This window comes from Neovison vison, chromosome 11 (genome assembly GCF_020171115.1).
Source record: "Neovison vison isolate M4711 chromosome 11, ASM_NN_V1, whole genome shotgun sequence".
NCBI lineage: Eukaryota > Metazoa > Chordata > Mammalia > Carnivora > Mustelidae > Neogale > Neogale vison.
This window is the reverse complement of record NC_058101.1, coordinates 73,012,311-73,084,399: the sequence shown is the minus strand read 5'-3', so window position 1 is coordinate 73,084,399 and position 72,089 is coordinate 73,012,311.

The window sequence follows — 72,089 nt, the reverse complement described above, 5'->3', positions numbered from 1 at the left end:
TAAAAAAATTAAATCACAAATCTTTTTTCTGGATGTTTCATTGTAACCATAAAACAAAATAGTCATAAATATTTTCCCCCAAAATTTTCCCAAGATTTTTGTTTCTTATTTTTAAAATGTTAATTATATTCTTATTTAAATCTTCAGTTGATTAGTAGAGGTCAGTGTTTGGGGAGGAAGGTAAATCTCCTGGCTCAACCTGGAATTTTTTTTAGTTGCCAAGAAAGATGAGGAATTACGGTTTTACTATATAGAAGTTTAAAATGTTGCATGTTAAGATAAAAATAACCCAAACCAAAAGGGAAACAATAGGCAATAATTCAAAATACGTATAATAAAGATTAGTGGTCAACACAGTGTACCAATCAGTTCTGTAGAAAATGAAAGCCAGTGAGCTTGGAGTTGATAAGTAGCCAAAAGATACATGTAAATAATTCACAGAACAGAACACTCAACAAGCAAGTAATAATGAGCACTAGAAAACTAAGCATTGCTAGAAATCAAGAACAACTAAATTTAAGTTAAGTTTTTGGCCTGTAACATTAATATCTTTTTAACTAAGATGACTCTGCCCTGATAACGTTAGAGGAAAAAGATACATATGCCAATGGAAGAACATCTAAAACTAATTTGGCTAAATGTGTAACGAGCTTTAAGGACATTCACTTTGCATCATCAAGCTTAAGAAATTAATCCTAATTACTGGAAAAGTTCAAAGATGCTTGTTACAACATTATCTAAGATAACAAAAAGTAGAATATCACCTAAATGCCCAACAAGTAAATATATTGTACAGATTATTTGTGGCAATTAAATGTGGTATCAGGAAGCCATTTAAAAGTTGCCATGGAAATAAAAATCATACTAAAAGGATCATATATATATTTACCCAAGGGCACTGGATAGCTACCATCTCCCACTGAAAGGCTGGCTCTACTTACTTTTCAGTAGCTGGAGTACAGGTGAAACTTTTCACTCCTTCTATTTTATATTTCTAAATTTTTTGTAATGAGCATGTATTACTTTTACAATGGAAAAAGTAAACTCCATAAAAAATGATTAACTTTTCTAAAAGTGCAGCTCAGTATAGTTTAGACCTTAAAATAAACTGGCTTCTCTGTCATGTTTTCTTCAGATTGGGCTATTTTGAAAACATTCTCATCATATAAAAGTTGATTGAAGCCAATGAAACCTAATCTGCTCTAATTTCAGGGTCATCAACCTCAGCCACATAAATAACCAGGAGAAGATAGATTCTGGAATGCTCTTAAAGAAGCCTTAAGACAAGACTTTTTCTCCCCTTCTTTTGCCACAATTTTTCACTGAATACTTCAAACGGTCTCTTATCTACACATCAATAGAAAATTCCAACAGGGAAAAGTAATATTAAGTCAATTAATTCACAGGGATAACTTTAAAAATAAATAAATCTTGAATCCTCAGTGTTTTCCCTTCCTCATTACTGAATCCTGATCAATAATATTTATTATAGCTCTGTTCCTCTCATCATGTAACATTCATGAGACATAAGAAGAAACAAAAGATGTGAAAAGATCCCTTAATTCTAGGAAATAATAATATAATTAGGAATTAGAGAAAAGATAGATGAGTGGATAGATACATAACTACTTATTTCCTAACAACACAAGTCAGAAATTTGTAGAATATAGGAATTCGAAGGTACTTTGCATACAACTAGTCCTACTTCCTCATTTTGTATGGCTTTTGTGTCAAAACAAAGAAAAATGCCACAGAGATCATTGTAGACAGACTTCAGAGCAGGCCACAATTGGGGGGAAGATCCTTAGAATCAGAGTCTTAGATTAAATTATATTAAGCAATTAAAATGGTAGTGGAATGCCTTAAGTCATCAAAAGCAGGATTCTTCTCTACATGCCTGACAGATGGTCACCCAGATGAGATTGGAATCCTTTAAGAATTATAACTGATGCCTTCATCCCCATATCCAATACTAAGTCATGTGAATTTTACCTTGAAAATATCCCTTGCCTATATTCCACCATTCCTATTCTCATTGGTCTGGACGGAAATGGGGAGGAACGAATGGCATTCGTAAAAAATAAGTAAAAATTTTTTTAAAAAGGAATGGCATTCATCCAGGCAGAAAATGAGGGTCCAAGTTAAGATGGTGACAAATGAGAACAGGTGGAGAACAGGACAGAGATGAGATATACTTTAAAAGAAAGTAAACAAAGGGACTGATGACCGATTGGATATAAAGGTGGTGTCCATGTCTCCTGAACCAAAAAAAATGGGACACATGGCCTGACAATCATGAGGGTACTTTTGAGTTCAATGGGGCAGAATATTTGCTCTCAGGGATAACTCAGAAAATCCATACAGACTTTTTTTTTTTTTAAGTGAACATGACTGGGAGTTATAGAACGGGAGTCAGGATGAAAGAACAGGGAGAGCCAGCAACAGGTAGAGAAAGAAGCCCTCTGTACGCTCCAAGTACTAGCTTATTTTCTGTTTCTATTCAAGCATGTTCTCTTCTGCTGGAAAATGCTTTGTTAAACTGATCTGAGGTCGTTTCCATCCTCATGAGAAATCTGATGCAGTATTTCATCCTAAACATTATAAAGCTTGGCATTAAAAGCTTCCCAAAGTCTATTTTCCCCTGGAGTCAGGTACCGTTTGTCATTTGCTCACACATTCCTTCTGGCAGACTGCTTTACGATGATTCCCACGGGTAGCTGTGGGGCTGGAGAGCATCCTTCACACATGACTTCCCTCTGAGTCCAGAGGCCAATGGACACAAGTAGAAAACGAACTCACCCCGTTATTGATGGTATCTAACAGTTAGGGCACACACGGGTTGTCTTCTTTTCTTACTGTTCACCCAGGTTTACAATGCACCACCAAAAAACAAAACTTGAAACCTAAGAATAAGTTCTGTATGAAAGGACTCATTCTATGAATCCAATATTGTTCTTTTTGGGTGCTTGCCCAAGTCTATCTGTCCCAAAGAGACAGGGAATAGCAGTAAGTATACTCTCAAGGTGAAGACAAAGGACTGTAAAAAAAGGGGGGGGAGATAGGAATAGTATTTTGACCATAAATATGGTGATCACATTTCTTGAACCAAAAAGTATGATTTATGACCTAAAAACATTTTTATATTTAATACAGTGGAGACCGAGAGAAAAGTATTTTTGAAATTAACACTGAAAAATCCAAGACATTGATTACTATAGGTAGATAGTCACATAAAGAACAAACTTTCTTTTTTAATTTTTTTTTAAAGTTTTGTAAGCTTTTTTTTTTTTTTAAAGATTTTATTTATTTATTTGTCATAGAGAGAGAAGCGAGAGCAAGCACAGGCAGACAGAGTGGCAGGCAGAGGCAGAGGGAGAAGCAGGCTCCCTGCCAAGCAAGGAGCCCGATGCTGGACTCGATCCCAGGACACTGGGATCATGACCTGAGCCAAAGGCAGCCGCTTAACCAACTGAGCCACCCAGGTGTCCCTCTTTTTTAATTTTTGATAAAAAGATTTTCTAAATCCTAAATTATTAAAGTTAGAAAGAAGAAGGAGAAGAGGTGGGTATCAGAATGTTTGTTTATCTTACTAATTAAATAAGCATTTCACCGTCTGTTTTTATATATATGCTTCCCAGTCTAGAAGAAAAATTGGGGGGTCATAACACAGCTTTCTTTTTCTTTTCTTTCTTTTGAGAGGGAGGGTGAGAGGGGGAGGAAGGGGCAGAGGGTGAGAGAGAATCTTAAGGCTCCATGCCCAGTGCATTGCCTGACAGGGGGCTCAATCTTGCCACCCTGAGATCATGACCTAAGCCAAAATCAAAAGTCAGACGCTTAACCAACTGAGCCACCGAGATGCCCCCATAACACAGCTTTCTAATACTCTTTTGATCTACAGCCTAAAATGAGTAATGACCACAGACCCTTTTGGGAGTCGTGAGATGTATCCTGGGCGTAAGTTTTTCTTAGCTTGTGATAGGAAGGAGTATGGGTAGATAAGATTAGAGAGTGCCTATGAACAAAGTGCCCTAAAATAGAAGTTTTATAATCCCTGGCCAGGAAATCCCAGTTTTATAATCCTCTACAATCTGTGGTCTGTTTTGTCCTTAGAATGCAAGCCTAAAAGCCATTACAGTCGATGGGTCGATGGGGAGAGTAGAGATGCAAGAAACAGAGCGCTAAACAAGACTTTACAGAAGCTGACTCTGTGAATAGGAGGTGAGGTTTCTGGTATCTATTAATGTTATTGATTAAACCACAACATTCTAGAATATAGTTTACATTTAGTGTTTTTCTTTTAAATAAAGATTTTCTGTACCTTTCAGCTTCCCCACTTATAGTGGAAATTTTTCCCTGCTTGAAAGGCAATCATGATGTAGAAAAGGCTCCCATCTCTAGGCACCAAAGCAGGGGACTCCTGAACCACTAGACAGGCCTTGTGGTAGTTAAAACCATACCTGCATGACCTCTAACATGTGTCTCTCTCCATATGACCCATCTGCAGTGACAAGTTTCCCCTAACAGCCCTCACAGGTCTCTGGAACTCCATGATCAGTGTTTGCGGTCTTGCGTACCACACACAATTCTATTATTTCAAAGAAATGAAAAGAAGCTCTCACCTTGGAGGAGTGAGCAATAGAGAACTGGTGTTAGATCTAGAGTAACCCATCTCTGCAGGGGGTCTTACACCTTCCCTGAATGCCAAACAGATTCCACCAAACCCCAGAAGAAAACCAGGTATATTCTTGAGGTGTGAAAGCACCAGGAAAGATCTAAGGGAGGAGGCAGTTGTCACTCAGTACCACAGCCATCAGGGCTGTTCTACACGGATAAGTTTATGCTTATTTGTTGAGTTCAAACAACAACCCATATAGAAACATTTGCCCCATGAATTAGGCCTATCTTTAAATTATCACAAACATAGGGGCACCTGGGTGGCTCAGGTCATGATCTCAGGGTCCTGAGATCGAGCCTCTCCTGGGGCTCTGTGCTCGCAGGGAGTCTGCTTCTCCCCGCTTCTCTCCCTCTGCCCCTCGCCCTCTCTAAAATAAATGAATCTTAGAAATAAATAAATAAATAATAAATTATCACAAACATAGATATCAGTAGGTGTAACTGTTCTGAAGGACAACTTGGCAATACCTTTCATGTATATATGATACATATATATATATGGATTTGTGCAAAGATCTAGCTATAAAGGATATTTGTTTAGAGTGGTAAAAAACTGGAAACAATCCAATACCTAGCTAGCATTAGGGAACTGAATTAAACTCTAGTATACTACCATGAAATGCTACACACCATTTAAAAGTTGTGCTGTGGAAGGATACTTAATAACATAATACCTTAACGGGAGTGGGGGGAAGATTATGAAACAGTATGAACTATATGATTCCATTTGGGAAAGAGATCATAAAAAAATAAGTAAACAAAAGTAAGAAAAACAAGTTTCCCCAATGTGTTTATATTTTATTGTGGCTTCTGGAGTTTATACAACAAATTTGGACTATGTAAATTTAAAAAATGAAATGAAGCTTTTTAATTACTACTTCTAAATTTCAAACAAATATTCCCCAATATTAATTACCAGCACAACTACTGGGAAGGAGGAAAGAAGGGAGGAGAGAATTAACTTGAGTTGTTTTTTCTTATTCAATTTCATTGAAATGTAGGGTCAACCCAACTTGAATTGCCCTCTCTTGGTAGGTATTGAATATAATTAGGATGTATATTTTCTACTGAAAAAGTAGGAGGAAAATGCCTTGTTTTTTCTCTCAACCCTTTATCATTACAACCCTATGATTAAGATTACTTCTTCTATTTACTGAACTGGGTGAATTCTAAAGTATTTTTTTTCTGAGGTGAAGGTGTTAATTTGCATTACCTCTGATTACTCATTCAAAAGAACGAGGCAGGTTGCATCTGCTATATATTATGCAGTGAGCTGTTGATTATCTGTGGAGACAAGGACAGTACAAATAATAAAAATCCACAGAGAATACCCAAACTTCATTTTAGCCAGAAGTGTCAACAGTTTGCCAGAGTTGTTAGCAAGGAACAAAGCTGATTTGAGTTTTATCTCCCAACTCCCTTCCATATGCTTGAGGATTATGCTAATAAGAAGTGAAATGACCAGCAGCAGAGGCAGCCCTGAGTAATTCCTTGTCGGGAGAATTGGTTTCTGATTAATCAAGATCTGGCTGAATTGGAGCACAGACATGCAACTGTCTCCTGATACGGGTCCTAAATATTCCTTAAATGCTCTCCGTCTAAAAAATTCCATTTACTTGACAACATGTTTACCAGAGTTTATTTCACTTACAAAATTCGATCCACGTAATATGCCATTTCAGCCCTACCTGAACCCTGTGTACAATGTAAACAATGAACTCATCTCTCTTGGTCATACTGTCCTACTAAACTATCAAATTAAAATTTCCAAATATGTGTTTTTATAGTAATTACAATTCCATTTACCAGATCGATCTATTTAGGCAATATGCAATTAACATGAAATTCAATAGCCTAAAATTACTAGCTTTCTAAAGCTTGGAAGGAAAACGTGTCCTTCCGTGACCTTTCATTAGTCAGTATAATCCACAGAAATTCTACACTCGTGCATATTTACACACATACATAAACCCTCGCAATGTCCATGATTTGATTTAACAGATGCCTTTGACACTCCATATGTCCACATATCTCATTTTAAATTTGAAATTAAGAAAGTTAAGACAGGCCTTTTCAGACCTTATGAGAAATATCATTTCTCTAAAACTGCTTTTCTTTGAGGGAGTATCATAAATTGACTGACAGGGATGTTAACTGCATTAACTTTTTAAGATTCTTTCAAGCCTCTGTCTTTTGTGAAATAACTATAAATTTAAATTGGTGGTTCATATGGCTTTTTTCCCCCCACAACAAATACGAGTAAGATAAATTGAACTAAAACTCTTTTATGCTTTATTGAATAACAGCCAGCAATAAGGCAGGCTCAGGGAGCAGATTCTAATACCAGATGCAATGGCATAGCTTTAAATATCTTTTTTGCACTGGATAACAGGTTAAAATCTGTCCCCTTAGTAGGAGATTCAAATTGCCTCTTCTAGACTTTTCAATAAGAACTTTCTGGTCTTTTCCTTTTGCAAGTGATAAGATTTTCTTCACCTAGTTTATACATAATTTCTGTCTCTTCTGAGGAAAACATTTCATTGTCACTGCAACAGAAGAAAATACTAGGCATTCTGAGGACAAACTGATTCGTGATTTGCTGATTCTCAACAAATTATACTCCTTTTATTTTGAATTTGTGAATCGACGTCACCAAGTTGAAGGACAAGCCTGAACAATCATCCTCAGTGATCCCCATTTAAGTTCAAGAAGCTTTCTAGCTTCATAAAAATTAATATAAAAATACAGAAAATTTCAAAAAAGATTACCGACTTTGATCTTTCTTGTCCCATGTATTTGCTTTCTGACTCAGATGTTCTTTAAATAACTGGGCTCTCCCACGGATGTCTGAAGGTCTAGTGGCTTTCTTCCGTGTATGTGACTACTTCAAATCAAGCTTCACAGTCACTATCTCAATGTCTCCCACATGAGGCACAAGGAAGGAGACCTAACACATTAGAACATTGCACGATGATTTCTGACATTCATTTCCCAATTTGTGGGTAATTTTTTTCCAAATTTGAGTAAATTTTTTAAAAAGACAAATGTATATTTTTCTATCTAGAAACAATCTAATCAAACTTTTCACAGTATTCCCACAACCCTAAAATTCAGCTTCAACATTTATTGATCTTACTAGACCTCAAAATGTCCCTGTCGGTTTTTAAAACCAAAAAGTTGAAAAAGTAGGATTGAAAATAAATAAATAAATATGAATGACCATGTATGGATCGCATATTCATCAGGCATTGAATAATCACTTACTTTTAGTAAAACAAACTCCAGTGGCAATGATAGGGAAATTATTCCTGCCACGATAAAAATATGATGCCATTTTATGATGCAAATTTTTCCAGAGTTGGCAACATTCTTTTTTTATTTTTAACACTTTCCTTACTCTTTTTCCTCATTTCCACTTGGCAGTGGTCCTGAATGCTGAAAGCTTAAACTCCAAAGTGTACATGTATACTTAGCCCAGAATCAACCTGAACTCAGTGTCCAGCCAAGGGCTAATTCTTACACACGAAGACACTCAAGTCCTCAAGTTCCTGCATTCTTCCCTTACTGTGTAAAATTAACTTGGTGGAGAATGGACAGCTATGTTTATTCCTCTAACACAACCCAGATTTGAAAAGCCCTTTCATTGAGAGCACTGAAAATGTTATGCAGTTTAATAATAAAAAGAAAACAAGGAGAAAATACGGTATTTGGGGGCTCATACTGACTTTTATAAAGAAGTTGGAAATTATTTGAAAAATAAATGAATCAAAGTGTTTTGCATGTTTAAAAAAAAGCACTCTTTATGCAATTAAACCTTACCATAGGTTAAATGTCTACTGCTTCTTTAGCTATTATGTGAAGCTGGACTCATTTATATCTTATACACTTATTTTAAACCAATGTATTAAACTAAAGTAAGTTCTAGATCTGTGCTAATTTTAAAAAGTCAAAAAATGTCCAGAGTAAAGAGAAGACAATTTCATAGATTCCCTGTGAGGAATATTCCCCTTACAAGGCTGTGTTACAGAGCAAACGAAAAATTGGGAATTGAGCAATGGTCTTCTGAGGTCATTAATTGCATTAGCTACCTGAAAAATATACAGTTAATGGAGTCTGGTTTTTCTTTAACAGCAATACTTCAGGGCGAGAAATATCCAGGTATCAACGATTTTCTTTGCTGTACATGCAAGCCTACACTGAAAACATTCTAATTAGGGATCTATTTTGCTCCTTTGCTCTACAGGAAAACATCTCAAAAAAAAAAAAAAAACAACTCTAAGAGTTCCTTTGCTGCCCTTTCTCTCTTCCAAGGTGGACAACCTGTTTCCCTCACAAGTTGCCTCAACTGACCTCACTGATGTTACCAGTAACCAACTTGTTACTAAATATGTGAGCACCTCACAGGCCATCCCTTCCCCTCATCACTTGTCCCACAAGTCCGCACAAGTATGACCTTCTCCAAGAAGGCTTACCCAACCCATGCCCCACTGGCGACCTTGGGCGTTGCATCTCCTGTCCTCCTGGAGCACCTCTGAATGCTCTAAGAGAATTTCCATGCAGCAAGGCGCCCATTTATTTGTCTCCCCCACCTCCCCACTGATGATGAGCCCTGCCAGTACAGGCTTTAGCCTTATTTATCTTGATACCCACATCGCCTACCCAGTGTCTAAACCTTGGCTGGCCAACTGTGCTCTCTTTCCAATCTCAGGAAACAGAGCAGCAAGTCCCGGATGCTGCGCGGCAGTTACCTCTCACGGCATTAACACAGAGAGGTTTTGCCTAATGTCTTTCCGGGCAAAACTCTCATCCACACATTCCTCATTCTGAGCCAAGAGGATCCTGTTTCAGACCGCCGTGTCATCAAATATCCCACAGCTCTGTTTGGGCCCGAAATGGAGCCTCACGGAAATGAGGTGCGTGGTGGTTAGGGCAGAGGAAGGACCACGGAAGCCTAGGAAGTTTCCAAAATGAATCCACTTTTCCTGCCTCCTTCCCCTTCTCTATGCATTTTCATCGCTTTCAGAAGCACTGACACCTCCTAGCCATCTAATCAAGACAAATCTTTTATGCAGTAATTAAAATACAGCTCATCTTCAAGGGGAACAGAAAAACAAAGGCTGAAACAATTAGCTGACTGCGCCAAACAGCATGGTTCGCTCTCCACCACCAGCACCCCCCACTCTCCCTTCTCCCTACTTCCTCCAATTGCTTGCTTTTAAGTATTTTCACAGGAAGGAAAACTTCATTTTGCTGAAAGGTGAGAAACTGAACAGACACTTAGACTAGGAAATAGTTTAATTGAATTTCATATGAAAAATGCTTAGGACTGTTTAAGACAAACGTCAGGTTCCCTGCTCGACTGGCATCGCATTAGGCAAGAAAGGGGGTCCGAGATACTTGCTAATCTGTTGTGGTCAGGTTAGAGCAGAATATTGCATTAGCATGCAAAAGGACACAGGCCAGCAATACAGGGAGAGACAAGTCTTCCCAGAATAAAGACTGCAGCGTAGAGAGAGGTAAATTGTACTAGTAATAACTCAGAAGGTGGAAAATGAACTTGTGCCTCGTAAGGCTGTGTGGGCCTTGATTACATTAGCGCTACTGGTGATATTATGCAGTATATTCATTTTTATTGTATTAGTTTTTGAATAGTCTGTAAAAGGCCAGTGTTTTATTTGGCACCCTGAGCCACCTATCTTTCCTAGAACATCCCCTACCAGCACATTCAAGCATTAGCATTCAGGTTTTCTGAAATCTTTTAACCATTGATGGCTGCCAGCAGTCAAATTAAATTCAAAGGGTTTAGTATAGCTCCAGGTTTTAGCTATATAATTTACTAAGAATGCCCAAAGCAGTTGCAATCTAATTTGCAGTTCCGCAATGAATACCATTTCCTAACGAAAACTACCTGAGATTTCCTTTTGAGGCTCCGGGAAAAAAAATACACTTGTGACACCTGTGTGTCTTCCTTCTGGCATCGACTCAAAAAACCAACCTGCCAAGAGAACACTGTACCATGTGCAAGGGGGCACAGGAAAAAGGAACCATGGGAATGGATTTGTTTTTACTGCCAAGTTATCTGAACCAATACAGCCACCCTCTATTTCTTTTTAATATTTAGATTTTTTTCCAACATCTTCTAAGTCTAATATTACTGCAATATCCATCAGAGCTTCCCTAGCAACCAGCATGGACTTTACCAAAATCTTGGCTCTCCGATAAGTGATTGATAGATAGACCGACAGTCAGATCGATGATAGGTACCAATTCAGAAAAACCTAGACTTGATCATTTCATAACTCGTTGGTCTATTTCCTGTGGCAGACCAGAGTGTCGATTCCTAATCTTAGTGCTCATTTCATTTTTGTCACTTACTCTGGAAGCACCACTGTCTCTATTTCATCCTTATAGAAGGGAAAGAAAACAGAAAGTTACTGTTCAAAGTCCACAGCTAACATACAGTATTATTTTATCTTATAAAAAAGTAGCTCTCTCTTACCTGAGATTAAGGCATGAGGAATCCTTGAAAAGTGTTTTGGGAATCTTCTGTGAAAGCCGAAAATATAAAATGTTATTTAACTTTTATTTTTAAATCTAATCTCTCTTCCTGCTATATAGGAATTCCGATTCCTAGTGTCAAGGTGATAATGACAAAGCGGATAAGAGAAATTGCAGCTAACAGTTGCCAGGTGAAATCTAAAATCTTACAAGCATTCCCTATCACAGAGACAGCACTCACCAGTGAAGGAGGCTGGAGAAATAAAATCACCAGGCTGAATTAATTTAGTTAACAAATGGCATAATTTGGAAGCCTGTTAGAAAAGCCAGAGGTGCTAGCTATACACACACAGCGTTAATCACTCACCATCGAGCCAACTTGAGGTAACTAGAAATCAAGCCATTAAGGTATAAACCGGAAAAAACCAAGTTTGTAATGACTCAAACGATCTAAATCTGGCTGTTGATCTCTCCTTTCATTTTCCACTCAATAGGCCCCCTTATATACCTTATAATAAATTCTATAGTTTGCAAAATTTGAAAATACTAATGGAGAGGCATTTTTAATGTTTTTAAAGCCTATCAAAATCTCAGCAGTTGAAAGGGAGCAGAGGCATCCCAAAACAAGGAGCAGAAGCTAAGACCGTATGGGCACCTGCCCCCAGGTCACACCTCCCATTGCTAAGCCCTCTCCCCCACGCAGACGCTGAAGGATGCCTCAAGTATCCCAAAATGTGACAGAATGTGCAACGAAAGAGAATGCCACAATATTTTGATTTTTCATTTCTATTACCATGGGATACAAAACATAACCTATTGAATAAAAATGAAAATGAGTCTGTTTTTCAAGCATCACCTTGCTCCTCGGTCCTCACGGAACAAATCTCCACCCACTTCAGCTAACAACAAGAACCTGTATTTGTTTGTAGAGCACCAGACAGAAAATTAATGTAGTCAGCTGTTCACTTTCCAATTAATTTAGTGAAGCGGCAACTAAATAATCCAATTCTATCAAGTCTGAACATAAAACTATCAGCTGCACAGCACTTAGAAAACAGGAGAAGGAAGAAAAATAACCAGCATTTTCAAACGCCCTCTACATCAGGCACTTTGCTAGGCCCTTGCTCTTATTTTTTTTATTTTCATCCTCACGGGAACACTGAAAGGAAGGAACTCTTATTTCCATTTTACGGAAACTCCCCTTACGTACAAAATTTAAATAACTTGCCCCACGATCGCGGAATGAGTGTGTGTTAACCCTGGGACGGTGCCCGAGGTCTCTCTGACTCCTTGAGTTAAAATGGAAATACATGAATGAAAAAATCACGATGACACTTTTTGTAGGATTACGCACTGGATGTCTCTGTGCTTAATATTTTTAATAATTCTGCTGATTTTTAGGTGTTAAATTGGCTTTGCTGCTACCTTCCTGTTCTCTTATTCTGGGGCAGAGTCATTTACTTCTTCAGAAACAAGAAGGTCATCTGTCTCCTTTCCCTTCCTTCATCTGCACCTTTCCTTTTTTCCCCAACTCACTTATATCCCCCAAAGATCCAGGCAGGCAAGAGGACAAAGAGTATGACTTGATGGGAATTAATGAATTGTGTTTAATGAAAAATTAATTCTGAATACAGATTGTTACACTTTATGGATACTTCGTGTGTGCATTTGTGATTAGAATAACTTTACAGAGGATTAAGGCCCAATAAAACCCCACAAGATGTACAGTGTATGTGTCAGACATCTAAAAATTCTTGAGAAAGCAATTATGCTGAGTGCCGTCTAATAATAAATCCAAATGGACAGCTCTGATACGAACGGCGTATCCTGACAACACTACCCCCACCTGACTCTGCCTTGCAATCTTTGCTAGACTCTCTGCAAAAGAACAGATGTTCTGCTTTGGGTTGAGAAATCAACAGTTACCATTCATATGTTCCAAAAATTCAAGGGCCTAGTGCTGCTGTTTTAAGGATGCTAATTAATTCTAGCCCTTATGCTCCAATATTCTTGCAGTTTCAATCAACTGCATTCTCACAGGACTTTGGGCCCAGCATCTTCTTTGAAAGCCTATGGGGAAAAGCAACTAGGAAATGTACACTTCATGGACCCAGGGGGGAAAAAAAAGGATTAATCTGATATGCTCTGATTTCGTCTATTTCTCATAATGTTCTCATGCCTCCCCTCTCTGTTGTATTAATTTGACCAGGTAGGCACAGCCCGGATGACAAATATAATTGAAATCAAACCTGGAGATGCCTTTGGTAATAATTTTTCCATTTATTTACCCCTGAAACACAGAAACACAGACTAATTTTGGAAGCTGCATAGAAAGAGCTATTTACTGAATCTGTTTCTGGGTTGGTTTGTTTGTTTGTTTTTATGTCTAGTGTTGACTGTGCATCATATCCAGCTCAGAGCATGGTAAAAATGCAGGTTCCTGGGCTTCAAAGCACACAGATCTGCAGATCTGTGAGAGTTCTGGGGTATCCGCAATCTTTAAATAAATGCCCTATTCTGAAGCAGATGAGCCGGGGACCTCGGGAAATGCTGTGTTCATCCACATGCACCCCGGAACACGGATGTTAACAATTGGTGTGACCTTTGCCCCAGATGGAAGCGCTCAAGCAAAAACGAGGGTATAAAGATCCAACTCCATTTACTTTAACTGATGCTGCTCTGCTCCCGCCCCCACAGACATCCTTCACAACAGAGCTTCGGGGTTTGAATCACCTGCAGTAATGACAGTCCCTGGGACCTCGGATGGAATCCAGTGACTCGCTTTTTTAACAAGCATGCCAAGCAAATGTCACGCATCCTAAAGTCTGCTGCACCACTCCATAACACCAAAGCAAGTATGCCCAGGAGAAGAGCCTCAGCTGAGGCACCAGCCAGACCTGGGTTGGAATCCCAGATATTTTACATGTAACTGATATGGGCAAGTTCCTGCACCTTCACTTAATCTCTGTGAGTTTTAGTTACCTCTCTGTAAATGTGGGATGATAGTGTCACCTTCCAAGTTGTTGGGAGAATTAAATATGATCGTGTGTGTCAAGAGGTAAGACACAGAGTGCGACTCTGAAAACAGCAGGAGCGAGGGGTTTCACATTTGTGTGGTGCCCACTCATCTGAGGAACAGGGTCTGTCACCGTTTTCCAACAGTTATTTGCATGCGTTGGTACGAAAGACTCTTTTGGTGTTTTGCTGAAGGACAGCAAGGAATGATTTTTTGTTGTGGGAGACTTTGGGAGGGGTCTGGGGAAAGAAGAGGGAGAAATGAAGAATACAGGGAAGATGATAAAGAATAAAGAATCTGTCCCCATCAAGCCACTTGTCTTCATGTTGTACTCAAGTCAGGGAGGACAGAGTCTGAAGGAGCGGGTTTTTTCCAAGATTTTATTTATTTCGGGTGGCTCAGTCGGTTAAGCAGCTACCTTCGGCTCAGGTCATGATCTCAGGGTGCTGAGATCAAGCCCTGCATTGGGCTCCCTGCTCAGTGGAGAGCCTGCTTCTCCCTCTCTCTCTCTGCCTGCTGCTCTGCCTGCTTGTGCTCTCTATCTCTCTTTCAAATAAATAAATAAAATCTTTTTAAAAAATACAAAGATTTTATTTATTTATTTGAGAGAGAGAGAGACAACACTAGCGGAGTCAAGGGCAGAGGGAGAAGTAGGCTCCCTGCTGAGCAAAGAGCCTGATGCCAGATTCCATCCCGGGGCTTTGGGATCATGATCTGAGCCGAAGGCAGACACTTAACTGACTAAAGCCACCCGGGCACCCTGAAAAAGCTGTTTTCTAAAGAGACTTTTGTGACCCTATCCCCAAGTTGTGATGTTTAAGGGCCCAAGAGAGGCAAAACAATGAAGAGAACCATTCTCCATTTCTGTGTAGAATTCATTGACCCTCAGAAGCATAAAGATGGGCATCATTAGAAGAAGCAAAAGACAGCTCTCGGCATCAGCATTGGTGGCCTCACAGCCGCCACCATTACGAGTGGCAACGAAGAGACCCCGTTGGGTGGTTTTGAGGGCTAAGGGTCAGGGGATCACCCCAGAAAGCAAGGAAAACAGTCAGTCATGCTGCTTAATTCCCAAAGCTGAAAATTCGGTTGTCAGTACACACCCAACCACTCGGGAACCCCCCACGCACCTGGAGAGGTCTGTGCAGGGAAGCTCAGTGCCCTGCGGGGGCAGATCAGAGCCGGGAGCAGGAGCTCCGGGTCTTCCTGTCACCCGCCTTGCTTCGCCTCCACAGATGGGTGAGTAGATAGAGTAACAATTTTTATTATAAATGCCCGTTATCGGTCCCAAGGGGGGCTGGTCTACCAACAGCAGAGAGAAATAAATGCTTTTTTTTTTTTTCCTCTGCCAGAATAAAATGTCAAATTAAAAGCTCAAATGGTGGTAACTCTGGTTTCTGCGTGGGCTTAGTTATCACTGGCCTCAAACAAACCATCTTAACCTATATATGGTACAGTTTCCTCACCTGTGAATTAGCCTACTGGACAGAGACGTGCAAGATTTAATACCTGAAGATAAAAATGGCTCAAGCCAATTTAGAGAAAGCGTCTAAAAGAGTCCAGAATGAAGGGTTTGGTCTCTAGCTGATGCTCAAATAGCACAGCCGTCTGATTTATATTGTATTCAGATGGGTAGTAGGAAGGATACAGAAACTGCGAGTTTGCTCTGCCGAGAACAAGCCAAGCGACCTTGAGCAACTCCTTTACACTCTGTGAGCCTCCCTTTCCTCCTCCATAAAGGCAAGAGTTCTATTTTGTCCTCAGGGTTCAAGGTAGAAGATAACAGGTCTTGAGAAGAGCAACTAAAAATATGATCTCCTTGTGCTGCCAAGGGAGTTACATCACCCCACGCTCACAAGAATCCAAATGTTGACTGAGATCTTCTGTAAGCAAAAAGAAACACTGAAAAGCCTTGTCAGGCATTCTGTAGTCGGTTGGTAATGCAGATTGAATGTGTCTATCTCGAGCACACCCAGATGTTTATACCATTTGGATGCGTGTTAAAAAGTTAATGTTTCCCTTAATGAGATGCACCCAGGCCCCTTCCTGGCATTAGAGCCACAGTAAAGAGTGGAGGAACGGGGTAGCATAGCTTCACGGTGAGAATGACACACGGTCGTCACCAGCTTGTTGATGACACTGGTCGTTTGAGTTCAGTCCTCTGCGTTCATTCATTAGTTTGTCAACAAATATTTACTGTGTGACTTTCCTAAGCGAGGCACTGTGCAGAGATGTGGGAAATGCAAAGGTGTTATCCTGGCCTTCCCTGAGTGTCAAATCTTGTTTGAAGGGAGAGGTATCCAAGCAATTATAAAACAAGATAGTTGATGACAAACGTCTCATGATTCTAGGCAGTATCATTCATGCAGTGCGTTCTAAATTTATTCAATGCCTTCTTTCAGCTGAATGAGGCATCGACTGTAGATGGAGCGCTCCAAGGTTTTTCCAATGAAAGAGAAATTGGAGCGGGATAGAATGGATGAATGTGGAGAGAGGAATGAACTGGAGGACGCTTGTGCTAGGAAGGGAAACTAGCATACAAAGGCACTGAGCTGGGAAATCCCAAAGCCACCAGAACAAAGCAGGTGAAATCCCACACTGTTGTTCAATGTGGGAACGTCGACAGGTCCCTACTCACTATTTCCATGCCTCCCAAGGAGGAGGATCCCATCAGATCGATGATTATAAACAGTTCCCTGACACCAAGTGCTTGTTTCTTTAGCCAGTATTACTCATTTCATTAACTTAAGTGGTTAGTTGCCAGACAACAGTCTAGAGATCGTAGATCCAGTCTTTCAACTGATGCAAGAGAAAAAGAGAAAAAACCAACTTCTCAGTTTTGCTTACATCCCTAGTTAGAATAGAACAGTGGGTCATCCCCACCGCCCTCTCAGCTTCGGTGGACCTTCTGCCTTTAGTGAAGCCATCAGGGCATGTCAGGGGCAAGAGCGATAAAAAGCCAAACCATGGGGCTTCCCAGTGGAAGATAGACTGACATATCCGGATCGAGCAATATGTCATCGTTCTGCTGAGCCCGTAAGAAATGTTGCTAACCATTGGCCATGGGTGATGCCATATCCCTACTATGAACTGTCTTTGCAAATTACAAAGACTTTTAAAATGACATTAGCAGCTACTGGGGCTGGAAATAAACTCAGGATTAACACCAACCAGAAATGTAAATATTAAGATAAGCAAATATGTTCCCTGAAAGAGACAGCTTTCAGACTATACATCTAGCCATACCCTCCCTCCCAACTGAGTTGAATTCATCGTATTTAGTAAGTGGGAGCCTAAAATAATCCTCATTATTTTATACATTTTTCAGTAGTTTGAGTACTCTAAATTATACAAAGCTTTTTACAAATAAATGATCTCCCAGTGAACTTCTGTGACACGACAGGTCTGTTATTTTAAAGTTTTGTATTTGTTCCTTCACCTTACATGTTCTACCCTTTGACAAGTTTCTCTCAATTGGCAGTTTCTATTTATATTTCAACATATTAGTATAACAAATTTAAATAAAATCCTCCACTTGTATCATTAATTAGCATTTGGCAATGGGCCTGATTATATGCCCTTGGCAGCAAAATGATTTAAGTACCTAAAAGGTTATTTTTATCATTTATTAAGAATGCCTGTTAGCAAACTATTACCACCAACTTCTCAACACGGGGACTCTGCAGACTAGCATGGATCCTAACGCACCTCTCCAGGTGTTGAGGAGTAACTGATAGTCAGTATTTCTAACAAAATAGGAAGGTCTGTGTGAATAAAATGGCGTTTAAATGATTACAATTGTTCTAAGCTGAAAGGATTTAAAATAATTTTGCTAATCTGTGCTGGAATTTCAGGAAACAAAGTTTTCTCCTTATCGTCAATAGTCTAGTAGACTATGCACAGGGATTTTTGTTGTTTTATTTCATTTTATTTTATTTGTTTATTTGACAGACAGTGAGAGAGGGAACACAAGCAAGGGGAGGGAGAGAGGGAGAAGTGGGCTTCCCTCCAAGTAGGGAATATGATACGGGGCTCCATCCCAGGGCCCTGGGATCATGACCTGAGCCGAAGGCAGACGCTTAAGGACTGAGCCACCTAGGTGCCCCCACAGGAATTTATTTAACCAGCAGAAGTCCTTATCTGTGCTCTTCTAACTAAGAAGTAGTTAGAACTTCTAACTTCAAACACCTTGACTGAACATGAACTGCAAGAGGCCTGGAAAACGTTTGCTTTTTAATCATGAACTCTCATTCCTAGGTCTCCTGCTCACTATGTATTTCCAGCAACTAGCCCAGTGTCTGGAATATAATGAAAGCCCAATAAATATCTGGTGATGCAGGGGCGCCTGGGGGTTCAGTCTTGATTTCGGTTCAGGTCTTGATCTTGGGGTCCTAGAATCGAGCCCCACATCTGGCTCCCCGAAGAGTCTGCTTGAGATTCTCTCTCTCCCTCCCTCTCCCTTAGCCCCTCCCCCCACTGGCTCTCACTCTCTCTAAATACGTAAATAAACAAAATCTTTTTTTTAAAAAATCAGTTTCATAACAAAGGGAAGAACATCAATTTACTGTATGCCTCTTAAGAGAGAGAATGACTTAAAAATGAAGTGAATTGGGGCATCTGGGTGGCTCAGTCAGTTGAGCTTCTGACTCTTGATTTCAGCTCAGGCTATGGTTTCAGGGTTGTGCCACTGAACCCTTACTGCGCTCCATGCTGACCATGGAGCCTGCTTGAGATTCTCTCCCCACCCCCACCTCTCTCTCTCTCCCTCTGCCCCCCCGCCCTGTGTTTTTTCTCTCTCTCTCACTCCAGAAAAATAAATAAAATGAGGTGAATTGACATAAGTTCACCTTTGTTTGTGATTTCATTTACACATGAGTTACAGCTATAAGGCCTGAACAGTATGAAGGATACATTTTTGGAACAAGCAATGTAGTGAATCATGGAAAATCTGCCATGCTGACGGTGTATTTTCAAGAACTACAAATTAATATGCGTCCTGTATAAAATGAAAAAAATATCCATTTGTTGTGACTCTGCAGACACAGTGTTTTGTGTTTTTTTTCTGACCCATCAGAGAGAATTAGAAACAATGTTCCATGAAGACAATGCTTTGGTCACTAGAATAAAGAACCTAAGTGTTGTAAATAGAGAATTTGATTTACCATATACTCTTCTGGGCTGTGGGCATATAAGTATTTCTTAAGCAAAGAGATTTAAGACAGATAGACTTTCTACAGGGAGCTTACAATCTGGTTATCTTCAATAAGAATCTTAGAAGGGAGAAAAGGAAAATAGGGATGTGAAGAGAAATCAATGTTTCAAGGAAACCTTCAGAAAGAAAGAGAACCTAGAAACTTCCAAGATAGGCCAGAAGGAGAAACTATGTACTAGAATGCATTTAACACCTGGCAGAGCCTCAGACTCCACGGGGAAAAAAAAATGTAATCCACCTCCACCTTCAGTCAGAGGTATACTGTCATTCAATTCTAGCAAAAAAGAAAAAAAAAATCCAAATATGGAAGGAAATGAAAATAAGCCTGTGCCTTATTGTGAATAAAATATTCATCAGTCAAACAAATTCATAATCAGAAGCGGGCTACTTTTCAAATATAACTCAACAGTGAATGAGGTGAATTTTAGATCATGTGTGTGAAAGAGGCTTGAAATAAGTCCCCGAATATCAACACTAGGTCTTGTAAACACAGATAATACACTCTTCCCTGTATTGGGTCCCCTCCATCTTGGGAATTGCCTGTCGCATTAGTCGCAGGTTCTTAGTTTTCTTAAGTTTCTTTAGGGCTGCTGAAAATAAACAGTTCAAGCAAGGCAATAGCAGCAGACTAATAGGCCGACTTGTGATAAGAGCTCACTCTGCGATAAAAGCAGAAAAGACGGAGAAGGGCGCTAATTCCACGTGCCAGATGCTGTATTAAATACATTATATGTGTTATCTCTTTTCATCCTTCCAACAACCCTGAAAATTAGTATTAATGGGAATATCATTTCTATTTGTGGAGATAAGACTTAAGAACCACAGAGATTTATAGTCCTCACGATGCTAGCTGTGCGTGGAAGGGGGATATGAACACAGGTCAGTTGGGCTGAAAATATGTGTTCACCCAACTAAGCACACAGCACCCTTTAAAAAGTGAAAAGGTCAATAAAACACCACATATGCTCCTTCTAGGCTACAAATATGCATTCAATCTTGCATCACCTTCATCGTGCCTAACTGAAGGAGTGCTCCCAGCGCCCACCACTTGGTTGCCCCTATAACCCATACTTGAGAAGTAATTTTCATACATCCGCATCATGGTCTTTGGGGATACCTTTTTGGTAGCTCTCCTGTAAGGTTAATATTACATGTTTTATAGATATGACATTTGTCTGGTGAGGTCAGTCACCTCCACCACCACCAACAACACAACAACAGTTGTTTCTTATTATTCTCTACAGCCCCTGACACAGCGCCTTGCAAATAATTGGTAGTAAATGGTTGCTGAATTGAACTGAAATATACGAAGGACGTTGTCCTAAATTATAGGATAAGGCAGCAGAGTCCACATTGTCTTTGATTCAGATCATTATTGAGCATCAGCTGTATGCCCAATGACTTTGTATTTCATGAGAAATACATGCATGACACTGTATTTCATACATTCATGGCATTCAGTTTTTCTACAACATCTTTTTTTATAAACATAGAATGTATTATTTGTTTCAGTGATGCAGGTCGGTGAATCATCAGTCTTACACAATTCACTGCACTCACCATAGCCCATACCCTCCCCAATGTCGATTTCTACAACATCGTTTCAATAGTAAATGGGACCCCATCGTTCACACTACCATTATGGTTCCCTATAACAGGGGACATAATGGCATTTGATATCTTTTTTTTTAAGATTTTATTTATTTATTTGACAGACAGAGATCACAAGTAGGCAGAGAGACAGGCAGAGAGAGAGAGAGGGAGAGAGGAGAAAGCAGCTCCCCACGGAGCGGAGAGCCTGATGTGGGGCTCAGTGCCAGGACCCTGGGATCATGACTTGAGCCGAAGGCAGAGGCTTTAACCCACTGAGCCACCCAGGCACCCCAGCATTTGATATCTTTAAATTTTGCTATTTAGAGCTACAAGTCAGTACCACAGATGAATCCAGGAAGTCTTTCCATGTGACATTCCCCCCACCACCCCATCAGGAAAGTGGAAGTGGGAACATTTTATCCCAGAATTTTTCAATTACAAAAGTTCAATTCTTGGGTTATGTGAGGGCATTGCAGGTTTAGAGGAAAGTGAAATCTGAAACAGCATCAAGATGCTTTGTGATTTATTCCCTACCACGCTCCGATTTCCTCTCCACTGTCTATGGGAATTCTGAGAACCACGGTCCCTGCATAATTCAGTCCGCCAGTTTCCCATCCTTCTCCCTTCTTTCCCACGTGGCCACTGCAATGTGGCCATTATGGTTGTTACGACAAACTGATCCTTGGAGACATAATTAAGGAGGCAGGAGATGCTTTCATCAAAGGGCAGTTCATCTGCTGTGGCTCTACTGCTGCTCATGCAGGTTAACTACTCGGGAGTCCTTTCGTGTCCCAGAGTCAATCTGTGTTTAAAGGATGGAGGTGAATGGGCAACACAGAGTAGTTTATCTTCGCTGCCTCCTCATTTATGATTGCATTGCTCTCTCACACGGCACTACCTCAGCTGATCAAAATCAGGGACCACATATCACCAGAGTCATTGGGATGAAAGGCAAAATACATTCCTTGTTCAATCTACATAAGAGTATTCAAAATAATCATGGCAATAGATCTGATGGAAATGCCCATACATCGAAATGGCTTATCCCGGAGCAAGAATTACTGTCTTCTCTTTTTGCTAGCTTCCCATGGCAGTTGGAGGCATCTTTGCAATATATGAATATTCTCAATTATCAGCTCAGCCTGTAAAATTGTGTCAGTTCACATACTCTGCCTGCAATCAACACATCTGTGCTTGATTTCAAGCAGGGAATGGCCAGTTATCAGCAGGAGAGGCTCAACTCCATTCCACTTCTTGACATAAGGCCATAACCCTTTGAGAGACTTCGGCATAAAGATGTGCTAGTAAAATAGTGTTCATTCACATTGTGCTTTCTCTCTGTCTCTCCTAAAACTCAACATGATCAAAATTTACAAGGTATCTAGCATGTTCCTATAGGGTCAAAGTGAGAAGCTGGCAAAATGGAACAGAAGAGACAGAGGTGAGTAAGACCTCAGGGAGCTGGGCTAGAAGAGATGCGACTCCGGAAGAAATCCCGAAGTTTTCTCAAAATCCCAGAAATCAAACAAGAACAAAATGTGAAAGCAGAAAGTTTTTCCCCCATTGAAAGACATGAAAAGTTAATCAACATAAATATGACAGCCCAGGACCCTTAACCCAGAAAACCTGAAGCAAAAATCTGTGCCAGGAAGACAGATGGAATTCATCATTCCTTTCAGTTTCCTGAAATACACAGAGCTTTGCAAACTGTCCCTCTGAACTATGAGAGTAAAATCATTTAGCACAGTCATTAAAAGCAAGAGCCATAGCATGTATAACAACCATGTGTAGGTGACATAATTCCACTGAAAAATACCCAGGACATCTCAAACTTTGCTGGCAGACTGAACGGCAACAACAAAACACTGTACAGGGTTTCCACATAATGCTGGAAAGCTGCCTGTCTCATCTAAAGCTACTGGGAAAACACTCTCTGCCCCAACATCGCATCATCTGATAAGCACGTGGTGGGGAACGACTTAGTGGAGAAGGGCAATCCCTGTACCAAGAGAATAGACATAGGTCTCGTTACAACAGTAGAGGTGGTGCGGTACAGAGGGCAGTGGGGGAGGGGGTGGTTTGGGTGGCTTATCCATTTTGAGAACAAACTATGGCTTTTTCAGGGGTCTCTGGTATCAAACATTTTTGCTGCAATAAAATGTTGTCTCTGAACAAGTCATTCCAGCACACAACAGCGGGAACTAACAAAGCCTGGAGTCCAGAGGAGGCCACCTCCTCACCCTGTTATATTATCTGTGACCAGTGGCCAGTGTTGCTATGACAACTTTTCAAAGTAGCCTTACCGAGGACCAAAAAAAAAAATAGGAAAGCAAAACAAAACCGAAACTCCCAGCACAGATTATGCCTACTGGACATGAAAGAGCTGGTCAATTCAGTGAAGGGTAAATGGTCAGGACAGCTCTTAAGCATTACTTAGAAGCCCTCCACCCTCAATTTTAAAAATTGTCTGAAACCTTCACTTATATTGTCATGAAAGTATATAGAAGTTTCTTTATAAACCTTAATACGATAATTACATAGGACCCCAAAAGGTTGCCCTTTCTGATTCCTATGATCGAATGTAATTTTCTCTGTCCCCGTACAAGCCACTCACATTGCAGGAGATTTTTATAGCCCACTTGATATTCAAGCCCCATGAGAGAGGACCTTTGATGCACAGAACAAGTGAAAAAGGGAGGTGAGAAAGTCCCTATACCACAGTGACTCCATGGTCAAGGACAGGCAATCAAAATAAGACAGCTGATAAAGGACTTTTCCAATTCTACTAAGAAAAAAAATTACTTCCCTTAGTAATTATTTATTTTCCCCTTTCCACACGTGGTTCTCATGATAATTGCTAACTTTGTGAAATGTTAGAACACTGACACTTATGTAAAGCAAAGTGCCTTTTGACATTTATGAAGTGCTGATTCTCTATAAATATAGAAAAGTGGTAATCATCACAAGAACTACTCAATGGAATAGATCAATAGCGAAGACAAATACTCTTCTTTCATTGAAATTCAGAAGGCAAAAAATAGGCCATTTTTTTATCTCTTTGATAAACTAGTTCTTTCTGTGACTTGCCAAATAAGATTTAAGATCAGAGCTATGACACAGACACAGGGAAATTTTAGGAAGAAAGGAATCATAGGTCAACTTGGTCTATTTCCTCTCCTCATACAGATCTATATATAGATATATGTGTGCAAGCACCTCTGGAGACAGATAGTGGCGACTATACTGTCATTCACCTTATGATCTCTTATTAAAAAAAAAACCACCGATTGTGGGTAGCTTGTAACACAAATAAGCAACGATATCTATCACAAAATTGCTGGAAAAGCAGATAAGCTTCGAAGCGTGATTCGGGGAATATTAAGTGTAAATTGTGCTTTCATTTTCCAGTGACATTTCTTTTTTCCTCACAACCACAGAACAGGGCTGTGGAAGGCACAATGTCCATTGACACCTCCTTGCAGAGCACACGTAGCCCAGGTCACAAGCTTCTCCAAGGGCCGAAGGTGGACATTTACACTGAGGCCGGTTTCCGTCTGGTTACGCCTGCAATCGGAGTGCCATCCAAATATCTATAACCAGAAAGCAAGCGCCGTACCCGCAGAGGCTGTGCCCATTCAGTGAACTCAACTTGAACGCTGAGCTAGCCGCTGACGGATCTAGTGTGGCTCTCTGACATCTCCTTCCACCACCTTTCAGCATATTTTAATAGTTAAAAGAATCAGGGATCTGATCACTCTCCATAAGGTTCCTATTCCCCCATGGGTGATATAGGCTTCTGAAAACATGTCAAGTGGCATCATTCATTTATTGAACAAATATTTATGGGCAACCTATGCTGCTGATGTCGATGAGAGTGTGTGGTACGGTTGTCAAGAACGTGGACTCTGGAGCCGGGTTGCCTGATTCAAATCTTGGCTCTGCCATTTGCTAGGCAGGGTGATCTTAGGCAAGGTAATACTTGACCAGTCTGTGCCTCAATCTCCTCATCTGTCAAATGGGGATAATAGTAGTGCCTATTTCATATGCATCCTGTGAAGATGAAGGAGTTAATTCATGTGCAGTGTCTTGACAGTGCCTTGTAGACACTGGTATCAACTCTTAATGACTTACCAAACAAATGCTGATGTCCAGTTAATATGGTGAATTAGGAGCTCGTGGTTTCTTATTCCTCATCTTGCTGGTTCCATATGACTTCTTCTCATCACCAAAGGAATAAATCAAGTAGGGCATTCTTCTATTTTTTTTCCACTTTGCTTAAGGTACCCAACTAAGTGTTTAATAAACTGTTAATTCTGCCTCAGCGTTTCCAAAGCTATTTACTGTGACTAATCTCATAGTCCATCAGGAAAAATGGGGGGGGAGTAATTTGCTCCAACTTCAAAAAAGAAATACTCTAATCTTTCCATTTATTATTATTATTTACCATTTATTATTTACTATATGCTAGTCATTATTTCAAGCACTTTAAAACTTTACCTCTTTTTTAAAATTGTATTTATGTTTTTGAGAGACAGAGAGAGAAAGTGACAGCACAAGCAGGGAGAAGCAGACTCCCCGCTGAGCAGGGGACCCCCCCTCCCGAGGCAGGACTCAATCTCCGGATCCTGGGATCATGACCTAAGTCAAAGGCAGATGCTTAACTGACTGAGCCACTCAGGCACCCTAAACTTCATCTCTTTTAATGCTGACAACAATCCCATAAAGTGGGTTTTAGTTGCCCCAATTTATAGGTGAGGAAAGTGAAGTTGATTAAGGACTATGTACTTCACCTAAAACCACATATGTAATAGAGTAACACTAGCTATCATAACAAACCCCCAAATCTCAGTGGTTTGCCAAAATACAGCACTATTGCTTATGTTGCTCATGCTGCCTGATGCAGCAGTGGCAGAAGTGGAAGGGTAAGTGTCCGGTGCAGGAAGTCCACTTCAGAAGGACCCAGGCAGCTTCTATCATCTCAGTTCTCTTCCGGCCCAACCCCCAACCATGGCACTCCCCTGTCTCCCCTCCCACCCACCCCACCACACCCCACCCCTGCCTTCTCCATTCAGCTGGCAGAGGGGGAAGGGGAGTGGGGATCACAGATGGAAGGGTGCACATCTGGCCCATGCCTGAAAGAGGACAAGCCCTGCTCCTGGTGCTCCCATTCTAGTAGCCAGAACTCAGTCACATGGCCTCTGCTGGGCTACAAGGAAGGCTTAGAAATGTGACCACCTGTGTGCTTGTCCGCACACTGCCAGTTCCTGAGCCAGACCCACGGGGCTCCAGAGCCCATACTCTTTTTTTTTTTTTTTTTCATTATTCTACTAACCTGTCAGCACTTGTTACTGTCAGCTTTTTTTTTTCCCAATTTATTTATTTTCAGAAAAACAGTATTCATTATTTTTTCACCACACCCAGTGCTCCATGCAAGCTGTGCCCTCTATAATACCCACCACCTGGTACCCCAACCTCCCACCCCCCCCGCCACTTCAAACCCCTCAGATTGTTTTTTAGAGTCCATAGTCTCTCATGGTTCATCTCCCCTTCCAATTTACCCAAAAGCACATACCCTCCCCAATGTCCATAACCCCACCCCCCTTCTCCCAACCCCCCTCCCCCCAGCAACCCACAGTTTGTTTCGTGAGATTAAGAGTCACTTGTGGTTTGTCTCCCTCCCTATCCCATCTTGTTTCATGGATTCTTCTCCTACCCACTTAAGCCCCCATGTTGCATCACCACTTCCTCATATCAGGGAGATCATATGATATTTGTCTTTCTCCGCTTGACTTATTTCGCTAAGCATGATACGCTCTAGTTCCATCCATGTTGTCGCAAATGGCAAGATTTCGTTTCTTTTGATGGCTGCATAGTATTCCATTGTGTATATATACCACATCTTCTTGATCCATTCATCTGTTGATGGACATCTAGGTTCTTTCCATAGTTTGGCTATTGTGGACATTGCTGCTATAAACATTCGGGTGCACGTGCCCCTTTGGATCACTACGTTTGTACAGAGCCCATACTCTTGCCCACTACAAAAGTCATATCTGCAGGGAGTTCCCTGCCTCACTCTGCCAGCTGACTGACTTCTCAACAGATTATAATGCTAATGTACTCAACCTAAACTCATACTTATAAAAATAATTTTTTAAGTTTTATATATATCAGTTGTATATAGCTATTTACCTGATGTGGTTTATTTAATTTCATCAAGAAAACGATGAAGGGGCAGCTGGGTGGCTCAGTCGGTTAAGCAGCCAACTCTTGGTTTCAGCTCAGGTCGTGATCTCAAGGTTGTGAGATCAAGCCCCACCACTGTCACCCCCATTTCCTCCCCACCCCAGCTACCAGCACCCTCCCCGCCCCTGCTCGAGGCTCCCCCTGCTCGGGCTCTCTCTCTCCTTAAATGAATAAATAAAATCTTTAGAAAGAAAACAGTGAAGAATACTCTATGACTTATTTACATACCTTAATCTCTCACCAGCCTTTCCAGAAACAAAGACCATCTCTGCCTGAAACAGTATGACTTCCACAGGGATTCCAAATTATTGCTATCTATTCAAAGTTCATGTCAAATATTATACTATTAAATTTAAACTTGTGACATATGAGATTCCAATTATGTGTATGATGTTTGCTTAATCATCTTAACAACCATACCATTGGATTATTGTTTTTTAAATAAGGAAATAAAAAGACACATCGATGACTCATCTTATCAATAAGTAATAAACATTATGAGAGGACTTTAAGAACAATATCTGAAATCTGGTATGTTGATGCTACACTAAAAAAAAAAAAGATATTGATGACAAACAGCAAAGATCATTATAGTGAATGCAGAGCTGCACAATAATTAAACATTGGGGAAGGCTTGGGCATATACAAAATAGAACCATAAAAGTCTTACAAACAGCCCATATATAATATAAAAGCCTTGAATCTGATTGGTTAATTCTTCTACTTGAGCATCACACTATCGAAAACCAATCCAAGAAACTTCTCAATTCCTAACGATAGAAGGCTTTATGTTCAACTATTGGAAAACTTCTATTAGTATGCTTATTTCCATTTCCCAAATACTTTCAGCTTTCTACTTTCCCAATAAAGGACAGGAATCATTTCTCTATCCTCTTTGAGTTTGGCAAGACCATATGAGTTGCTTTGCTTTATGAAATGTGAGTAAAAGTGACAATTGTCATGTCCAGGCAAAAGACTTAAGAACAAGTACCTGCTTCTGTTACAATCCCATTTTCCTCCTGTGGTGGATTAAAATAGCCATAAATTCTCTGTGGTTGCATCAATCAAAAAGTGGGCTCTCGGGACGCCTGGGTGGCTCAGTTGGTTAAGCAGCTGCCTTCGGCTCGGGTCATGATCCCAGCGTCCTGGGATCGAGTCCCACATTAGGCTCCTTGCTCGGCAGGGAGCCTGCTTCTCCCTCTGCCTCTGCCTGCCTCTCTGTCTGCCTGTGCTCGCTCTCTCTCCCTCTCTCTCTGACAAATAAACTAAAATAAATAAATAAATAAATAAAATAAATAAAATAAAAAAGTGGGCTCTCCTACCCTATGACCCAGCAATTGCACTACTGTGTATTTACCCTAAAGATACAAACGTAGTGATCCAAAGGGGCACATGCACCCGAATAAGCAATGTCTACAGTAGCCAATTATGGAAAGAACCTAGATGTCCATCAACAGATGAATGGATAAAGAAGAGGTGGTATATACATGCAATGGAATACTATGCAGCCATCAAAAGAAATGAAATCTTGCCATTTGCGATGACGTGGATGGAACTAGAGGGTATTATGCTTAGCGAAATAAGTCAATCGGAGAAAGACAACTATCATATGATCTCCCTGATATGAGGAAGTAGAGATGCAATGTGGAGGATTAAGGGGGCAGGAAAAGAATATATGAAACAAGATGGAATCGGGAGGGAGACAAACCATAAGAGACTCTTAATCTCACAGAACAAACTGAGGGTTGCTGGGAGGAGGGGGGTTGGGGGGGTGGGGTTATGGACATTGTGGGGGATGTGTGCTGTGGTGAGTGCTGTGAAGTGTGCAAACCTGGCGATTCACAGACCTGTACCCCTGCATCTAAAAATACATTTATATAAAAAATAAAGAAATTTTTTAAAAAGTGGGCTCTTCCTCTCCTTTTGAATCTGAGCTGGCTCTATGACTTGCTTTGACCAACAGAAAGTGGCGAGCGTGACAATGTGAACACTATCCACAAAATAAAACTTTGCCTCTCATTCTTTCTTGGAACAATCTTGCCATGTAAACAAGCTCAGGATGGAGCCTTGAAGATTAAATCTGGGTGGTTAAAGAGATCCAGCTCCACACATGTGACTGAGGCCACCGGGCAGCAGCCAGTCCCCAGCCAAGCCACCACCTAACAGCAGCTGCATAAGTGATCCCAGGCAAGAACAGCAGAACTGTCCCACTAAGCACAACCCAAGGCACAAAATAGTGAGCAAGTAATAGTTGTTTATGTTTTGGAGTTGTTTGTTACCCAGCAGTAGGTAAGCTAAGACCCCATCCTGGGCAACTGGAGAAGAGGATACTGATCTTCCTTCAGCCTGGAGCTCTGGGTGAGGAATACAGACCTGAAGCCCTTAAAATAAGAGTAAGAGATAAGACTTTGTCATTTAAGCCACTGCAATTTTGAAGTTGTCTTTCCCTACAGCATAACCTATCCAAATCCTGACTGATTCAGAAATCAGTACCAACAAGTAGAATTCTGCTCTACCAGAAGAACACTTAACTATAAGGTCAGGGAGAGGACAGAAAGGAAACCATTATCAGAATCTCCAAGGATGACCAACTCTAACTTATGGTGGCACAATATTTAGTGAACTATTCGCCTATAAAAACTCAGAAGGCAACAATGTGCCAGATGAATATGGTAGCTTAAGGAAGAGTGACGAGGACGTGGGACACTGAGCACTAAATTGTTTGTAGTTGATTGTAATTGATTGTAGTTGATTGTTATCAAAGCATGTCCTGACTAATACAGACTATGAGACATTCTTAACACTAAAGTAGCATCTGTCAGCACTAAAAGAAGAAAGACACCAAGGCACTGCTTTACTTTGGCCTACAGAAAAACGTTCACCAGCAAAGTGAACAAAAGAAATATTGAACGGGGACATAAAGCGTTTGGCTCTGGAAAACTGTGAAAAGGAAATAACACCCAAACCTTCAAAACAACCTGACTTTCTTGACTTAGAACATCTCGTAGAAATAATAGGACTCCAAATAGGGAGAAGCCCAGAGATTGGGATTTTCTTCCCTTTTTTATATTCTTATGCCCTGGCTATTGAAAGTTCTTTGTTATAAGTGACAACAATGGAGCAAACACAACTCAAAAAAAAATTTTTTTTTAAAAAGGAATTAATGAATGTTTAAGACTGGTACAATGAAATATATGGTTAGGGTGTTACATAGAATATAACTCAAAAGAGATAGTTTCATTTTTTTTATTTGAATTTAGTGTTAGTTTAAAAAAATGTGATTTTTTTTTGTAAGACTAGAGAACATAGAGGAGCTGTAAAAATTTACAGTGATTCTTAGACCTACCCAAGCTTTCTCTGATATTTTTATAGACCTGACCTCCACTCAACCTTTTCTCCTTCTGGAACTGCAACCACCATACTTGAAGTGTGCAAAAGAGGACTTAGATATCAGCAGGAACTCCAGGTGGGGGAGTGAGATTTAAGTGCAATTGATATCAGGCATCAGATAAATCTCAACCAAGGGAATGAGTCTGTCCCTTCTCAAGCAGCAGGCTTAAACATGCCCAGATCTGGGATTGATAGATGTGTGCTGCTGTTTCATATACACCAAGGTGACCCCATTCACTCAGCCTGCTATAGCAATGATTCTTGAATAAATGTCCCCAACTGAGAAAGAAGTGCAAAAAGTGAATCTAACAAGCCAGACTCATCATCAGAATCAACATCCCTGAGCTCCAATGACTGAACCAAGCCAGGCCAGCCCTGGGGAGCCCAGGACTTCATCAGTCCCACTTCATGCAGCAACAAATAGGAGTTCCCTCCCTCTCAAAAGCCCTGCTGATTCTCGTGGAAATGGGCATCCCAATATTAACACCAGCTGGGCAGCTAATAAAGCAAATATCAGTTATTCAAGAAGGCCGTTAGTACTGGCTACCAGTGGGGAAAAGGGCCCAGGATAAAGCAAAGAAACCCAAGGGGGAAAAAATGTAAAACTTCAGAAGAAATATGAGCAGAATGGGTAATGCTAAACTATTTGATCATTTAACTGGGAAAGAGTCAAACACAAACTTAGTGAAATTTGAGAAGTGGTGTATTTATGATTCAAAGGCACATTTTTTTTCCCCAGCAAAATGGCACCAGCACAGAATCTTAACTTTCCCATTTAATGCGGATTGGAAAATTCCTTTTTTTTTTTTTTTTTTAACAGCATTTGCTGCAGGCTGAATCACTGTCCTCTCATTAATAATACCGGTAGTGGAACCATATGGGATTTACTTATGCTATGTGGTTATCAACTTGTGAAGTATCTGATTCTGTTATTTACATAGCCTATAGAGATTTAATGCTATAATAATTTTCTGGCACTTTGATTCTCTCCATAGGTGAGTTTAAATATAAATACACAGCCCAATCCCTACTTCCACCTCCATGTTCAAGAATATGGTAGTAGTGTGCAAAGTGAAGGGGAGGGGTTGCTCAGTGGGGGAAAAAAAAAAAATGGACTTCTCCATCATTATTCCTAGGGAAAGACTATGGCTTTCTGTCAAAAGGCCCTTGAAACCCATAAAAAAGGGTAAGTTTCCTTGAACAGATTTTTGTTTCATTTCGTGTTTTCACAGATTTTTTTTTCCTTCCAGCTTTAAGGAGATATAATTGACATGTAATATTGTGTCAGTCTAAGATACAGAATGTAATGATTTGATGTATGTATATGTTGCAAAATGATTACAATAAGGTTAGTTAATATATCCATCACCTCAAAAGAGATTTTAAACATATTTACCCACACAAAAAGAACTTAATGAAAAATCAGACAAAACCATTTTAAGTATCAAACCAAATAATGTGACAATCTTTTAATTTGTTAGTTTGGTATTATCTAGGCACAGACTATGTGAGTGATAAAATATCAAAGGCATTTTTTTTTCTTGCTCTGTATTTGGGCTCTGTGTTCTTCATACCTTGGTTGATACCAGTTCAACAAGTTCAATAGACACATTTTCAACCCAGAGTCCTTCATGTTATCACTAGTAAAAGAACAACTCCTACCATCTGAACTAATTTCTGCAGCCTCCTGTCCCACACTTACTCTTACAGATCCCCCCTCATTCACCTGTGATCCCACCTCACTAGACCACCTGATGTTTCCCAAACATGGCTTTTCCTCTCACACCTGTCCCTGCTGGTTCCCACACTTTCAGTCCTCTTCCTACTCTTTAAGGTAAAGAAATCTTAATCAGGCCCACAACCAGTAACTCAACACAATTTCCTTTAACAACACCTGGCAGAAAGAATAGCACTCTCCACTCTATCCTTAAAAATGCTGTTGGGGCGCCTGGGTGGCTCAGCGGGTTAAAGCCTCTGCCTTCGGCTCGGGCCATGATCCCAGGGTCTTGGGGTCGAACCCCACATCAGGCTCTCTGCTCAGCAGGGAGCCTGCTTCCCCCTCTCTCTCTCTGCCTGCCTCTCTGCCTACTTGTGATCTCTGTCTGTCAAAATAAATAAATAATTTTTTTTTAAAAAATGCTGTTCCTATAGCTACTCTAGAACCTACTCTAAAACCATGTGCTCCTTAAGGACAGATCATTCTTTAACCATCATCATATCCTCATCATCTGAGAGAGTACTATGTTAGTTATCTACTGCTTCCTAAAAATTATCCCACAACTTAGTGACTGACTTAAAGTATAATTCATTATTCCACAGTTTCTGTGACTCAGGAATCTGGGCGTGACTTAGCTGAGTCTTCCAGCTCTGCATCTTTCACAGGCTGTAATCAAGGTGCTGGCATGGGCCATAGTCTCATTTGAGGGCCAGCTGGGAGTGGACTTGCTTTCCAAACTCACTCCAGTGGTTGTTGGCAAGATTCGGTTCTAGGTCAGCTGTTGACTGGAAACCTTCCTCATTTTCTGAACACCCGGGCCTCTCCGTAGAGCGGCTCACAAAATGGCAGCTGGTTTCAACAGCGCAAACAAATGAGAAGAGGAAAAAATGCCAGCAAGAGACAGAGGGCTATCAAGACAGAAGTTAGAGGTTTTTTTGTCACTGTAGCAACATCCCAAAAGTTGTGCCATGTTCTTTTCATTAGGAGTGAGTCATTAGGTCAGCTCACACTCAAGGGGAGGGTGCTACACAAGTGTATGAATACAAGAGTTGGGATCATTGAAACTTTTGTCAGAAGCTACCTCCCATAAATGTTTTACACAGTAAGATTTCAGTCAGGATTTATTTATGAAAGTAGAAAAGAAATGAGACGCTGTCTTCAAATTACTTTTATGGTCAATTCCATGAACTTTTAAGGTTACATAATAATAAAAAAGTATACTGGTCTGTTAGCTGATGGGTTTTATTTCAGTCCAACCGCATTTTTTTTTTTTTTAAGAGAGAGAGAGATAGCGTTCACGATCTGGTGAGGGGAGGGATGGGAGCAGAGAGAGAATCCTAAGGCAAGCTCCTCATCCAGCACAGAGCCCCATGACGGGCTCAATCTCACAACGCTCAGATCAGCAACCTGAGCGGAAATTAAAATTCAGACACTCGAACCAACTGAGCCACCCAGGTGCCTCTCAGTCCATATGCATTTAAGAGATTCAAAAATTTAGAATTCTCGTCTAAGAGGGGTGGGGGAAGTGTAAAAATATTCTACTATGTCTTTTTATAGCTTACAATAGAAATAGTCAATACAAAAAAAAGTGTGTGTGTGTGATGTGTCCAATAAAAGAAACCCTGTCTGCTAATATTGAACAAATTGGTATAAAAAGGAAGAGCTTATAGGTAACCACTTTACCTTATGGATGGTCTGCATTAGCACAGCAAGGAAAAGGGAGTCATGCCTCTGCATCATGAATAATGTATGCAGCATACTGAGCAAAGCAATCTCTCCTTAATTGTTAGCATCTCTTTCACCAATAGAAATATCAGAGACATGAAACTCATAGAAAAAGCAACCAGACTTGTGGCTACAGGTGTGGACAGTGGAGCGAATAGGAAATTGGAGAAATGTGGGCAAAAGGTATAAACTTCCAGTTATAAGTGGTGGGGAATGCAAGGTACACCATGACGACCAGAGCTAACACTGCTATAGGATATATAGGAAAGTTGTTAAGAGACTACATCTTGTGAGTTTTCATCACAAGGAGAATTTTTTTTCTCTTCTCCTTTTTCCTTTTATTTTTTTTTTATCATAACTGTATGAGAAGATCGATGTTCACTGAAACTATTTTTTTTAAGTATGAGTGATTTTTTTCTAAGATTTTATTTATTTATTTGAAAGAGAGAGAAAGAGAGCACACATGAGTTGGGGAAGGGAGCAGGGAGCCCAATGCAGGGCTTGACCCCAGGATCATGACCTGAGCTGAATGCAGCTTAATGGACTGAGCTTAATAGATTTAATGGACTTAGTCATCCTTAAGGGACTGAGCCACCCAGGCACCTACACCAAAACTATTTTGGTACTCACTCCACTGTACATGTAAATTAAACCATTATATTGTACATTTTAAACTTATACAATGATATATGTCTGTGATTTGCCCATAAAACTGGAAAAAGGAGAAATATCAGAGATAAAACTCAAGGACTCGATACTCGATAAGCACATATTTTGTTATACTTAGAAGAATTTGAGGCCAAGGAATATCACCCAGATATTAACCATGTTTGTACTAAGGGCACCTAGCTGGCTCAGCCGCCTGAGCAACTGACTCTTGGTTTCAACTCAAGTAATGATCTATGAGTCTTGAGATCAAACCCCACACCAGGCTCCAGGCTCAGTGCAAACTCTCCTTAATGATTCTCTCTTTCCTTGTCCATCTGCCCCTCTCGCCTCTCTAAAATAAATAAATATTTTTTAAAGAAAACTATGCTTGTACCTTCTCAATATCACAGCTACAAGACAGAGTTTGGTAGAAGGACAACATAATGCCAGCAATGTTGCTGTATTACATCAGAGCATGAACTCCTCATGGCCATCTAGAATCCCTCGGCTTAAGTGGTCAAACACCAAGAGGGTTTCAAAGATAAAAAGGCAATTATTCCTTCTGTATTTTTCTGTACAAAGCATGAACTAAGACCATTTTTCTATAATTTAGCAATCCTTTAATTTGCTAGAAGAACAAAAAATATATCCCTTTCAATTCCAACCAGATGATAAGTATACTTCTATTTATTTCCAGTTGTATGACAAAGAAGGTACTTAATTAAAAATACCTAAGACTCTGAGACATTAAAACCAAGGCTACTTGTACCTACCATAGATATGATTTAAAATTGTAGGGAAGATTCCATGCCCACACTTCTAAAAAGTTTTACTTCATCCTTATGCTTCCCAAATTCCATTTATTTTGAGTAGAGCTTTGTAAATCCATAAATCTCCTGAAATTGTATAATTTTTTTGCGGGCTTGTGACATTTTCCTGAGGAAAGTGTCTAGGGCTCTCATAAGATTCCTCCAAGGGTCACTAAGCGCACTAAAACTAAGGCACTGGACACTTCTCTGGTTAACAAGCTCTTCAAATGCAAATTACCCTTGGAAGTAAATGGTTGCTTTTTGCACAAATAGTTCTCAAAGACTGGTCAGCATTTGGCATATGCAAGCAGAAATGTTTCCCCATCATTTATTTATTTATTTATTTGAGCGAGCTAGCGAGAGAGAGAGAGAGTGAGGAGAGAGAGTATGGGCTGGGGAAAGAGCAGAGAGAGAGGGAGAAACAGACTATCCCCTGAGCAGGGAGTCCAATACCGAGCTCAATCCTAGGACTCTAGGATCATGACCTGAGCTGAAGGCAGGTGCTTACGCTACTAAGCCACCCAGGCACCCCAATGTTTATCCTCTTAGTTATATTTCTGATGACTCCAGGTTGGCTGAATCAGGCCCTCAGGTTCATAGACCTATTTGCCAGCAGACGCTGCATGGTGCTCACATTATAGTCTTTTTTCAGAAAATTTGCTAATCAGACATCCTGCTCATGGCTTAATTTCTCAGGTTTCTCACCAGCCCTGCAAAGAGAAGTTGTGCAAAAGGACTGGGCTACTTGAAGACTGTGGTCCCTGGGCTTCTTTTACAGTTCACCCAGAACATTTCCTACGGAATGAACAAATTAAAAGAAAACGTATGGATTTGTCAAGTTCTTCCAAGTGAAATTTGGTATTTGACAATGAGTATGCTTTCAAAAAAAAAAAATATTCCAGCTCATGTTAAACAACCCTTGGTCTTTTCATACAGCTTGTGTAGTTGACCATTTTACATATAAAATGGTAAAATAAAAATGAATGTTGTCATATTACTTAATTCGATCTTCTAAACATATATCCCATTTTAAAAATATGTGTCACGGGCATTTGGGTGGTTCAGTTGGTTAAGCATCCGACTCTTGGTTTTGGCTCAGGTCATGATCTCAGGGTCACAGGATCCCCTGCATCGGGCTCCAAGTTCAGCAGGGAGTCTGCTGGACATTCTCTCTCCCTTTCCATCTCGCTCTACCCCTCCCCATGCTTGCACGCTCTCTCTCTCAAATAAATAAATAAATCATTAAAATATATATACATATGTCACCATGAAGTTGCCAATTGTCCTGTATTAGGCTGAAATACCTTCTATTATAAGACCATATGTAACATAATTTTAAAGGTATTAAGCTGTCCTTTATTTTACTAAATTATTGTTATAGAAACTGAAAGGGAAGATGGCAGTTCAAAACTTTCTAAATTTCCCTGATTTGTAAAATTCAAAAGCTTAGCATTGAATTATACCATAATGTGAATTTACTTATCAACTTGATTTCCTACCAGAGAGCTAATGCGCTAGGGAAGAAAGCAGAAAGCAAGAAGAGAAAGGATAAACAGAAGTAGAGTTGTTTTGAGGGTTAGAACCCTGAGGTGGGGCACTCTGGTGATGTCTGGGGAGGTCAAGGGCATTGCAAGGATGTGGGGATGTGGGTGCCAAAAGGGAAGCTGCAAGTCCCTCAAAACAAATTCTGTCTCTTTTGTTATGCTACCAAAGAGGTTCCCTGGTCATCAGGGTATACTGGTGGTAATCACTACCTAACAAAGATAAAAGCCCTTCATTGCAAAGACATTTTGAAGGTGTTGTATTTTATATAAATCTAAAAGTTGTATTCAGAAAAGATCATTTGACCTGTTTATTTATAAAAACTTGTAAAAAAAATTTTTTTTAATTTTACTTTTGTAGTTCTGTTGTTCTGGAGACATTTTAATAGCTATAGAAAAACAGAGATGTTGCTTAAGCACAGTCAAATCTAACAGAAACTAAAGAGCTTGCCTTCAGAGCTTGCTTGGACCTAGAGACATGGCCGCTTGCATGGAAAGTCCCCAAAGATACCGTCCCTGCCATTCTGAAGATGTCTCAACCATCCCTTCACTTCTTCAGTGAAGAGTTATTTAGACTGTGTTGGATATTTTCACACCATACAATTCAACGGATTCATATTCACCAGCTAAACAAGGATATTGGGTCTTTAAATATCAAAAGCCTCATTTATATTAGGAGGGAAATATATTTTTACACTTCTAAAAGGCTTGGCAGAAGCCTGGATTTTGGTTTTTTGGTTTTTTGTGTTTTTTTTTTAAGACTTGTGACCATCAGTCTGGGAAGTGACCGGTTACCTAGTGGCCTGCTATTGAAATCTCTCTGGGACACTCAGTACCTTTGGTTTACAACAAAGAAAGGCTCATTCTGTCACTACATAAAAGGATCTTCTAATAAAAAAGCATCTTACCTGTCTCAAAGGAATATTGGAACAATGAATTAGATAATACCCTCAAAAAATACATTTAAACAGTGCTGTAGAAATAGAAGATGCTATCTTATTGCCACTTTTTTTTATAGACAATGTTGCTTATTTTTCTTGGAAAAGCTACCTTTTCATCAGGAAAAGTCAAAAAGCAAATATACTTAAAATGGCCACTTCATGGACTTAAAAATGTATTTGTGGCTAGATAGATATTTCCCTCCTCCCTTCCTGCCCTCCAAGTCCAAGCGACCCCATGGGACCTGAGATTTCTGTCATCACAGTTGGGAGAAGAACTGAGACAGGCAATAGCACATATAAGCAGAAAACAGCCCAGAACCAAACTACAGAAACTTATCAGAAGAGGAGACCTTTGACAGCATGGAATTCAAACTCCGTGCTATCCTAGTGAGAGGCTTGAACCCAGAAAAGTTCAGCAACATTCTGGACATTTTGCAGCCAGTTAGGAGCAGAGCTGTGGTAGTTCTTTAACACATTACCTAATGGCTGGAAGGAGAAATGACGGTCTGCACTGCTGTTTCAGCATTCCCACGGTCCAGAACCTGTCTCAAGCTCAAGTTCACCAAAAGGGCACCCAAGCCCTGGGAATCTACTGCATGAGGGCTAGCAGTTAGGACAGACCCTCAAACCCAGTGACCTGGGATCCTTCCTAATCCCACTCTACTTCCCAGGCAGGTAACCTAAGGCAAATCCTCTCTCCAAACTTAATTTCCCTCAGCTGTAAAAGTAGATCTCATCAGTACGTACTCACCATAGGGTCGTGGAGAGGATTAAATGAGACTACAAAGACAGTGTTTAGCACAGTGTCTAATGATAATTGTTGCCTTTAATGTCTCTAGATAGCAAAATTAAATGAGGATTAAATGAGAAAATGTGCATAAAGTGCTCAGCAGGGTGCCTGACACCATAATAAGTGTTCAACAAATACTGGGAGGTATTATTGCTTCATATGCCCACGTGAGCATTCACTTCACACATGCTTGTTGAGCCCTTCCGGAGTGCCAGGAACTATGCCATATCCTGGGGATTCCACTTCTCGAGCTCAACTTGCTCATAGTCAAAGGCAAGAGACAGACGTGTTTGAATAAATGCTCTGCATCGGGGGTGGGCAAACAAAGCCCACGGGCCAAATCCACTCCTGTTTTTGGCATGGTCCATGAGCTGAGAACCATTTTTACATTTTTAAATACTTGGAGAAAAAAATAAAATAAAGAAGAATACTTTGTAACATATGAGGAATACACGAAATCCAAATTTCTGGGTCCGTCATCAAGTTTTATTGGAGCACAGCCATACTCATTCATTTAGATATTGTCTATGATGGCTAACACCCTCTCACAGCCAAGTTGAATAGTTGCAACAGAGACCATATGGCTGGCAAAACCTAAAATGTTTCCTATCTGACCCTTTACCTGCCCTATATCCTGGTAAAGAATACAAGATAGATGTGCAGCGAACCGTGCTATAGAAGCACGTGGTAGGGGATCGGGGCCCCTCCTCACTCCATCTGGGAACTTGTTGAAGCTTCACTAAGGAGCTGAATCTTAAAAAATGAGTATAGGTTTTCCTTGTGAAAACTTAGAGTCATGGCCAGCAAGGAAAGTGCCAGGAAAATAGTGAGACCCACGGTGCTTCTTTAAGCCAATCCTGACCTCACTGTCCTAGCAACATCCACAAATGCCATCACTATCCATTCTATGCTGGGTTTTAGCTGTCTAGTAATCTCCGCAACATTGTCCTAGATGCCAGAACAATTCTCTTCTCTCAGAAACATCACATAGAACTTTTCATCCCTCTGAGGTTTTCAACTTTCTGATGGAAATGAGATTTAATGGCCTCATTAGGAACATGCTCCTTCCTTGTGTCCAAGTCCGGTCTCATTAGCAGGTGTCACAGGACTAATCTGTAACTGCGACTGGTTTTCACACCAGTTGTGAGAACCACACTGGGTGACAAAGTTTTAAACTGAGATGTGCTCCGTGGAGAAAAAAGAGAAAAAAGAAAACCAACAGCAAAGGCAGGACTTAGCAGGTGCACCAAAATAACAAGGGGTAATATGGGAAAAGCAGGCCAAGGGATGTGAAAGTCTTCTGATTCTGGGGCCAGAAAATGAGCAGCACTGACAACCAGAGACATTCCCAAATCTTGAGACCTGGAGAAACGATGGCAAACATACAAGTGACTTCGGTCTCCAGGGCCTATGACACAGCCCTGGCTTCCCTCAGTGAAGTCATTCGAAGCTCTGCTCTTGTCAACTCAGAGGTTGCCATAACTTTGAAGTCACGTAACAGAAACTAAGGGAGATAAACTCCAACCAAATGTGAAATGCATACTGGAAAAAAAGAAAAGAAAAGAAAAACAGAAACAGAGACAAACAAAAAGCCCCCGTATCAGTTTACCTTGTCTTCTCTGACTTAGAAGTAAGTAGAAGTTAATGATTGGGTGACAGCCCAGGGTAGCTCTACTCCCCAGTTCTTCCCACTTCCATACAATGCACATGAGTTCACCCCAGCTCTGCCAGGAACCCCCAGGGCAGCCGTAAGCATTATTCCATTCTTCCACCCAACTTCCCACCCAACCTTCATCCATCCAACAGCATATTGATGGAGAGCCTCTATGAGGCAGGCACACCAGCACTGGTGATACTATAGGAAATAAGACAGGAGTCATCCCTGTTTGCGTGGAGCTTTCTGCAGAGCAGGGATGACAGAGTGATTGTCAATGAATTGAATGTTCTAGAATGAGACAGTCAAAGGACCTAATAGAGCCAAGCTGGGCAGGGTTTACAGTGAGGAAAAGGGAGAAAGGACAACTTCTCTCTGTGGACGGTTCCTTAGAAGTGGCTAAGCAGCATGATTTGTAACCATTATTTGGTAGTGTCAATTAAATAAATCTGGCTTTTGTTTATAGCCACAAGGGCAGGAGGGCTGTGTCAAGGAGACAAATCCAAGCCCCACAACAATACTCAAACAACTCCCCCTGCTCCTGACTCACCCCTTCACAACTGGCTCTCTCCTCACGTAAGACAGGTGCTTTCCCAGAAGTCTCCATGGCACCCTGCAAATAGACTTCAGTGGGCATCCCACCAGGTCAGTGGAAATGCCCAGACCCATCTTCACACCAGCAGGGGATACTGCTTGTGTTCCATCCTAGGAAGCTACAGAGCCTCCGATAAAACAAATGGAAAACTTCCATCTGTCCAGTCCCAGGTTCATTAGTTATGGTTAGACATATCTAAACCATGCATGTACAAACCCATACAAACCAGTACAAACCTAAACCAGTACAAACCTATCCCAACTACAGGCATACAAATCTCACTTACTGAGTGACCCTGGGTGCAAAGAAATTGTGCGGTTTGGATTACTGGGATAAAGATTGAAGCCACTGCATATTTATGTCCCCCAAACAATATTCACACATAAATCAAGCTCTATCATTTTGTAGAAATGCTTTTGGCTACAAAGCCCCTCACTGTTGCATTCTTCACTCACAAAATGTGTATTTTCTTAAATACAGAGACAAAGACAGCAAACCATTCAACTACACAGGAAAATGTTCTTAATGCAACAAGTATTCTCCACGCTGCCAAACTCCAATGAAGTCAGAGAGGAAATATTCTTCTTTTGCCTCCCATAGAAAGAATGAGCATAAGTTTGAGAAAAGATGAAGGACCCACTTAAAACCTCCCTCACAATAGCCATTGAACAAACTGCCTGCTTTTTTGTAAGGAATGACCACCTACAAATCTCTTTCCATAGAAATGAGTAATATTGTTTTTTTAATATTTATATGTGTGCCCAAAGTATACAAGACCTTATATAATAAATAATACTGTGCCAAACAAATAGTAAAGTCTCTGCTCTAAGGACCTCTACAATCAAACATGTAAATAAAACAAGAAGGAAAACTTCAGATGGAGCTGGAAATGGGAATTGAAAGTGGAATTCCAGTCAGTATATGGGCTCCTTCTGGTTTCAAGATTGTATAAGGAGCAACAGTTGTAGAAAGAAGAAGGAAGAAAAGTATAAAAAAGAGAAAGCAGACAGTGACCAGTGGGAAATTGAAATGTCTCTCTTCTGGGCCTCCATCACTTGGGCTATTGTTCAACAGAAACTCCTTCACTAGTTGACCCAGAGCAGAGAGACTGGAGCAAAGGAGAGGTGTTTCAGGTGGGGGTTGAGAGCGGAATCTCGAGATAAGACTAGGTTGCAATCCTGGTTCTCACAGGGTGTGTGTTTTGGATCAAGATCCTTAATCACCTCCATAAGCCTCAGTTTCCTTATCCGTTAAAAAGGGGAGCAATCGTGCAGTATAGTACTTGGACTTAACAGGGGTTCAGGAAGATTAAATGAAATAATAGAGAAGGTACAGTGCCCAATATACAAAGAAGTTCTAAATAAATTTCTAAATAAATAAATGTGATTTTTATTTTACATAAATACATTTGTCTTCATCTTGAAGGAAGAAAGGAAGTAGTTGAATGGTGTAGTGGTAAAGCACAGGCTGGCATCTGAAAGGCCTCGGGTTGGGCATCAACACAGGCTAGTCATCTAACCACTCTAGAGCCAGTTTCCTGTAGAAGACAAGTATCTTGGACTAAACTATCTTAGAGCTCCCTTATATCCCTAAAATAACTCCATAATTCTGAGATTAAAACCAGTAAGTTCCTATATCACATTTCTTGCCAAAATGCCAGGCACCATATGGGCTCTCTTGTTCTCTCTAATCTGGATTCAGTGTTGCCACAAATCAAATCATGTCTCTTAAGACATAGCTGATGAATTTAGACTAGAGTGTATGTGTTTGTCCTGTTTTCCCAACAAGAACTAGAAGAAGGGGTCAATCTCTTTCTTCTTATACTTCAACATCAGTCACAAGAAGACCAGGATCTCTTGGTTCCAAAAGCCAACTGACTTTGGCCCTGCTCCAGGGATGAGATGGCAACCATCATTACCTCTTCTTCTTTGCGGGGGGCGGGGGGGGGGCGGTGGGGAGAGTGCTCCATGAGCTGGAATTATGGCAATATATCCAGTTTACATTGTGACATTTTCACAAATTTGATACCACTGAAATAAAAAATACAATGCTTACTCCGAACGATAAAATGAGGTTGGAACTGCATGAGTAATCACAAAAAAAGGAACCATGGAAATGTATATTTTCTAGGAAAATATCTAACAATGGGTGCTCTCTGAAGCTGGGGGTTGTGTTTCTGAGTGACATACATGCAATTTCAAGATATCGCTTGACTCATGTTTCTCATAATCATCAATGCAATACTCTGACTCCTTTGATAAAAGTTAGATAGCGTTTCATTTCCTTACTGTTTCACAAACATTTTGAAATCCTGTAACAAAGGGTGATATGAAACGGATGTATGAGATTTATCTAAAATCCAATTGTGTTTAGCAATAATACTCCTTATAGAAATCCCCCTTGTATAAGATCCTATGTGATATATTTATATAGCAATATACAGTCGCCACAATCCATGATGTGAGTGATTACCTAAGCTGTGAGTGTTAATGTTGCCCTCCTCTCCCTTTCCTCTGGCTACTTGAGTCCCTTTTGAACATAGCTCATTTCTATGTAATCCACATCCTTTGTTGAATGTGCTCCTTCTCTCCCATATAAATTAAATTAAATTCCCTAACAGCTAAAGACGGAACACAAACCAAGAGAAAACCGACTCTGTGTGTCTCCGCTGTGCTTATAATAATAAATGTTGATTTTTGTTCTGCTTCAGTTACTGAAGAACAGCCCCAACTTCTGAGAAAATACAAAAATAGTTCTATCGTACTGTATTAGCTTATAATGACAAGCTAATTGGTTGGCAGGATATTGGTAAGATAAGTCCAAAAATCTGGGTTCCCATCCTAGCCCCACCACCTCCTCTATGTATCTGAGGCCCTGTGACTCATCAGTAAAATGAGAGATGGGATACTCCCCTCACAGGACCATTATGAGGGCTAAATAAAGTAATTTAGATCAATGAGAGAACACTATGCAAATATTAGCTATGATTCTATAATTTAATCAATGCCATCTCAAATCCTTTGTGGAAAGAGGTGGAATGATTAAATAGAAATGATAGATGGAAAGATAGATAGAGATGGAACTTAATAATAATTCCCAATACATGTATGATATTTTGTCATCACAAACTGAACTTTAAAAGTCATGGATCCTCTGCACACAGTTGTACAATGTGTGGCCTGTCCCCAGGCACCCTTCCAGCTGAGAGGTTGAGTGTGAGGACCCAGCCCACACTTGCTCACATGGGACACGTCCTGATGCAGGACTGTGTCTCCCCCAAGGTACAGACACCTGTTTCTAATTTTCACAAAGCCCTCCTGTGTACCAGCAGGGAACCTGACAAGAATTATTGTAAGAAATCCTCAGATAATTCCGAGGGATATTATTGCTGCTCTCTTATAAATTAGAAACCTGAGACGGAAAGAACTGAAATGAACTGCCCAATTGCCCAAAGGATTGAAGCAAGAATCAAGATCTTCCAACCCTTTAGCCAGTGCGATGTCTAGCACACAATGGAAACCTAAGAGCAAAGGAACTCCCCCTTAAGTGAGGAGAGGACTGATATAAAGTTGGACAAGACATGACAGACTCCATCACAGAGGTTAAACCTCCCTGCTTATTTCCATCAACAGATCCTAAATCCATAAACGGAGAGAAATCATGTCAAGAAACTGTAACACAAATCGAGAACAGACAGACACAAACTCCACCCCATACAACACAAACACACAATGCTTTCCATCAAAATGCTTTAAATGCAATTCGAGGGAAGTGTTAATAGGAACTATGATGGAAACACGGTATGATGTGTTTTCTAATTTCTGTCTGTAAACTGATGGAGGATTCAGATGAATGCTCCCAGGTTGGGGTGGGATGGGGTCTCAGACCTGACAGGATCAGAGTTAGGGAGGGTGACTTTGAGGTGTGTGTTTTAGAACTCTTTGTGGCGACTCTGTCAGAGCATGCTGGCTGACATGGATCACCAAAGGTGGGGCGAGCAGCTACAGCTCCTGCAACCTGCTGGTGAAAACAAACAGAAAAGACCCAAGAGGTGCAAGCTGAAAGTTGAACAGAGCAGATCAAAGCCTGTACACTGAAGAAATGATATCAAGGAGCTGTTGATGGAGGCAAATGATCAAGGGTCCAGAAAGAATGAGAACAAGGAATGGCAGATGAGTAAGGGGGAAGTCTGAACAAGCAGCAAAAAAAAAAAAAAAAGAAGAAGGTGAGCCCTCCATGTTCTTCCACATATTTTACTGTGGATGAACTAGTTTCATTTAAATGATCAAGGTCAGAGGGACAAGAGGACCTAAGCTCTGGAGCTCTGGAAGGCCAAAGAGTGAATAAAATGAAATGTTGATATGGGTAAATCTTCAGGTCGATGCTATGAAAGAGTCCTTAGGGGGTATGGGATCTTCCAAAGCTAAGGTGAATGGAGTTGGGAAGTAGAAAAACTATAGGAACATATATAAAAGGGGAACTCTAACACACAGCAGAGTAGCAGTATTCACGCATCTGTTCATTCAATACACTTCACTGGGTACGTATTAATAGTATGCAGTAATAGTAGTAGCTAATACTTAGCACGTCTTCAGGGCCACACATTATTCTAGGGACTTTCAAACTATTTAACTCTTGCTCCTTTTTGTCATCATAGAGAAGGAAACTGAGGCACGGAGAGGCTAAGTAGTTGGCCTGGAGTCACTCAGTTGGTGAATGGTGTGAGCAGGATTTAAAGCCAGGCTCTCTGGATCCAGAGTTCATGCTCACGTCCTTACCTGTGATAACCTGCTACATTCTGACTCTCTGCTGGCTTTCATAGCTGGGGCAAGGCCTGCCTCCTTTTGTTATAGGAATTGACCATCCAGTCAATAAATAGAAACATGGAGGAGAACGTCCTATATAAATCTCCAGTCAGTCACAATTTTCCTGGGTAGACCCAGATTTCCTTCTTCTCACTTAGGTCCCAACCGTGGAGAGTTTGCGCATTACAGGAGCCTAACAGCAGTATGAGTCAGTATTCATCACTCCTCTACCCTTCTAATAATGGATTTGAATGATGCACATATAGTTTGAGCTCTTAGCAGGTATCTGGAATTTATTTCTGGTTTACCTGAAATCCTTTCTTGAAAAAGGAAGTCTAGGACATCCTATAGATTGCCAGTAAATAAATATAAGCCTCTGCCTGGGAACGGTTGAAGTTTTATGTAAGATGATCTCGGCAAAAGTCAAATGGCCTTTAAGAAGAAACTCTGAATAGTCTTATGTTAAAAAGTTTTTTTTAATGAGCTGAACACACTGTAGGCATACTACTAAGAGGGACACATGTTCCAGAAAACTGTGCAGGAAACTCAGAGACACTCAAACTGTTTTGCTTCAGAACCCCACATCACCGTTTCACAGATAGGCTCTGTTTCTTCTGACTTCAGCGCATACAGAGTATCCTTGAAAAAACAGCCCTTCACCCCTCATGCGTGTGTGTGTGTAGCCCACAGATGTCATAAAGGACCATTCACAGATCTTAAACGCTCTTTAAATAAACTGCTCCAGTTATTACTGCTACAAAGCACCCTAAAACACAGTGGCGTAAAGCAACAAGCAAAGCTTCTTTTCGCTCAAAAGTCAGCAACCAGAGCAGGGCTCAGTGAGGAACCCTGGCTGGGTTCTTCATCTCTGCTAGGGATCTCTCCAGTATGTCAGTTCAAGGTCAGCTCAAGGCTACCAAGGCCTATGTCCCAAGAAAGAGAGCCAAGGGAAAGCTGTATTGCCTTTTATGGCCTTGCCCCAGAAGTCCTGCAGCCTTACTTCAGCCATATTCTATTAATCAAGGCAGGCAGTCACAACACCAGCTTTAAGGAGGTTGGGGTCGGGGGGAGATAGACTACACCTCTTGTATGTAAGTGATGAGGAAAATCACATGGGATGGAAAAGATCATACCTGTGATTTTTGCTGGAGTCTACCCTATGAACCCATAGGAAGAATTTGTTTCAGATCCTACACCAGGAATTAACGTGATACTACCCAAGAAAATGTTGGCTGAGCTTATGAAGCTGTGGATCTTGTTTCTCTTTTTTCCATTGGCTTCCAGAAAACTCAGAGACAAATATGTTGCCTTCCTCTAGCCAGACCTCTTGGCAAGTTTCATACATAATAACTTACCTTGTCTTCATTTTTGTTTTCCTACCATTATTCTCCTTTGGCTTCAATTTTCCTCACTTTTAAAACACCCTGTTGTTGTGTACATATTTTGTTAGGCTGCCTTAAACAAAGTGAGATATAAATTTTAAAATATTCTAAAAGCACAGAGAATCCACACAATGGGAAATAAATCTAGCTTTAAAAAAAGACACCAAAGGAGTATATACCTCACTAATAAACAAAGAAGTGCACATTAAAACAAGGCTTTATTTTTTTACTTATAATTTAATGTGGATTCTAAGTTTAGTGTTCTGTCCTTTACTATGAATTATTAAAGTGACATTATTTCCTGTAGTCAGGGTTAGAGGTCAGGGTATCAATACTTTGACCATATATCAGGTAAATCTCATATAATTTATTGTCCTAACCCTACCAAAACCATGTGGAGTTGGGAGGGAGAAGGATGTGAGTTTCTCTAACGGATACCAATGCTTTATATGTACCTGAGAGAAACGTGAACTTACACAACAGTTTTCACAAAATAATTTGGTGGTATTTATCAAAGACCATAAACCTTGAGTAAGAGCTTTTCTATAAAAATAAGGAAATACCACATTCTGGGAAATCTGTATTATACAAAAGGACAAAGACATTTCCTATATGCATTAGGACATTATCCAATTTTGTTTTGCTTTGTTTTATTGTGGTAAAATATACACACACAAAATTTACCATTTTAACAATTTTTAAGTGTACTCTTCAGTAGGATCAAACACATTCACATTGTTAGGCAATGACTAAACATCTCCAGGGCGTCCTCATCATTCTCAACATAAACTCTGTACACATTAAAACAATAACTCTCCATTATTTCCTCCCCCCAGCCCCTGGTAAAAGCCATTCTATTTCCTATCTCCATACATCCAACTATTCTAGGTACTTCATATATGTGGAATGGCACAATGTTTGTCGTTTTGTGTCTGGTTTACTTCAGATAGCCTGATGTTTCTAGATTCATCCATATTGTAGCATGTGTCAGAACATCATTCCTTTTTAATGCTAATATTCCATTGTATGTATATACCACATTTCATCCATCCATTTGTTCATTCTGAATGCTAGTATACAAATACCTGCTCAAGTCCTTACTCTCAGTTCTTTGGGATGTATACTTAGAAGTGGAATTGGCTTTGGTTTATTTTATTTCAATGAATAATTAGAAGGAATCATCATGTACAACAAATAAGGGAACTGCTAACTAAATTATGGTACATATTCTTAATATCTGTCTTCTTTCAAAATGAGGACTCTGGAGACCTCACAAGTTGCTTCCAGCCTGCCCTCCGGAGACCCTTGTTCTCCAATCCCTACACCTGCCTCCATCACAGAACGGGTCCCACCATCTAACAGTTCCCTTTAGTGTTTCCCCTAGTAAGTCTCTGTCAAGACAAATATTTTCTCTTCCATCCCTGGTCTCAGTTCCTCAATAACTGGTGCATAATACAAGCTTGAGTAGTGTTGATTGGATGAAAGGTAGATTAGCTAGAAATGGGAAGTCAGAAATTACCTCATGGTAAATATGGTTCAGACATTTACCAGTTGATTGTGAAAGCCTTATCAAGGACATGAACCTGGACCCTAATTTGGAGAATACAAATTGAAAATTTTAGAAATGATAGGAAAATCTTAGAAGTGTGACTCTACTTAACATCTGAAGGCATTAAGGTGGGTTGCTTTATTTTAGCATTTAATATACAGAGAGAGAGAGAAAGAGTGAGATTCTTGAAAGATCTGAAATCTTTTAGGAGGGCCAGGAGACTCGTCCTCACCCAGAAGCATTCACATATACACATTACTCTTTCCTGTCTATTTCAATGAATGTGCACACAAATATACACACCTATATTCAAAGATAATAAATGTGTCCAATATTCTAAAACGCCAGAGCTACTAGAGATTTAAGAGCCATAATATATCTAACCCACTCTTAAGTCTTAAAAAAATAAATTGACTTTTAGTAGTATATATCAATAAATCCCAATCTTATTCAATCTAGATCCTCCCTTTTTTCATTTAATAGCACATCCTCTTGAATATTGAGTCAGGCCTTTATTTAATGTCACTTCCTCCAAGAAGGTTTCCCTGATCCACCCACCTCCCCAATCTTCTTCCATGGATTATTTACTCTTCATGTCCTTGATTATCCCCTGACATGTCATGTATTTAATCTTTCTTTTGTTTCTGTCCTGTCCCTTGTTTTAGAAGGTATACTCCTTGAAGGCAAAAGCTTTTATTTTTATTATTTTTTTATTTTATACTAGGTGCCTAAAGCAGCATCTGGAATATAATAACAATTCAATAAAAATTTGTTAAATGGCCATATATAAAGCTAAACTTAAAAATCAGGAACTAAATTATATATACAACACACACACACACACACATACACACACACACTTATGTGTAAATACACCAATAGTTAATAGTAACATCAAAATTGTAACATTGGTGGGATGCCACTGGTTTCTTCCATATTCTAATGCTGTAGTAAGTAGTTACATTACTTTTAATCATGGGCAATGTACCTTGGTAGGGTATTTCCAGAGTGGGCAGCTTGCTACCAAGAATTCTCATGTTAGAACTTTGGTAAATGCACAGCACTCTAGAATCTTTTCTTCAACTTTGTGATCTCAAATAGTTGATCTTTTTCACAACCTGAGAGATCACTCCCCTATGGAACACCCATTAACCTTGCCTACAAAAGACTAATATATAAACCCAAAGGCAGCTTACGTCTTTAAGAAATTTAACTGCCGGGGAATCGTACTGTATCTCATTGATTCGATGATTATAGAATCAAATCAATAATGTTTGGTTTTTAAGATTCTGATGTTTAATGTGATTGATTGTTCTTTTTGGGTCAGGGAGAGGAAGCCTGCTGGCCAAGTGATCCCCTCCTAGTCAGAGCTGGGATGTAGAGCAGTGTGCCTCTGTGACTTTGCCAGCTTCCATTACTGACCATCTACTTCCTTTTCTGATTGCCATGTGTTTTCTTATAACATGCTAATACAGCTTAACCCACAATAGCTTTTGACAAGCTAATAGAGCCAGTTTTATTATACTTTCTGTTTCTGGATCTGAGCATTATCTATATTTAAGTCATGTTTTGCATATATCCAATGTCATTACTATGCTTTGATTTTATAGATAATTCCCAGAGACTGAGGAGTACCTTCTTTTCACTGTTGCCTACATTAGATTTATAAAAAATAATTTCTAAAGTGAGGAAGGCAAATAATCCACATTACAAGAAGTTCCTTTTTATATCATGTTTTTAAAAATAGAAATGTTTCACAGTCCAAATGTCCATCAAATGATGAACAGATAAAGAAGAGGTGGTGTATATATACACAATGGAATATTACTCGGCCATAAAAAAAGAATGAAATCTTGCCACTTGCAACAATGTGGATGGAGATAGAGAGTATTATGCTAAGCGAAATAAGTCAGTCAGAGAAAGACAAATACCATATGATTTCACTCATGTGGAATTTAAGAAACAAAACAAGCAAAGAGAAAGTGAGAGAGAGAGCAACAAATCAAGAAATAGACTCTTAACTATAGAGAATAAACTGCTGGGTACCAGAAAGGAGGTGGGGGGGGGTGGATGAAATGGGTGGTAGAGATTAAGAAGAACACTGGTGTTGTATGGTAGTGTGGAATCACTAATATTGTACACCTGAAGTCATATTACACTAATATTACACTAACTGGAATTAAAACTTTTTAAAATATGCAAAAGTGCTTCAGAACTTATAACAGGGTCCCAGCTTGAATCTGAATACGTTCTCCTCAATTTTAGTCTATCTGGATATTGCAAAAAGACTAGTGGTGCAGGCTCACCAGTGACCTCATTTAATAATGACCAATGTCTTCCCTAGGAAAGAACTCATCCTCAGGAGAGTGCCAATGGTCTGGATTGGAAGGAAGACATGAATGAGAACATAGCATGTGACTGTCACTCAGACTTTCCTCCAGTCCTACCCGTGGCAGGTTGCACCCACAGGAACCAAAATACTTCTCTCTCTGAAGCTTCCATGTGACCTCCAGACTATGACATAGCAGCAACATTGGCATTAGTGGTGGCCAGGTGGTGGCAGCTCTGTGCACATTATCTCCATGGAGGGTGACAGCTTCAAAGCCCTACATATCAAGGGCATTGAGGTCAGTATCCTCATTGCCAGGCATTAAGTAACAAGAACATTGGCAGCTGTGGCACTTGAAGTGGGCGCTGGTGTCACAGCTGAGTGTGGCATCCACAGTAACTGGAGTCATCGTTACAGGAAGTCAGGAGAGAAGATATTTCTCTTAGAGACCTTTAGACTAGGTCACCAAATCTGAGAGAGTTGAACTTTCTGTGGACCAAGTGAGAACAGATACACAGAAACATTGCTCTATGACTATTGTTTTAGCCTCCTTTACCAAGGTAGATGTAGCCTGGGAAATTCAGATAACACACCTAGAAATTCCATCTCAGTTGGATAGCATCATTTCGCTTATGGAAAATGACTCATTCTCAGATAATAGAAGACCAAGTAATCACTATTATTCCTATTAACGTCAAGCTATATCTACCTACTAAAAACAGTTATTTCAAAATTTGGGAAAATTTATTTTAAAAATGCTTAGTACAAATGACATAAACATCCCTCCTGCCATTCAAAAAGAACATTAATATTTTGTCATATGTGCTCTAAACCTTTCTCTATTAAGAAAAAGCATTGCTGTCAAAGACACTGTCCCCTACACTCTCTTCTCAATGCCGTTCCCATCCCTCACCTTCTGTCCCAACAGGAAACAGTGGACGCAATTTCTAAATATACAACAAATAATATAACACATTATTTATGGATACAGAAATACAAAGCAAAAGTATAAAGACAATGAACAGATATATACCAAGGTGAAATTCTAAAATAAGGGATGGGAACAGAATGCTTTACTCTTCCTATAAATACTGCAAAGTGTAAAGAAACTGATTTCTTTTGAATTCAAGGAAAAGTAATCAAGGACAGTCGAACACTTTATAGAAAAGTATTGCACAGCCATAATACTGAGTGTGAGAACATGATAGAAGGAAATTGGGAGCTGGGAACCAGAGATAAAACACTTTCTTCCTTTGGCAATTCTTCCTTTTCAGAACCTGGAAGAGGAGGAGACCAGGAGAGACCTGTAGTCAATGGAGCAGTAAGTAGCTGGAGGCACCATGACACCAGTCAAGCCTAAAGGAGAAAGCAAATCCCAGGGCATGGCTTTTGATTCCAAGCCAAACAATTCAAGGTCAGCTACAAAGGCATTCTAATCGAGGCCAACATGGGTCTGATTACCATAAACAGGTATATCAGTAAAGTTAGTTAAAAAGTTACCCAGTTTTTCCATAATCTTTCCATGGTCTTTATTTGCTTTAAGAGTGGCTACTAAGCTTCAGTTAAGCACAGTAGTCATTAAAAGTATTGAATAAGGTTTTCAATTGAAGAGTAAAAATATACAAATTGGGGATTATATATCAGGGGTCAGATTTCTAATTAAACAAGGAGATTAAGCCTTTTATCTCTGCTCCTTCCTAAAACCCAACGAATATTAATATTAAAGGAATAAAAATATATTAACTCTTATGTTTCAGAGCACCGGTAAGGGCTTGGCAACTGACCCTAGATTGAGAAGAGAGAGGGCAAGTCTCCCAGCAAGCAAATCGCAGAAAACAAGATAGCGGAGAATAGCAGAAGAGAAGTATCAGTATAGCTCTGGAAGCTAGAAAAGAGGTGACCTTGTGATAACTTACTTAGTTAAAGAAGAAGGGCTGGAAAGTATCATAGTGGAGAGAATATGGGGCAAAGACAAAAAGTACTATCTCTTCACACCATAGGATTCCAGAAAGAGTCAAGATCTGGAAGTGCTGGGAGACAAGGCTAACTGATAAATTAAACTCCTATCTTTTTCGTTGGAGTAGATAATCATTTAGGACCTAGATGTGGGAGCCAGACAATTGAAGATCAAAATGTCACCTTTGAAGGAGACTCCTGGATTGGATCCTGGACCCGGAAGGATGTGTGGAAAAGCTGATGAAATTATGAAATTCAAATAAGGTCTGTGGATTGGTTTACTGTATTGTGCTGTGAATCTCCTGCTCTCTATCTTTGTACCATGGTTAATAAAACATTAACACTGGGGGAAGCTTGACCAAGGCTATATGGGAACTCTCTACTATTTTGGCAACCTGGCCATAAGTCTAAAAAGGACTTCAAAAAACTTAAATAAATGTCTCTTTTATTACTGATAAAGCTCTTATTAGAAAATACAGGCTAGTCTGCCTGAATCAGATGAATGAGTTAACTCCAATCCTGAACAAGATCTGCCCAATCATAATTATAGGCAATGAAGTGCCAATTCCAGCCCCACCACAGGGTAAACCAGCAGGCCCTAAGCTGCTATACAAGAACAAACTTTATATAGAGAGGGTATAGAGTGCTGTACACTCTATACAAGAACAAACTTTAAATTTAAAGTTTTAAATTTAAATTTAATTTTAAACTTAATTTTAAAATTAAAATTTAAAACTTTAAATTTAAGATTTTAGATTTTAGGATCACCTAAAAGAAAGGAAAGAGGAAAAGACTGTTTGCCTACTTCTCCCCTACCGTATAATTAAGTCACTCTTGTTGCCTTGAGAGAAGCAAAGGAGGGAGAAAGAAGAACTCAGGAGTATTATTCTAATGCAGTAATCTCAGACTTTTGTGTCTCAAGACACTTTCACACTATAAAAAATTATTGAAGACCTGGAAGAACTTTTGTTCATGTTGGTATTATATGTATAAATATAGACACGGAGATATTTATTGTAAAGCTGGTACTTACTTATTAACTTATTTAAATAATAATAGTAAAACCAGCACATATTAACAAAAATAACATATTTTGTGAGAGATAATTATATATCCCAAAACAAAAAAATACAGTGAGAAGAATGGCTTTATTGCACATTTTTACAAATCTCTGTCATGTCTGGACTTCACAGAAGTCAGCTAGATTCTCTTATCTGCTCTTGCATTCAATCTGTTGTGATATCATACATCACATTGCCTCTGGAAAATTTTTCTGTATTTTCATAGAAGAATGTGAATGAAAAGGGCAAATAATATCTTAGTATTATTATAAAAATTCTTTTGACCTTTCAGAATCCCCACCCCCCCCACCCGACACACTCTGAGAACCACCATTTTTAATAAATGGCCCTTTACATGGTATTATGGCAAAGCAACACATTCCCCCAAAGGAGAGGGCTGGAGGAAGGGTGAGTCTGAACCAAAGCAGTGTTGGTTGAATGCCTGTCTAGGAAGTACTTAATTCCCCACTCCTAGGTCTCCTTTCTTACCTCTGGTGACTATCTCTTTTATGCTTTTCCATAATCTTTCCATAGTCTTTATTTGCTTTATTTGCTACAAAAGCAAATAAAGTAAATAAATGTACTGAGAGGCAAAGCCAGACAAGCTCCAGACTCAGGGTGTCAGCCAGAGCTGAGAAACACCCTACTAAAATAAGAAAACTGGGTGAAATCATGCATATGGTGCAATGAGATCCCAATTGCCTTGGCCCCATTTGGCTTTTAAATTCCTGGCAGCCTAGTTTGTTATCCATTCCCCAACATGCACATCCAAAGCAAAAGATTGGGTAATTTTTCTCTGAGGAAATCGAACAACCCAAGAAAAAAAGACCTATAAATCCTGATAGTTGGGATATCCATCAATGAAACAATACCAACCAATTACCCTAAATTAAGGCCCACATTTTCACAAGGCCTGCCCCTGCACACTGTTCCAATCTCCTTTTGATGCATCACTCTTCAGTGTTAAGAGACAGTCCAACATTACTGAGCTAAACATTTTGAGAAATCATCCAATGGGGAAAAAAAGAGACCGAATGAGAACAGCAGAATTAAAGTGCAAAAAATTTGAAAAAAAAGGAAAAAAAAAAAGAAAGAAACCTTCATCAAACAACAAAGGACTCCTTGAAAGTTAAAAATATCAAAACAGAAATTTAAAAATCAATAAAAGTTTTGGAAGATACAATTGAGGAAATCCTTCAAAAAGTAGATCAAAGAAAAATAGAAAAAAAAAAAAACACTAAGAAAACCAGAGAAGCAATACAAATTAAATAGGCAATAAATTTGGCCCCCAAAAAAGAAACCTGAGAAAATCATCAAATAAATAAAAATAAAAACTTCACAAAATTAAAAAGCTCGATCTCCTCAAGTGAAAGAGTCTGTCACATAGCCAGGAAAAAGTCTGTCTCAGAAACAATTAAATCCCTATTCCTAGGTCCCCTCTCTTAGCTGGCACAAGCAGGTGATATCTCTTTCTATGCTGGCGATTTACCAAGAGGCAAAGCCCAGGCAAGCTCCAGAAGGAAGCTTGATATATGAAGAAGAAAAATACACGCACACCTAGATATGAAGGTCCAGAATACAAAGGATAAAGAGAAGAGTCGCAAAGTTGTTAGAACAAAAGAACAAGGAATAATGACAATGGAGATTCAGAATGGCTTGAACTGACAATAATAACTCAGAAAACTACATGATGATGATAATGGAACAATGTCTTCAGAATTCTGAAGAACAATAATATCAGCCTAGAATTCTAAACCAAACCTTTGTTCAGGGATGAGAGTAGATTAAAGATATGTTCACAAAGGCAAAGGCTGAAAAAGATTACCCCCCAGCCAACCTTTTTCAAGATGCTACTAGAAAATGTAATGCAGGGCGCCTGGGTGATTTAGTCAGTTAAGGTCTGACTTGGGCTCAGGTAAAGATGTCAGGGTCCTGGTCTCAAGCCCTGCATCAGGCTCCTCGGTCTGCATCTCTCTCTCCCACTACCCCTCTTTCTCCCCCTGCTCAATCTCTCTCTCTCTCTCTCTCACGCACACACATACACCAATAAATAAGATCTTTTTTGAAAAAAGAAAAGAAAATGTAATGCACCAAAAGGAATTAGTCAACTAAAGAGAAAAAAACATGGAATCCACGATAAAAGATTTATAGCCCATCTTCTAAATGAGCCCCTCCTCCTGGGACACCCTTGTACCGTTCCCTCATATGCTTGACAAGGATTAGTCTGTGTGACCAATAGAAAATGGCAGAAGTAAGAATCTGCCACTTCTGAGATTAGGTTATGAGGGACACTGAGATTTCCATTTTGGTTGCTCTCTTGCACTCTTTCTCAAGTCACTCACTTTGGGGGAAGCCAGCTGCCATGAGGTGAGCAACCCATAAAGAGGTCCCTTCAGTGAGAGATCGGATCTTCCTGCCAAGAGCCACAAGAATGTGGCTTCTTTAGAAGCAGATTCTCCCACGCCAGTCAAGCTTCAGCTAATTGCAGACTCTTGAGAAACCCTGAACCAGAACTTTCCAGCTAAGCTCTTCCCAGATTCTTGACCCACCGAAACTGTGAGAAAATAAATGCTTATTGTTTTAAGCTGCTAAATTTGGGGATGATTTGTTACACAGGAATAGACAATTAATCCAACCCAGAGGAGAAGTGAATGGAATTCCCAAGATAAGAAAGCCCCAGGGGAACAGCCCTGGAGCAATCTTAACACATCCAGTCTGGGGTTGAGCAGGAAGCCAGAGGACTCTAAGGAAGGATGTCAACCAGCCTAAAAAAATCAGAACTGATATAATTGTCTTATATAGCTTATATAAGACAAGCTTATATAGTTTTGGGTTTTTTTGGTAGAGACATGCATTCATTTACTTCAATGTGAATATACATTTAAATACATTCACAAACACTTCATTTCAGACTGGAAGTGTTAACAGGTACCAAAAAAAGCTGAGCAGAAGAAAAATTGGAATAATTATTAACTCTAGGGGAGGAAGCGATTGTTAAAGAAATGTTAACTAAAGTACATATGTAGCCCAGCTGTGAATGATATTTATAAAGTCATAGTCATGTAGACACCAAATACCAATTTACACCAAAATTATAATAATTCCACCGAGAGTACAAAGACATGGAAGTGTGCGTAGCAACACGTGGGTAGCGGTGGGGTGTGCCATTTAAGAAAGCTGAAACTTAGCTTCTATCATAGGAAGTCAATAGATAATGTGTAAAATGTAAAGATCAAAAGATTGCAGTGTAAGTATGTTACGGAGAAATTCAAAGGTTAATACCAAGATAAGAGCTAAAAGCATTGGAAATTGTTGGCTCTGGGAAGCAGAAATGAAGGGTGAAGGGAATGGGGCCATTCCGTGCTCTGCCACTGCAAGCCGGATCATCCTTTTTGCCTTAAAAACAAACAAAAACACGAATTAAAATAAAATTCTAACTTAGCAACATGTACTCACCATAGGATAAAATCAAGATACAATGTCTATAATTAATAAATCACAAAACAGAAAATTTCTGTAGCCACAAGGAGATCCCAAAAAGAGAAGTAATCAAATGTGCTTTCCTCTGGGAGGCAGGACTGGGAATGGCGGTCCAATATTTACTATGGCGCTACAAACTACCCCAAAACTTAGTACCTTAAAACAAAAAGAATTGCAGGCCGCCTGGGTGGCTCAGTTGGTTAAGCACCTGCCTTCAGCTCACGTCATGGTCCCTGGGTCCTGGGATCGAGCTCAAATCCAGCACCTTGCTCAGCGGGGAGTCTGCTTCTCTCTCTCCCTACGCTGCTCCCCCTGCTTGTGCTCTCTCTCTTTCTCTCCGTCTGACAAATAAATAAATAAAATCTTTTTTTAAAAAAATTTTTTTAATAAAATAAAAACTCAGGACCTGAAACAAAAACAATGTGGGGCTTGGTAGACAAGGTTTGTCTCAGCTCCCTGGCAGCCAGCTGGGATCCCTCAGCAGGGGTCGAAGTGCCACTCACCCCCCTGCTCCAGCGAGGAACTGCCTCTGAGAGGCAGCTCTTAGACTCGGGCTCCTGTGTTCCGCCCTACGCCCACACTAAACCCCTAATGCGACTTTACTCATTCATGCTGTTTTGCAAACTTGCTGTCAGCCTCTAGGAGTAAGAGAACATCATCCAGATCAGAGAGACAGAGGCCCACAGAACACGTGGGGAGCCCTGCCCGAAGGGCTCCACTCTCCCCAGAGCCCAAGTCGAGAAAGCGGCAGGAGATTTGAAAAGCGTTAGTGAGGCGCTGCTTTCCCTGCCCTGGGGTAGCCCTCAGCATACAGGTTTCCTCTTTGAGCCAAGCAGAGACGGTCGATTTGAACATTTCAGGATGAGACGGTAAATGAGGCGGCCTTTTCCGGCGTTTCTCCTGCATGTTTTGGAAGAAAAAGAACTGCGGCTGGCCCTGGCCTTTTCCCTCATCTGCACGAGGCCCAAGTCACACGTCTGAACCGTGAGCTGAGTGACAGGGATGCTGTCTGTCATACAGAGTCCGGCCAGGAGAGGAGCAGCTCTGAATGAAAGAATGAAAAAAGAAAGGTCATTCCTAGACCTCTTTGAAACTGTCCCAAGACTGAAGCTTGACTCCTTGTGTCTCAAATCAAGTGACTCAATCAGTCTGGGTGACTTTTAAGATTGGACATGGGTGACATTTTTAAGGGTTCCATCTGAGAACACCCCATTGCTTCAACACCGAGTTGGGAAGAGGAAAACAATATAGTCCCACGGAGCCTCTCTTAAAACAATTTTACTTCAGGCAAGATATGGTGATTTTTGAAAACTAGTTTCCTTTTTTCTTTTTTTCTTTTTGCCTTGGTTCTGCTTTTGTCTGAAATTCTGCTATACTAATAATATAAAATGTAAAGTGGGCTGGAGCTCTTCTATTCCCTGGGTGAGTCACCATCAGCAAAGACAACTGGGAAGTAATACAGCAAGACTAATAGCAATCAACAGGTAATACAAAAACCTTAGTTCATGCTCATGAAAGCCTTTTTTCTAGTCTTACTCTCATTCTCTCTGTTGAAGAGGTTCACATATAATGAAATGACAAAAAAAAAAAGCTGAAAAAAGACAATTTGTTTAAGTCTCCTATTCAGTTTACCTTCCCTTCTTCAAGTCTTGTGAGTTGTGTACTCTTTTATTTATGTATTTAAAAATTCAAAGGAAATTGCTAACCTGAAATTTCCAAACATACCAGCGAGTGCACAGTATGTACATCAATTAGTCAAGAGTTACCATTCAGTTACAGAAGACTAGAAGAAGTCTCCAGCAAGAAACCAGTACGCTTTCACCTCCAGAGTTCTGCCATCATTTGGCTAATCAGAAAATATTTATTAAGGAAGTATCTTTCCATTATTCTTTTAGACTCTGGGGGACATAGCAATGCTCTGGATATCTATCACTGCAAAATGAGATATCCAAAGTATAGTGGCTTAAAAATAGCAGTTGTTTTATTATTAAGCTACATAGTTCTAAAGGTTGACTAGGATAACCTAGGCAGTTGTCTCTTGGGGTCTCTGAAACAGTTTGAGTCAGATGGTGACTTGAGCCTGGAAGTCAACACAAAGGCTTCCCTCAGTGACATGGCTGGCAGTTAATTCTGGACCTCAGCTGGAGATGTCACTGTATCAGTTAAACATAGCTTATTCTTGTAGTCTGGCTTTCCTCACAGCATGGCTGCATGGTTCCAAGACTAAGAATCCCAAAGGATCAGGAGGAAGCCATATTGCCTCTTATGAGCTAGCCTTGGAAAATCACATAGCATCACTTCTGCCAATAGCCACAGGCCTGCCAAGATTCAAGGAGAAGAAGCATAGACCCACACATCTCTCAATGGAGGAGTGTCAATGTCACATTCTGAGAAGCGAAGAGCTCTTGTGGCCATCTTGCAAACCCATATATGTTATGAAAAGTAAACAAAAAAGTCTCTGCCCTTGTGCATATGTCTAGAGACAAAGGGAGTCTAACAATAAGAAAAGCAAGAGATAAATGCAGGAAATATTAAATGATAATAATTCTATGAAAAAGAATATGGGAAAAAAGGGGGTATTGAGAGTATCGTTTATTTTATAAAGAATGGTCACAAAAGTCTTCTCTCATAAGAGGCCATTTTGCAGAGATTCTGGAGTAAATGAGCCATGCAGATGGTAGAGCAAAAATATTCCAGAAGGAAGAAATAGCAAGGGGGGAGAGTGCTTCATGTGGTCAGGGAATGACCAGTAAGCCAGTGTGTTCGGAACAGCAACAACCACTCAAGAACATGGCAAAGAGGTTGCTGGAGACCAATCTCACACAGCCTTTGGCCATAGTGAGGACCACTATGTTTGCACGGAGTGAAATAGGAGGCCATGGAGAGTTTTTAGGGAAAATGACAAAACTGACTTGCATTTCATTGGAAAACTCCAGCCACTGTGTGGAAAGTAGAAAAGCACAGCAGCCAGAACAAGGGTGGATGAGGCAGACCTGCAAACACCCAAGTGTGAGATGATGGTTCCTACAACGGGTCTTAGCAGTGGACACGGTGTGAAGTGATCAGGTTTTGATGCTAAAAGTATTAAACTCCATTTTTTTTTGCATTAAGATAATAACCCATTTTTATTTATTTATAGCCATTATTTATTGTTTATTTATCTAAATATTAAAAACCTGGGCTTAAATAATGAGTACTGAAAGATAAAAATGCATCAATTATCATGGGACTGTACATCACAAACAAATTTTCTTTGATGTTATGGGTTATCGCAAATATTTTGGAAAACTTTCCCTTCTGCAACTTTAATATTTTTCCCTCCTTTGACATAGTCTAGTTCCCATATTCAAAGGGAAATGCAAGCTTAAGGTAGTCCTCACTGAGGCCAAAAACCATTTAACTGAAATATCTAGGCAACTGAAGAGAAAGTATTTCAGGGGTCCATATGATCTAGGTAATTACCTCAAATTTCCACTTCCTTCTACATATACAGATAACAGTAGCAGCTGGGGTGAAATTCATGGGTAAGAAAAATGTCACCCCTGTGAGGTAAATGGCTTTTTGTAGGACAAGAAAGTAAATCTCTCTTCAGGGTACTAGGTGCCCTAAAGGAGGTCGTTCCCTCCCACACATCAGATCACTTTATTCCCAGGGTGTTTTCAGTTCATGCCGGCTCATTGACCAAACAGTCAGGATGATTAGGCAGCCCTTAATAGATTATGGGTTATTTCCTTATTATGTTTGTTAAATGGTGGTGCATCTAATCATTTTTCTCATGTAGGGAAATTTCATGAGATCTCTCTGGCCTAGCCAAATCCCAAAACAGGATTCCCCATTTATTCCCTACTGCCGTAACTAAAAGTTAGTTGAACCAATTAAAGAGTACATAATAAGCCAATTAGTTGTTCCTCACTTTTCTTAATGAGTGTATAATGTGTGCCTGCTCAAATTACAGCTCATTTGATAAGATTCTTTGCTATGCTGCTACTACTACGATTTGGCATTATTTCATTTCTTTCAGTATCCACAGCATCAATCCAGTAGCTGAGATTCTCCATTGAGATTCCATAGGAATTAAGCTTGGTTGGGTTTGTTTTGCTTTCTTTCGTTTTGTTTCTTACAAGATAATCATTCACCCTTTAAACCCCGCATCATGACCAGCAACCCAAATTGCTGCAACACAGCCCCTCAGCAAAGGGGCCTCAGTTAGCTGAAACCAAACCACATCCTGAAGATGAAACACTTTCCTGGGGATTCAGCTGAGCCTTCAGATATAAGGGATTGTTATTTCCAAACCTACACTATTATCTTGCTGCTACACCAGAGGTTAATCACCACATCCTGTTAGGTTCTCTTTGCCACGATTCATCCACCAAGATCGAGCAGGAAAACCTATCCAAGGCCAAGATCCTATCTTTAGGTGATGAGGAAAGAGAAACTCTTAGATTATTGGAAAGCAGCCAGCTCTAGTATCCAAAAAGAAAACAACAAGCTTTCGGGGTGGGAGGGAAGGAAGGAAGAAAGAAAGAAAATTTTGTAACTTTGTCAACATTTATTTTCACCAAACAACTCATTAAATCACTATAAAAGTCAACGCATATGGTTGGATATGACAGTTTAAATTCCAGAAAGAGTTATAAGTCAAGTTAAACTCATAATACATAATGTAGTCTGGGTGTCTCATCTATGAATTATAACATTTTTATTACATCCCAACTGCAAATTATCAACTTGTTCCCTGTCCTGCCAATCTCTTGATTAAATGAGGGACTGTTAGACATTATGAAAATATATTATGGTAAAGGATGACGCTATCATTTGTCTCGGTTATTTCAATATCCTTATTTAAAGCTTTATCACCAGAACAGCTGGCCCAAACTGAATTGTTGATTTAGTAAAGTGATAGCAGCAGGGACAAAATAGAAAAAAAAATTTTTTTTGGCCAAAAGGGCCTGTGTTCCATCGCCATTATTTTCCTGTGTCTCCTCATATCTTTCTCTAATATTTGTGTGTCTTTGATACTTTGGTGTCCATTTTGATCACTTTAGTTCCTTCTCTTCAAAGTTATTCTTGCTTTACAGGCCTCATTCCCACGGGCCCAACTGAAGGATATTTTATTCTGTGTCTTACACTGATAATGGGACAATAACTTGTACCCATCAAGTTTCCCCATAAAATGGCTTAATGTCTTGAAGCAGTGCCAATATGTCAGCTGAAGAAGTGAATCAAGTAGATATCATTTCACATTTTTCAGAGACCCACAGTGTATTAGGCTCTTGTAAGGGGCTCCCTTAAAAAGTATCCTCTTTGAGAAATTTAGTTTTTTTGTTTTGGGGTTTTTTTTTTGGTTTGGTTTTTTTTTTTTTTTTTTTTGTTTAGATTCTAAAACTAAAGGACACATAAATACTCCAAAACATTAATAAGTACCTATAAATTGATCAACTTTAATAATGTTCCTGTTATTTGTTTTTTTTTTGATCAAAGTGATTCATCTCGTTTTTTCTAGTTGCTAAGAAACACATATTCATTATAGAAAGCTTTGAAAATAAAAAGTTCTAAAAAAAAAAAAAAGAAAGAAAGAAAGAAAAAAAGAATCACCCACAGTTTCCAAATCCGAAGAATGGAGTAGCAACATTTTACAGTTTTCACAATTAATTCTGATTTATGTTCTCCATTCATAGTAAAAGAGAAAAAATAATTCATGCATTTCTAGCAGAACTTTTCTCAAGGAAAAAACCATCTCTGTTTTGGAACATACCTAAATGGATGGGTTTAGTGATAAACTTGAAGTCCACAGGCTTGGCTTGAATCTCCTAAGAAAAGACAAAAGAATACCTAAATGGTTTCTCCAGAAATGGACAAGAATCACAATCTAGGAGGAGAGAGAAGAAACTAAAGAAGAAAAGAGGTGCCCCTGACATAATAAAAGAAATGACCAGTAATTCTTAAGGCAGCCCATCTGAAGGGTAGAAGAGGAATGTCTAATTCCTGTTTTAGTAGAAACAATAAACACAGATCCTCTGACCCTCCAGATCAACTACTAACAACCCCAAAATTTTCAGTAAAGTCTGCAATATGTAGCCTCTTAAGCTGGTGGGACTTTGGGGAGAAAACACATTGGATGAAAGCAATATGCAGCAAGATAACATTGTGCAGGGGAAAAACACAGCATCCAAGAGGGCAAAATGCAGATGTGAAATCAAATCGGGAATCAAAGTAGGAACTTACAGCCAGAAGCAATTACAAAAAAATGTCACTTCCCTAAAATCCCAGAGATAATGGAAGAAACATTGAGTTTCCCACTAGGATGGGGACATAAGCCAAATTTTATTTAAATATCAAAACAGATGACTCCCAGCAAGCTGGAAGTTTCAGACTCAGTATGTGGTTACATTTTTTTCTTAAATACGCAACTTTTAGATAATGTTGATGATGCTTACATACTTAAAGGTAGATGTGATGAGGAAGACTATGGGAATATTCTAAAAAGACTGTTCGGGGCGCACCTGGGTGGCTCAGTGGGTTAAACCCTCTGCTTTTGGCTCAGGTCATGATCCCAGGGTCCTGGGATCAAGCCCCACATTGATAAATAAATAAAATCTTTAAAAATAAATAAATAAAAAATAAAAAGACTGTTCGGTCAATCAAGTAGCCAAATAAAATTCCAATATTTGCCAAGCACTTCCAGAGACAATTTATTAGATAGGTAGGACACAATCCTGATTGCATCCACGTTTCAGATCAGTCCCGTTAATAGCTTCTATTTTTTTTAGGTTTTATTTATTTATTTGATAGAGAAAGAGAGAGCATAAGAGTGAGTGAGCACAAGTTGGGGGAGAGGCAGAGGGAGAAGCAGACAGAGATCACGGAGACTGATGTTGGGCTCTGTCCCAGGACACTGAGATCATGACCTGAGCCAAAGGCAGATGCTTAATTGACTGAGCCACCCAGGTATCTCCCATTAACAGCTTCTAAATCTCCCTATCCACAGCTAGATCTTTAGGGACTTTTTGGCATTGGTTACATGGTAGTGAGGGAGGAATACAGAAGGAAGTAGAGAATGGGGTTGACTAAGTATAAATGCATTTGCATTATAACATTGTGCTGTGCCTTAAATCATAGGCAAAAGGGACTATGGGATATAACATTCAATTCATAAAGAAAACCACACAGGTGGTACCAACTACAGTCCAGTGATCAGGTGAGGGAAAGTCAGAGAGGGATGGAGGGAGTGGAGAAAGAAAGAGAAAGAGAGAGGAAGTGAGAATGAGAGGAAGGAAAGGAAAGGGAAGGGAAGGGTAGGGAAGGAAAAGAATAGAGAAGAATGAAAGGGAAGGGCAGGGGAGAAGAGGAAATGGAAGGAAAAAAGAAACAGAGATGAGGGAAGCTCATTCCAGTCTGGACAAGTGTTTGTTAAGACATGTTTGATGTGAAAGAGAAGAGAGTAACCCAATCAAGCAGAAAGTTTAAGCTCTGGTTAGAATTCAAAGCTAAATTAGACTATGAAAGCTAAAAAGAAGACTGAGTCTCAATTTATTAGGAAATGGAAAGGAGCCAGTACAGATCCTTGATCAAGGATTGCCATGATCAAGGTGGCACATGAGAAAAATCATTTGTATCTAGTGAGACAGATGAAATACAGTATGGAGAACACCCAGGAAGGTTGCTACAGCAATCCAAGTTCAAAGCGATGAAGGATGTGACTTAAATGGGCTCCATAGTGCCATCTTCACAGAGACAACGGCTCCATGGAACCTGAGAGCAATCACACAAAGAACCACGAATTTAAGTGCCTATTTCTACACTATTGTCTGAAGTTCCAAAGGATTAATAAGAAAGAATAAGTGGGGACAAGAGGGAGATGCTGAGGAGTCCTACGGAATAGAGTCTAGGTAGGAAAACAAGCAAACCCAGTGTATTCATTCCCTACTACTGCTATAACAAGTTGTTACAAATTTAGTGGCTCGAATAACACAAATGTAATTACCTTCTGTAAGTCTGTAAATAGTGTCCTCTGTTCACACTCGTGGGCCAGAACCTTGTCATGTGGTCACACTTAGCTAGGAGAGGGAGGTATGTGGATCTGAGATGGGCCAGCCAGCCAACAGTGTCTGTTACATTCATAAAACTATTTCCTTAGTGGAATCAGAGAGCTTTCAAATATAACTAACCAGTGCTTTCATGATTAAGCACCAAGAATGAAAAAAAAAAAGAAGGGAAAGGAAGGACAGATGCAGGTAGAAAAACATTTCCCCATAGAGCATTTTCTTGATATTTGATAGCATTTATGGGACGTCAGAAACTATTTCCTAGGGAGTTAGGAGCGTGTTTTTCCCTGGAGATAGTTAAGAATTTTCAATTACAATCAAGTAGACAGAACTGTTTTATGATTTCTCTCCTCATAGAAAGCCAGGAAATGGACAAAACAGTCCCTGAAGTTGTCATTTAATCCCAGTCTGTGCTTCTGGAATGTCAGGTTTCTATCTTCTCTGTACTGTTTAGAAAACTGTTCCTGGCAATACCCCAGAAGCTTCGAGTGCAAGAATGAGGTCAGGAGAAAAAAAATCCCAGAGATTTAAAAAAACAAAGATATCAAAATACTCCCAGGGATACATCAAAAATGTGAATGGTTTGATATGATGTCATTTTTTGTTTGAATGATAGTTTGAGAGTCACGTCACTTAGAATGAGTCCAATTCCACCCATGATCTTCCTCCATCCTCCATACCTTCCAACATGTAGATCCAAGATGAAAATTTAAAAACAAAAATCACAAAATCCTTCAAGAATCTAGTCACTTAGGAGAGGATATTCTCATCCCAAATATTCAGGAAGGACTATCCAATTGAAAGAGAGAATGCATATCTGTGTGAGTATGTAAGTGTGAGAGTGTGAATGTGTGTGTGTGTGTGTGTGTGTGTGTAAGAGAGAGACGGGGGAGAGAAAATTGGGAGGGAGAACAGAAGAAACAGAAGTGCTTTTTGTTAATAAAACTCTGCAAACACTGCATTCCACCTGTGCAGAAATTATGGAGAGCAGTGTTATTTTGCTGAGCCAGCAAGATACTTGGTTAGCAAATCTCCTGACTACATAAGAACACATCATCAAATTATTTAACTTGTTAAGAACTTCAAAAAACAGGCTCTGTGCTAGGGAGGCATATTTCTGGGCTGTGAGCTCTCCTTCACTACTCTTGCTACAAGCTACTGTTCTCACTCCTCTCTAATCTGGCAGAGACTTCCTCCTTCCACCCCCGCCTCCAACTCCCATTTTTTTTTAAGATTTTATTTATTCATTTGACAGAGAGAGACACAGTGAGAGAGGGAACACAAGCAGGGAAAGTGGGAGAGGGAGAAGCAGGCTTCCCGCCAAGCAGGGAGCCCGATGCGGGACTCGATCCCAGGACCCTGGAATCATGACCTGAGCCAAAGACAGACACTTAATGACTGAGCCACCCAGGTGCCCCTCCAACTACCATTTTACTTACTTCTCTTTGTCCAAAAACCTGCGTTATAGTCCTGCAATCTCATGTGTCCTTATGCAGACTGAATATATTCATTGGTTCCCTGCAATAATCCTCTTGTCTAGGCTCATATAATTTATGAAAAGAAATTTGAGAAAGTTTAAATGTGGTCTGCACCATATTCGATTTAGTTCAATGAATATTTATTGAGGGCCACCTAGAATTGTGCTATTCAGTGTAAGGAATATAAAAGAAATATATAGCACAGCCCTTCGTGTCAAGGAGTTTGCAATATTCCTGGGAATAAACTTTGGATGCTGAAGTAATTACAGGATACAAGACAGCAGAGAGCAACACAATTAAAGTATGCAACCAAGCCCAAAATATAAGGTGCAGACAACGTTATGTCTGGTCAGGGCAGTCAGGATGGAGCTATGGGGAATAGTTCACAAGGAGTTGGAAGTTGAGCTTGTCCTTGAGAGATGTATGGATTTGGCTGGGTGCAGCAGGGGAGAACCGCACTTCAGGCAGTGGGAAAAGTCTGAGTAAGACTGGAGAGCAGCGACAGCAGACATGATGTGTCAGAGGGAATGTGAAGAAGCTAGCCGAACAGAGAAGGTGAATGGGGGTCTCAGAGTTGTGTTAGAGAAAGCTGGATGGGAAGGATGTAACAAAACTATAGAAAGCCTTTAAGGGCTTTCTATTGATTCTTTCATTGCCACCAGAGAACTCACTCATCGGCAGCTAGCGTGACATGTTGAGACAGTGAGCTATAGAGAAAAAGAGCACTGACTCTGCCTCGTATATGACCTTAGCAAAGTCATGTAACTGCTCGAGCTTCAGTTTCCACTACTGCAAAAATGAGCAAATCAATGCAAATAAGCTAAGTTGATGTGAAAAACAGAGATAATGTGCATAATGTACCTTGTGGGTATAAATAGACGGAGACTTTTATGAGTTTCATTCATTCTGTAACTATCTTTTGGATATCTACTCTATCAAACGCTATGTTCAGCACTAGGAAAATGAAAACAGAACACAGAGCTTATTCTCAAGACATGAACAGATACGGTTTGAAACAATGGAGAGAGCAGCTGCTTCAAGTTGAAGCTCATTACCATCATTTACTAGGTGTATGAATTTGGGGAAACTATCAAATCAGTCTGAACCTTGGTTTCATCATCTGTACAATTGGTCTAACAGTCCTACCATATAGGTTAACTTGGGAATCAAATACAAATATGAAAAGAAACTAATACAATTCCTAATGATTAGAAGCACTCAATAATTAATATTTGTATTACAGTGGAAAGGCAGGCCTTAAAAATAAAACCTTAAAACAAGAAGTAAATGACTGGAAGAAAGTTGAAAAAGTTTTCATAGATAACAAAGTCCTTGCACTGAAACCTACATAGTGAATAGGATTTGCTGAGGGGGCATGTATTGGGAGAAATTCCTGGAAGAAGAAACAGCATGCAAAAAGGTACAGAGACATTAAAGGACAAGCATCATCTAGGGCAGACACGTAATTCAGTATTGATAGATCATAATTAGTTCAAGAGAGAGGGTCCAGGAGGTGAGAATGGCCAGAAAGACAGGGACCATATTATGAAGAGCCTAGAAAGCACAGGAAGGGGTTTAGAGCCCATCCAGTTGGCAATGGTCAGTCATTGTTTAATATTGAGCAGTAAAGTGACATGATCAACTCTGTTTACTGGAAAACTCTCTGTGGTATGGAGGAGTGGGGCAGGAAGAGCAGTAAGAAAGCTGTTGAGAAGATCCAGATGGAACAAGGAGATGGAGAAGATGTGATGATTATTGGAGATATTCAGGAGTTGGTTCCAACAAATTTAGCTTTGATTGGATTTCAGAGGATGGAAAAGATGAGCAAAGAATCTAGGATGCTATTTCTCCTTTTCTTGCTGGAAGATGATGCATTTCTTGAGAATAAGAATACAGATGAGAAGCAGGTTTTGAGTCAAGATGATATATCCTGTCTGGGACATGAATTTGAGGTGCCTGTGGAATATTCCAGTAGAGACTTGGACGCATTGTTCTGGAACGGAGAATGAAGAACTGAGCAGGCTGCTTGACATAAACCTGGACGTTGTTGACACGTATAGATGAAGGTTCGCTTTGAAAACAAACCTACCCAGGGAAGAGGCAGTTCTCAAGTCAGATCATTCCCCCCTACTCTCAATAATTGAGTTGCTCAAGTAAACCCAAATCCTTGAGGGCAAAAAGATAAACCTCGGAACTAGAGTGTGCTACGGTATGCCCAAGGTCAAAGAAATCCATTTTCTGGCATACCTTTCCTCTACATAGTATAAGTTTCATTTGTCGGAAAGCAATGAGAGGGAGCACATGGAGAGCAGCTCCTGGATACTGAGGGACTACATACAGAATGACAATTATGAACAACACTGTCTCTAGAAAAGCACTTCATTTACAAAGCAGATTTGACAGCTCAAGTTGCTTTTTTGGCGGAGCAATCCTGCCTGGCCCCCGTGCGACCTGGTGAGCTTCGATTACAGCTTTGATGCTAGCTCTACCACAGAGACCCCCTAAAAGGGAAGTGATAAATGAAGTCCTGTCAGGCTTCATTCCCTGGGTGGCCTTGAATCTCTGCCATTATCTGTTACCCTGCCAGTACTGACAGTGATGAACACGAGGCAGGCAGCTAACGACACCCCGATTCATTACCCAAAAAGAAGGGAGAGCAGAAATAAAGGGAAGGTGACTGCCATGTGGGAGCCTTGAGCATGTCAGTGCCATCTTCCTCCTGCGGGTCTGAATGGTAAAGAAATGATGGAGCCCATTTGTCTCAAACAAGGGCTCTAATGATACTCAGAACAGAACAAGGCACAACGAAGCTTGCCGAGGAAACCGTCCACTGGTCTCTTCATGGTAAAGCTCTCCACAAGCCTAACAAACAGAAGAAAATATTGACAGGGCCTGATATTTTTTTTTTTTTTAGCCCACTCTTACTCTAGAAAAACTTGAAAAAGATCAAAGATGCATAAAATCGTCAATCTATACCGCTTGTGCATGCCACATTGTTATTCATTCCAAGAGAATACACAGTTTCTCTCTGTAAGATTGTATTACGTAAATTGGAAAAAAAAAAAAAAAAGATTGTATTACGTCTGTGACCCTTCAACAGCAAACACTTTGGGCAGGCCCGACCCTTGCTTCCCCTAATAGACATTTATAGTTCAAGTGGTATCTGGCTCCTCTCTAACCCATATTTCATCGAGAGTTTTGTTTCAACTGGTTTTTTTCCTGACCTCATAGGAAATGAAGGTTTTTACTTCATTGGCTTCTTTTCTTATTAATGGGGCTTCCTGTGCTACCTGAAGACATTGTGCATATTCAGAATAAATACATCTTGAATCTCATTCTCAAAAGAGACAAGATTTTCTAAATTAATCCAATCTATCTCAATCCAGGATGTTAATCAAAGCATGGTTCTGTGAGACATTAAGAGGAAGTCTCAAAAAAGAGGGAAAGTAGTTTCATGGTCAAAGAGATTTGAAAAACTCTGGGTTTATTCCTTCCTACGGAATTTTTTCCTACAGGACTTTTTCACACTCCTTAATATACAAATGTACGTTTTGATTCCCCTACAGCAAATATAATAGGTAGTATTTTTCAAACTGTTTTCTCCAACTCAGAATTTTTTTTCAGTATATTTTTATGAGATATATATCTAGGTAGTGTTAAACAGAACCACACTTAGGAAGCTGTTGGTCTAGATTTGGCCACAAACCCTGTCTTCTTATTCATTTATCCCATCAACAAAATGAAATTATTTCGATTCAAGCTGTGTTCTAAATATTTGGCAAAATGGGACAGCCTGAGGCTGTAATACATGCTAAAGAAGATGGGGCTCCAGCCCCTAAGGAATGACTATATCTCACCCTCTATCTTGCTCCCATATATTCTGCCCTTCATCCTTATTTTTCCCTATCTAAAAGAAAGAAGTGTCAGCTAAAGAAGATGCTGAAGCAGAGAGAGAAGCAATGATCTTAAATTTGGGACAAAGACCATGGGGCTGATTAATACATGGATTTTGTCCTTGCTCTTTGCTAAAGATCAGATTGTCCTTCTTAAAAAAAAGTAGCATAGGGACGCCTGAATGGTTCAGTTGTTGGGCGTCTGCCTTCGGCTCAGGTCATGATCTCAGGGTCCTGGGATTGATCCCCACATCGTGCTCCCCACTCAGCAGGAAGCCTGTTTCTCCCTCTCCCACTTCCCCTGCTTGTGTTCCCTCTCTTTCACTGCTGTCTCTGTCTCTGTCAAATAAATAAATAAATAATCTTTTTAAAAAACATATAAATAAATAAAGTAGCATAAGACATTACCATTTCTTTTGGAAAGCATTCCAGGTTTTTTTTTTCTTATTGTAAATATGAATGAAAGTAGTCAAAGCTTCAGGATACCTAAAAACTACAGCTTAAGTTAAAAAAACAAAAAAAGTGCCAAATCCCAACAGTAAGCACAAAAGGATAGCTCACTTCAATATTATAAGACATCTTATATGTTTTTTGTTAAGCACCATATGTCTATTCTTTATATAAGACACACATACATTAGCAGCATTTCTCATGTTGGTTATTTGGTTTCTGCTAATAAAGGAAGCCACTAGTTATGCTCAAAATTACTTAGCTGAGGAGATCTGAAATCTGGGCTTTGGCACAAACAAAATTTAAAAAGAGATATGAACTAGCCATCTTTATTTATGAGTGTCTGTTAATTAAGCTGTGGATCAAAGACAAAAATAAAAACAAACCAGAATTTTTATTATTCAAAGAATTTTAAACTAATATCAAAGCAGTGGGTAAGTGGCAAACTTGTAATGACTAGAAATAGACTATATAGCCTCTGTGATCTTTTTCATCTTTAAAAAGCAATCAGGATTCGGGTGGAGAGAACCGATCATCCAAGAACTAAAGTAATATCTGGAAGAGATGAAACTATCATTATAAATTAGAAGTATCCCATCATTCATTTTT